Genomic DNA, 71305 nt, shown 5'->3' on the forward strand with positions numbered 1-71305 from the left:
TGTTGTGCAGGTCCTGTTTACGTGACCATATTGCTGAGATGTCAGGCACAGCTTCTCTGTCATGTCTAGAGAACACTGTCTCCCAGCAGTCATCCAGGTCTCCTTGCCCTTACAATCTCCCACGCCCTCTTCTGCAAGGTTCCCTGAGCATAGGGATTGGATTAGAGACGCCTGTATACCCCATCCACAATTGTTCTCTGTATTTTTGACCAGGTGTGGATTTCTGTGACGTTCTCCATCTACTGCAAGAAGAAACTTTCATGGGGGGTGAGAGCTACACGATCGGGCAAGGCTGGGGCAGGAGCTGCCCACCCAGGCTTAGGGAATGTGCAGATGGTGTGGCCAGGCTTGGTTCTGGAGAACCTCACCAGGCAAGACTGGGGTAGGAGCCGAGTGACAGGAGCCAGGCTTGGGAGTGTGGGAACGGGGTTTCAGGTGAGGCTCTGGTAGAAGACACTTTGAAGGCAGGAAGTCCCCTTTCTTTTCCCGGGACCCACCAGGATGCTGGGTTTTCATCATGAGTCTGTGTTATTGATGTGCAGCGCTACAGAAGAGCTGAATAATCAAATATGAATTAAGCTAATGAATAAACCAGAAAAATCAAAACACACAAAACTCATTCTCCTTACCCAGAAACTGTCTTTTTTTAAAAAAAAAAAAATTCCCAAGATTGCCAAAAATATTTCGTTTCCTATTTTAAACGAATTCTGTCAATGTTTACAGGTTTTTCATTGTTTTTGAGAGTGTGATTTTTATTTTTTTTTTGTAATGTATTCCTATTGGTGTATTTTTATTGTACCTGGGAGTGGGTTGGATGGCAGCATTTCTATACAGGTATAGGCGTGCTTTCAAGATTGTTCTTACACCCCCCCCCAACACCCATCTACTTCCTCATCGGTCCTCTTTGTTCCCCTAGACAGTTTTGTTTCTATTAACATACCATGTGCTCATATGCAATTCGGTGTATTTATATAAACCCAGGAAGCGCAAGTGAAAGAGAACAGGAGCTGAGGCTGAGGCTGGGAACTTTAGAGGTCTTTGTCTCCCCCCCACCCACCCACATCACTGGCGTTTGGTCTTCAGCCTGCTTATTTCTAGAACATCGTTCCTGTCTGGGTTGTCTCACCAGTCCTTCTACCTTTTGTGACTGACGTCAGCTTTCTCCTGTGACACCCTAGTCAATATTCCACACATGTACGGCTGTGACACCCTAGTCAATATTCCACACATGTACGTCTGTGACACCCTAGTCAATATTCCCACACATGTAAGGCTGTGACACCCTAGTCAATATTCCCACACATGTACGGCTGTGACACCCTAGTCAATATTCCCACACATGTACGGCTGTGACACCCTAGTCAATATTCCCACACATGTAAGGCTGTGACATCCTAGTCAATATTCCCACACATGTACGGCTGTGACACCCTAGTCAATATTCCCACACATGTACGTCTGTGACACCCTAGTCAATATTCCCACACATGTACGGCTGTGACACCCTAGTCAATATTCCCACACATGTACGTCTGTGACACCCTAGTCAATATCCCACACATGTACGTCTGTGACACCCTAGTCAATGTCCCAGCACATGTACGGCTGTGACACCCTAGTCAATATTCCACACATGTACGGCTGTGACACCCTAGTCAATATTCCCACACATGTACGGCTGTGACACCCTAGTCAATATTCCCACACATGTACGGCTGTGACACCCTAGTCAATATTCCCACACATGTACGGCTGTGACACCCTAGTCAATATTCCCACACATGTACGGCTGTGACACCCTAGTCAATATTCCCACACATGTACGGCTGTGACACCCTAGTCAATATTCCCACACATGTACGGCTGTGACACCCTAGTCAATATTCCCACACATGTACGGCTGTGACACCCTAGTCAATATTCCCACACATGTACGTCTGTGACACCCTAGTCAATATCCCACACATGTACGTCTGTGACACCCTAGTCAATGTCCCAGCACATGTACGGCTGTGACACCCTAGTCAATATTCCACACATGTACGGCTGTGACACCCTAGTCAATATTCCCACACATGTACGGCTGTGACACCCTAGTCAATATTCCCACACATGTACGTCTGTGACACCCTAGTCAATATTCCCACACATGTACGGCTGTGACACCCTAGTCAATATTCCCACACATGTACGGCTGTGACACCCTAGTCAATATTCCCACACATGTACGGCTGTGACACCCTAGTCAATATTCCCACACATGTACGGCTGTGACACCCTAGTCAATATCCCAGCACATGTACGGCTGTGACACCCTAGTCAATGTCCCAGCACATGTACGGCTGTGACACCCTAGTCAATATTCTACACATGTGTACGGCTGTGACACCCTAGTCAATATTCCCACACATGTACGGCTGTGACACCCTAGTCAATATTCCCACACATGTACGGCTGTGACACCCTAGTCAATATTCCCACACATGTACGGCTGTGACACCCTAGTCAATATTCCCACACATGTACGGCTGTGACACCCTAGTCAATATTCCCACACATGTACGGCTGTGACACCCTAGTCAATATTCCCACACATGTACGGCTGTGACACCCTAGTCAATATCCCAGCACATGTACGTCTGTGACACCCTAGTCAATGTCCCAGCACATGTACGTCTGTGACACCCTAGTCAATGTCCCAGCACATGTACGGCTGTGACACCCTAGTCAATATTCTACACATGTGTACGGCTGTGACACCCTAGTCAATATTCCCACACATGTACGGCTGTGACACCCTAGTCAATATTCTACACATGTGTACGGCTGTGACACCCTAGTCAATGTCCCACACATGTACGGCTGTGACACCCTAGTCAATATTCCCACACATGGACGGCTGTGACACCCTAGTCAATATTCCCACACATGTATGGCTGTGACACCCTAGTCAATATTCCCACACATGGACGGCTGTGACACACTAGTCAATATCCCAGCACGTGTGTATTTACTTAAATTTGACTGTCCCCCTGCCTTGCAGTTGAGTGTCTCAGCCTTGACCAGACCCTTTCTGCTCGTCTGTCGACAACTCTGCTGTGTGGCACCAAAAGTGTCGAGTGGCAGCGATGTCCCCTGGCTGCACAGACGCCCTCTGCTGCCTTGAGAGACTTAAGGCTTTAAAGAGGGGAAATGTGAAACCCTTTTGCCAGCACAATAAAAGCAAGTTATCAGTGGACCTGTGAGTACAGACAGAGGTGTGATGTGTGTGTTCTGTTTACCTTAGCTGTAGTCTTTCTGGAAGATCTGGGCTCTTCTGTGACTTAGAGTCATGGTGGAAAATGATTGTAGCTCCTTAGTAATTTCAGTCATGCCTCAGTGTACCTTTAGCTGAATCTTTCCACTAACCTGAAGATGTTATAATAGATATTGTGGTGTGGAAGCTTCTAGAAGTAGTTAATCAAAAGGAGTTATAGAGCTGGCCTGGGTACAGAGCTGGAGGTGTGACTGAGTTGGATCCTCTTTCATGCTTTCCTTTCTGAGGGGCCTTTTGGCTTCCCTGTGTTACTCAGCTTTTGTGACCATTTTAGTTTCGTTTAATGACTACAGCAAAGACTGGGCTGGGAAGTTGAGGTTTATGTAATCTTGCCCTTAATTGAGCATTAAAGAGGAAACTGAAATCTGAGAAGTCCCTGATGCCAACAGCCCAGAAGCCCTTGGGCTCTCCAGTGTTATAATAGGACCAGACCTCACCAGGAGACAGATCATGATTTGAAATGAAACCACACGAGCTGGAGATAAGAGCCTCCTTTGTCCTTCTGTTAGACACTGTTGTACTAGTTGCTCATGATTCATGGGCGTTGCCATAGTGACAGGAGAAAATTCACTGGGAAGTGGCCGTGATGGAGAGCGCAGCAGAGAAGAACGAAAAGGCCTATACATCATTTGTTCATAGGACTTTGTCCATAGCCTTTCATTGACTAGGTATGACGTGTCATGTGGCCCCATGAGGTCCACGTTATGACATGTCACATGAAGATAGTGCAAGAATCCTACAGCTCTGCAGATCAGCTTGTCCCTGTCTCTACTGCATTCACCTATGATCCCAAGAACCTTAGGCACCAAGATAGAGACCTGGTCCTGTGTTTTTTACAGTTAGTTTAGGAACTAACGTCACTTGGAAACCAGCTATCCCGATTGGTCTCTGTCACTAGACCCTGTGTCCTGGTTATTTCTATGAGCAGTTTAGTAGTGAAAACTGGCTGGTGTTGGGCGTCGTAACTCATTTCCCCTCTGTCCTTCCTGCCATTATCCTTTGCGTGGATGGGCTGACCTCGATCGCTTTTATTGAAGGTACTTGGCCTTTGGGCCAGTTTTATTTTCTTAACATCCATTCTAGCGTATATGCGCTGACAAACCTGTGTGGGAATAGCCACGCTTGCCTTGGCATTTGATTTTCTCAGTTGTATGTCAGCATAAACCTTGTGGTTGTGATCTCTAAGCATGGAGTGGGGGTCTGGTGAGGCCTCCGGCATTACTTCAGGGACTGTTGTCTCCGCCAGGAAGAACACAATCTGTCCAGGGTAGCCTTTGTGGGCCTTCCTACTTTCCCGAAGTCCCAGGGGAAAAACGTTAGGATACTTGAATAGTCCACTTTAAACCACTGTGACAAAATATTGAAGCTGGATGATTTTTTAAAGACAGTGGCTTGTTAAATTCCGGTTCTAGGGGTTCAAGAACATAACACTCCCTTACTTGGGCCTTATGTTTTGATTTAGGACTCTATGACAGATGTCACCATGGCAATCACAAGGTGGGACACAAAGCCAGAATATAGAGAGGAGCCAGTCTTGCTCTTTTGTAAAGAGCCACTCATGAAAACCAACCCCAGATGCCATGAGACTGTCATAAATCCACCCAAAGGCGGTGGTCCCTAAGACTGAGTGACCTCTCAGTAGTGTGCACCTCTTCAGGGCCCCCACTTCTTCCTAATGTGAGCACACAGGAGGCCATACTGCTAATACATGAGATTCAGCATGTAAGGCCTAGAGGGTGTACTCACTCCTTCCTATACCATAGCTGATGTCTAAGTTTTCTGATGAGAAATTGTGGAGGGAAGAGCTCTCTGCGGGGAGGGGTAACAGCCATTTTCTTGTGGCCGAAAGGGGGAACACAAAGCTGTCCTCAGAGGCTTTTGGGGGTGAGGAAAGTAGCAGAGACATGTTTCTGAAAAGTAAAACACCCAAAGCAGGCTGGGGATATAGCTCAGTGGCAGAGAGCTTGCTCACCTATCATGGGTGAGGCCCACCTAGGATTAAGGGAACAAAGTCGGACACAAAGGCTTTGAAGGTGCTGCTGAAAGGTTAAAGTCTGGGAATGGGGCAACTGATGATGGCTTGGTCAGTGACAGAGGATGAAGTAACGGGTGGAACCGCTAAGATGTTTTGCCTAGCCCTGGTCAACACAAGTGAGTGCTTTCACAGAGGAGCACCCCTCTTCCCGTGCGGTCATAGAACGCCACAGACTCGGCCGGCTAAGGGGCAGAAGTCTCCCTCACACTTCCAGAAGGCAGAAGGCCAAAGTCAAGGTGCGGTTACACTTGGTTTCTCCTGATATTTTTTTTCCTGTGTATGCACACCTGTTGGCCATCATGTCCCTTTTATAATGAATGATGTCACTTCTAAGAACTCTTTGTTTAACCCAAAGGCACAAGGGTTTACCCCACCTTTCCTTCTACAAGCTTTAGATTTATGCCTTTCACTGAGGTTTATGAGTCATGTCCAATCGGTCTTTTAAAAAGACTGACTTCCTTTTCTACAGTAGACCCATTGCTCACACCGCCCGCTGCACATCTTTTCTTCAGTGGGCTGTGTCTATTCTTCGTCAGAGATCAAATGGCCATATTTGCATAAATCTATGATGGGAAATGTTTGTCTCCCTCCACATCCTCCTGCTGGTCCCTTTCAAGGAAGCAATCAGATCTGTCATGCTTCGTGAACACCAATGGGTGGGACGGGGAAGGGGGGCTTTCCTCTGAACACCCCAGAGGTAGAACTGTGGATTCCACTAACCAGGTGTTTCCTCCTGACTCAGACATCCCAGAAACTGAGGTGAGCAGTTACCAGACGGCATAAAGAAAAAAAAAATGAAGGAAAAGCCATCCACTTCCTGAACTGCCGCTCTCCTCTCTCCTCCTCTCACTTTCTCTGGAGATAGCAACTTAAAAATAGCTCAGCCTCATGTGACTGGGGTGGCATCCTGGATTCAGGAGTTTTGAATGTAAATACAGTGTCCTTTCTTTCTTTCTTTTTCCTAAATAGGCAGAGAGATGGGATTTGAAAATCAAGTGTTAGCCAAGCTTCATGGCCTGATGACTGTCCTCTGTTAAAACATCAAGTCCCCGGGCAGGTTTCTGGGCTCATTCCACGGGATGAGGAAGTCCAGAAAAGTGTGCTAGCGATCTTGTGGCACTTGGATGGACACACAAACCCACAGACACAGGCCTGGGAAATGTCCCTGCCCCCACCCACCCTGAATCATTTCTCATTCTTTCTCTCTTGTTAGACATTTTATCTTTTTAACTTTGTGAGTGTGTGTGTGTGTATTCATGCTGGTAGGTGTGTACCCTTGTGAGAGCAGGTGTCTAGAAGAGGTGATCAGATCTCCTGGAGCTGGAATCACAGCCGATGTGAGCTGTTGAATATAGATGCTAGCGACCACACTCAGGTCCTTTCTAAGCAGTGCATCCTCTTAAGTGCTGGGCAATCTCTCCAGCCCCACTTATTGGACATTTTGCACCTACGCCACACTATCTTTGCCCAGTGAACAGCTTGAGCTCACAGCCTGGCTTTCTCCGCTCTCACCGACCTCAGGCTGCACCCCGGGAAGAGCCCTGGCCTTTAAGCAGGCATCGTTATCTTTTTCTCTGAGGGGTACTGCTATTTCTGGGAGTGCTGGGATATCCCAGTAGCTAATAAACAGTATGATGTTCTTCAGCTGGCTAGGTGCAGCCTCTGTTTTCACAAAGACTTTAGGATTCTAGGCTTCTAGCATGTTCTCAACATTGGGCTGTTTTTCAGCATTCCTGCCAGCATTAGGCTGTGAAAAGTGACTTCCTTCAGGTGCAGACACATCTGCTCCTGCTGCTTTGCTCCTTTTGGATTGGAGTCAGCTGTGTGTGTGTGTGTGTGTGTGTGTGTGTGTGTGTCTGTGTGTGTGTGTGTGTTCATGTGAGTGTGGAGGTCAGAGGTCAGCCTCAGGCCCGGAGCTCTCTGAGTAGGCTAGCCTGGCTGGCCAGCAAGGCCCAGGGAGCCTCCTTTCTCCATCTCCCTAGTACTAGCATGGGATACCACACTTGACATTTTACATGGGCTCTGGGGAATCAAACTTGTGTCCTTGTGCTTGAACCACAGCTCCTTCACTGACTGAGTCATCTCTCCTGCCCTGGGTCTCACCTTATTCCACATCTACACCATCCGGGTTTGTTTTAGAGTCTGCCTTGCCCACATAAGTGTGTGAGTATGGGAAGCCTTGGCCTCTGAATCTCGACAAAAGGTCAAATGACCTCAGTGCAAGAGAAAAGGAGACAGTACTCTTTGGTGGAACTGTGATGAATGACCCATGGCATGATTTCCAACAGAAACATGGAGGATGACCCATACACGTTACAAGAAGGCCCTTTGTCTTCAGTGAATAAAGCAGAACATGAAGATAAACATTTACTAAGATCCTGTCTTGTGCCGCATCCAATGTGAAGTTCCCTTATGTGAGACTTTTCATAAAAGGAGATGATAATTGAAGTGACCACAGGACCATGTGTGTAGTTGAATTTATAACACATAAAGTGAATGTTTTGTACCTTACAGTATATTGTTAATTATAGATAGATGGGATCCATGGACATTCCTAGAAACACAGATTTTCCCTTCTTCCTGCCCAAACTGGGATCATTGTTTTTCTTTGTTTATTTGTTTGTTCGGTATTTGGGGGAAGAGGGAGTTGGGAAAGAGTCTCACATTCAGCCCGAACCGCCTTGAGCTCAAAGCAGTCCTCTTGCCCCAGCCTCCTTAGTGCTAAGCTGCAAGGTGAAATTGCCATGTCTTGCTTACCACTTATTCTGTATAATTTTTATAGTGCAATGCCACAGATTTTAAAAAGGTATTTGATAATATTTACTGACCAACCTTGTGTGCACTAGAGGCTTCCCTGGACACGGAGAGCAGCCTGGGACACTGTTGCAGATGGTTCACTATTGTGGGTTTCTTCCATCGTCCAGTCTCCTGAGCCTAATTAAAGCGAATCCGTGAAGGAATACGTTAGAGTTTGCAGCCCTGACGTTCTTGAGTAAATCTGCACATTTTCGATTGATTTGGGTCAGGCTAATCTTTCCCCTTCTTGCCATGAAATGTTTAACCACTGGATAAACCAGTAAAAACATTGGGTAAGCCTGGATGGGCGTGGTCTTCCCAAGAACTCTCATTGAATACTAGGTTTGGTTTAAGATTTTTGAAAATCTTGAGCTGGCTCCCTTAGGTAAGGTTCTTGCCTTGAAACTGTGAGGACATGAATTTAGACCCCGAGACCCATGTCAAAAACATGCCTGTGATCTAGCAATGGTGACATGGGAGGTAAGGCCCAGAGGCCCAGAAGCTCGACCTACACGACAAGGCTCCTGGACAGTGAAAGACTCTGTCTCCAGGAAAAGGTAGAAGGCACCGAAGGACTGACCCCTGAGCTTGTCCTCTGACCTCTGTGGGCACACCATGCTACCAGACCCCAGTACAAAACTATCAGGAAATTTTTTTGACTACTTTGTTAAACAGACATTAAACGTGTTATTGGTCCCGATAATCTATTACATTTATCTATTATGTGTGTATGTGTGTGGAGGTGTACAGGAGGCAGTGTCCTGGGACGTGGGGAGAGATGGAGCTCAGGTCGTCAGACTCAGTGGCAGACATATCTGCTGAGCCATCTAACCTGCCCGGTCCTCAAAGTCTAAACTGAGATAGAGCTGGCTTCCATTTTCAATTTGCCTTGCATGTAAATCATGAAAAAGGAGATATTTTTTTTATTTTCCAAAAATAAAGGAAAATTTGAATTAACTGGATCCTTCTTGGTGGCCCTAGGCACACCCTTACCCACCAGATTTTTTGCTGACCTATTGTCCGATTAACTAGAGACCTGTATCTGCTAGGCAAGCCTGTTTTCAGTAGCCTTTCTGCCAGGAGCCGCAAAAGCCTGTGCCCAGCCCTGTGCTGTGGAACTGTCCCAACTAGGAACTGGGCCATGCAGTGAGTCTACGCTGTGTTCACACAACCCACCCACCTGCTCTCTAGTGGGAAGGCGCCTGCAGGCAGCTGCCCTGGGCTCACGGCTTATCCTTCTCCAGGTTCCTCTCCTGTAGCTCAATGATCTGATTTCCCTGTTCATACCTGGCCAGAATCTTTCCCTCTTGGAACAAGAGAAGTTTCCGAATACAACACTTTAACCTGCAGTACCGGGGTAACAGATGGCTCAGCATCTGAGTGAGAACTGAGGAAGGCGCGGATGTTTGATTCCAGAAACCCAGGGCAGCTTTACTATTATCAAGAAAAGTCTGAGAGGAGAGGGATTGAGGTCATGGTTCCAGCAAAAGCAGAAGCCAAGGACAAAACCAAAAGTAGGCGGGGGAGAAATGGGGACTTTGATGCTGTTGAAAGTGACGCGGAGAGAGAATTCCAAAAGGCCGGTTAAGGGGAAGAGGCTCTTGTTTCGTTTGTGAAGAAAACTCATGTGGTCGATTGGAATGTTGACCAGGGGAACAAAGTCCAGGGAAGAAGAGTCTAGATTATCTGAGAGCGTGCGCCCTAAAAAGAAGGGGATTTCCATGACACAGAACAACAGGTGGAAAATCAAGGAAGTGTGGAGGGAGTCTGAGGATCCCGGCGGAAGCTGTCGCTTTTCAGGACGTGTTAAAAGTTCTGCATTGTCAGATGGAGCCTGAGCCAGGCAGCCTGAACACCCAGGAGAAGGAGGTGGGTGGGGTCTGGTGTGACTCTCACCTGGAGCTGTCTGGGAGGCTATGCAAATGCAGGGCCACAGGAGAGGGTAGAAAGGCGGGGTTGGCAGCTGTGGAAGAGCGCTGAGGAGGGAGGTTTGGGGAGCTGCCTGCCTGGAAGCCCAGACGTGAGCTGGGCTGTCAGTCCTTTGGATCACAGGCAATACATGGTGATTTTAACCAGCTTCAGGAAGATCAGGCTACTAGGATTTTTTTCCCCCTGTAGTAAAACTATCCCCGGCCAGTCAGACTGGGGACATACTGCCTGAGCTATTGTCTAGAATGAGTTTTACTGGTAAAACGAGATGTGTGCTAGACTCTTTAGGGGACTGTTTATACTGATGTTATTTTGAATGTCAGCCATCAAGTGGGACAAGGAAATCACATTCTAAGGTCAGCAGGTGAGAGGCAGGACTCTGCCCTACTTTCCTCTGCGTGTATGTGCCTGTCTGTAAGCCTGCCTTTCTCTGTGTGTGTGTGTGTTCTCTGTGTCTGTTTAAGCTTGCCTCTGTATGCACGAGCTCGTGCTTTTCCAAATACTGATCCTGGCTCTCATCTGATTGACAAGGCTTGCACTGGGCATGGTGGTGAGACACCAGATGGCTTGTTTGCAATTTCTTATTTGTTTATGGTAAAGAAGTAAATCAATTTCAGAATTTTCTGGATTGGAGGGCAGGGGATATTTACTGTCAACAGGATAAGAACAAGGAGATGGAAAGACACTGGGTGCCAAGGTACACCTGGTGTCAGGACAAGAGGATAAAAAAAGACAGGATAAACCAACATCGGGTAACGTCAGGTGGGCTCCAATTCATTTCCATCAAGTCTCCTTTTAATCTTTCTGTAATTCCCTGGAAGATGGCAGACGGATTCGCTCATATTGGAAAGGAAAACTGCAGTGAGCCGGCGAGAAGAGGCCAAGTCTCTGGTCCGTGCTCACAATTCCAGAGAAGTTTCATCCAGAGAGTAACACTGCTGGGAAGGCTGCCCACCAGCTTTGTCCTCCATCGTGAAAAGAAGCAGAAGGTTGCTGCTATCCTGGGGATTGACCAAGACACCATGAAGTCTCTTCCAGAGGGAGACTTACAAGATTGCCTGCTGAGTAAGGTAAGCCGGGGCTGGCCTCTCCGGGCACGCCCTCTTCCTCTCCATCCCACTGACACTGATCCAGAAGGATTCTCCTGCTTCTGGAGATCATAAGATGGTCCTTGGGAACACAGGACCACTAGCCTCAGCATGTGGAGAAGGTCTCTGAGGTTCTAGTGCCCAGAAGAATGCTGGGTATAAAATACAGAACTGACCTCTGACTCTGCCCGTGGCTGACACTTATGTGGTTGGTTGCTCTATCTAAGCCTCAGACTTATTGCCATAAAACGAGGGTCTGAATGCGGTCACTGGACAATGGCCAGCCAGGCACAGACACAATGGTACATACCTCTGATGCCAGCATTTAAGAGGTGGAGGCAGGAGGATCAGAAGTTGAAGGTTTCCTGGGCTACATAGGACCTTGCCTCAAAAAGAGAAAGAGAGAGAAAGAAGAAAAACATTTTAAAACTGCAAAACTGATAGTTTTAAAAAAATATTATTTGGGCACTGGAGAGAGAGCTTGGCAGCTAAGAGCGTTAGCTTCATGGGCGTCAGGCACGCTTGTGGTGCACTGACCTGCATGCAGGCAAAACACCCATACATGTAAAATAAATACATCCTTAAAAGATAATATTTCATTTGTAAGTTGGTCATGGTGATGCACAGCTTTAGTCCCAGCGCTCAGCAGTTAAAGGCAGGAAGATCTCTGTGAGTTCAAGGCCAGTGTAGGTTCTTCTGATGATGGACTTTGTAGGGACCTTAAATATTATTTAATGTAAGATGACCCATTGTTCCACTCACGCATGAAGCTTCTAAAGCAGGCAGTTAATGTTTAAACGAGAGGGTTTAAGCTGAGAGGTAGGGACTGGTCTCTGGCTTTCAGGCCTTTGTATGTAAACAGAGCAAAGATCGTTATCACAGTGAGCCCTGAGTGCACTTTTCAGACAAAACCATCAAGGGAAAAAAAAAATCTATGTTTAAAAAAACAGTAACGAACAAAGTGACTTCCCATCACCCCTACACAGAAGCAGTGTTGATGGGCATCTTCCTGGGGTCCTGTGTTTTCTGGAAAAACAACATTCCACCTTTCTTAGCTTGACATTCAAGTGATTTCACTCGCCTGGTTCTCTGACCCTCTGTCTCCGGGCGTTCCCACCAGCAGAAATTGTAAATGGTATTCCCGATGTGGAATCCAGTCTGGGCTCATGCGTGGTCTCTTCTGTCTATAAAGCATTTTCTAAAGTTTTCTTTCACAGATATTTCTGACACTTAGCCCAGGAATCTGGATTTCTGTCTCCCATGGGGAGTAAGAGTCAGGGTACATGGCAACCACTGGTCTGGTGTCTGGCCTGGAAACCATGCGCTGAGTGTTTGTTAGAAATTGTGTCAGTTCTCAGAGGCTGGAGCGCCTTGCTCCCAGTCTGACAGAGCCTTCCTTGCTCCATCTCTTGTCCCTAAAGGGGAACCCGCCTCCACAAGTGCCCTCTAAGAGCTTTGTCCTAAAGGACTTCAGACCTGGATTTGTTTTTGTTTTTGTTTTCAGAGACAGGGTTTCTCTGTAGCTTTGGAGCCTGTCCTGGAACTAGCTCTTGTAGACCAGGCTGGCCTCGAACACATAGAGAACTGCCTGCCTCTGCCTCCTGATTCTGGGATTAAAGGCGTGCGCCACCGCCGCCCAGCCTTATTATTTTTTTTTTATTTTAATCCTTCTCATATAGCTCAGAGTTGACTTAAAGGTTCTCCTAACACCTAGGCAGAGAGCACTTTGCAATCCTGGGAACTCTGGAGCTGATACTGTTTATTGATTGAACACTGTCTCCTCCAAGCATGGCTTTGCTTGCTGACTTGCACCCTGGAAGGCTTAATTCCTTCCACCTTTTTAGAGGGACCAACAATGTCCTGGGTACATTCCTTTCCTTCCATATTCCCAGAGTATCTTGTACAGATGTGGCCTGAATCCCTTTGGAGCTCACTGAAGATGAGGAGACACTGTGATAGGTTGAGGTGCAGGAAACACTTACAATGTAGCTGTCACCGAACCTCCATTTTTACAGAGGAAGAAAGACGTTCGTAGAGATGAAAGGTTTTTGCTAGATTCCAGTGCTATATGGGGAAGGTCTCAGCACAGCTGCTTGGGCCCAGAGGCCATCTCTCCTTTGCTAAAGTCCTCTATCTCACAGACACATGCAGAAGCCCCTACTTTATGTCAAATCCTGCTTTGTGGTTTGGAGAAGCTCAGGACTAGAGCTGTGGTCTGCTAAATGGGAAAGAAGTGCTGTGCCTGCCAGAGGGCTGGCTGGCCACACCCGCAGATTCTGTATTAACTCCCCAGGAAGAAGGGGACATCCTGTACAGTCACTGAGTGATGTCTGCAGTGCACACAAGACCCAGGGTGGCAATGAGTGCCTTGCAGAGCAAAAGGAAGGGGCTTGGCTCTGCTGGGAGAAGTGGTCCACAGAAAGAGGAATGGAGAGGAGGGCTTGGAGGGTGTGTCAGGTTTCCACCGAGGAAGACGTAAAGCCCAGGAGGAAACCCAGTTTACCCACCCACCTCGTTAGTCAGAATCCAAGGTGGCAAACACGGCCTGTCTGTAACTTCCTAACTTTGGTGCAAGCTGCTTTCTGAGCCTCAATTTCCCCATCTATAAAATGGGAATCATTATTGAATGCTACAATAAAGGAGGCTCAGGTACTCCTGTTCATATGAAGTGCCCAATACCCAGGAAGGACTGAGTAACCCCAGCTCCACAGTGCTGCTGCTGCTGCTGTTGCTGCATTTGAAGCCACAAACACCAGAAGGTCTAGGCATTCCTCACAGAATTGAGCAGAGAAGAAGGCCCACTGTTCCCTCTGTGTCTGTCAGTAAATGTATAAGGTTTTCTCTCTTTAAACTGGCAGGCTCTAGAGAACAGGGAGGGTTCCTATTTTGTTTTAACCGATTATTGGATTTAAAGCAATTCCGAGATTAACAGCCCAACTTTCTGCTGTCTGGGAGGATGTTTTCAGCCATTTGTTCCAACCTGCCCTCCACCTGGGTGATGCTCATCTATGCTGACCACCTGTTCTTGGTACAGCCAGGACCCGTACAACTTTTCCCGCATGCTGCTTAATTGGCCCTCCATGGAGTTCAAGGAAGAGGATTGCGACATCCGTGAGTCAGCACGGTGTTGTTACAGGGAACAGCCTTGAATCCCCAATCATTTATATTTGAAACAGTAAATTATTCGCAAACCTGAACTATTAATAGCAGCAAAGGACTTGTGTGTCAACAATAGCCCAGAAGCTCTGGCTGGGAAGGAGGGGAGGGAGCCTCGGATGAGACAGGGACATGTGGGCGGGCACGTAGACACACCTGGAGAGGAGACTGAGGACCTGGAAAGTTGTGGCTCAAAGGTGTCATCTGCTGCCCCAGGTGACCTTGGAGCATCCAGCCTTATGTGCCTGGTTGATTTAGTGTGGCTCAATTCTGCCTGGGATCTGCCGCACCCACAAATGCAGCCCTTGAGAAAGAGAAGGGACCCTTTTTGGTGCATTTTCTTCAAGTATCCCATTTCCTCCTGTTTCTTTTCAAGCTTTTTGCTGCCTGCAAGGCAGTTGGTGATGAGACTGTATGTATGGCTGGCCTGCTGACATTTGAAAGACTGTAAAGAAAAGGGGTCCTAGGGTTGGGCTTGGGGGGGGGGCTGCCCTTGTATAAAGGCCTCCATCTTTTTATCAAAATGGCTCTGCAGTCGGCCTCAGGGCTCATCTCTGCATTTCCTCACCCAGACGTTGAAACTTCTTGCTCTGTCTCCCTAGGTTCAATCAAGAGAAGTGGGGGGCAGTAGTTGAGGGGGGCTGTCAGGGTCTAGGTTGAAGTTGCAACCTGAGCCTGGGCCTGGGAACCCCAGCACAGAGCATTTGGGGGCTGTAGATTGCTCAGGGATGCTGTCGTCATAACAGCCTATCCCTGTGTGTGTGACCAGTAATGTGGGGGTAGAGCAGATATCACCTGATAAAGTTGTACCCAGCTTCAGCAGCCTAGGCACTGCAGGGACAGCCTACCTGGGGTTCTGGTCCACGCCTGCATCACTGTCTGGCCCCTGCTGTATTACCCTAGTATGCCTGTGGGATACAGGAATAGTCTGGAGCTCCCACCAATGGCAGCTCTAGAGAAGGGGTGGGCTCCACTCACAGCACTCGGGTCCTTGAGGGTGTGGCGGAGAATGCTGGAAAATGGCATTGGAAACCCCGTGCATGCATGTGGTCTAGTTCTACTAACTGTCAGTGTGATGCAGGAGAGCCACCTGCTGCTCCGGTATTGTTCTGTTCAGTGACACCAGATAAGATGATTTCTGAAGCTGGAATAATTCTAAGTTTAAGGCACCTACCTAAGTGTAAGAAGTGCCCAAGAAGACTTTGTAGTTTTAGCTTCCGGACAGCACAGTCCTACAGTCTGATTTTCATACCTGCGAATCAGAACACACAAGGAGGATGAGCTAAGCTCCCAGATAATGAGTGATGATAGCTACCTTCCAGGGTGTGTTCAGTCTTGCTCTGCCCAGTCACGGTCCAGTTCGTGGTCAAGCTCACCCACAGAGAAGAATTTTTGTTGAATTTTTTTGTTCTGAAGAAGGCTGTTCCCTGGGGTGTTTTGCATCCCTGCTCCCAGAGCCAACACTATAACGGATCTTAGTGTGCTGATTCGGGTTTGCCATTTCGACAGAAGCTTGAGTCCTGTTGCTGTCGTTTTTGTTTTTTTCAGACAGAATTTCTCTGCATAGCCATGGCTGCCCTGCAACTCGCTCTGTAGATCAGGCTGGCCTCAAATTCAGGGATTTTACTGCCTCTGTCTCCTAAGAGCCGGCATTAAAGGCATGTGCCACCATGCCTGGCCTAGTTAGAGTCATTTTGAAGAGGGAACGTCGATTGAGAAAACGCCTCTATCAGATTGTCTTGTAGGCAAGTCTGTGGGGCATTTTCTTGATTGATGATTGGTGTGGGAGGGTACAGCCCACTGTGGGCAGTGCCGCCCCTGGGCAGGTGGTCCAGGGCTGTTGAAGATAGGTAGCTGAGCCAGCCGTGGGGAGCAGGCAGTAAGCAGCATCCCTCCAAGGTCTCTGCTTGAGTTCCTGCTTGCAGGTTCCTGCCCTGCTAGAGTTCCTGCCCTGACTTCCCTGGTATGGGAATATGACTGGAGTGAGTAAGCCAAATATACACTTTGCTCCTCCATATTTTTGGCTTATGTTTTAACATAGCAATAGAAATCAACTTAGGACACTTAGTTTATTAATGTGAGTGTGTGTGTGTGTGTGTGTATGTGTGTGTGTGTGTGAGTGTGTGTGTGTCCATTGGGTTTTTCACATTCAAACTCTGTGGAATCATATCCACGAGCTTAAAGATTTGGGGAGTTTTGGATTGTTAGCCTTGGCCCTCCATGCCTTCTGAGAATTTAGCTACTCAGTGCCACACCCTCCCAGCCACCCTTTCCTAGATACTGATGACCACGGTGCTCTACCGAATCAGAACATCTTGCATGGCTCCTTTATTGCGGTACTTGTAATGCTTCCATGTAATTTTCCCTCACTACACTCGTTTAGCAGATTTGCCCTGTTCAGTGCCCTGTAATCTACCAGCCTGGCTATGTGCATTCCATCCTCAGGCTGAAAAATCTAACTTAATGATGGAAACCCCACCAAGCTTCCACCCCTCCAGCTCTTTCCTAGCCCTAGCATACCCCAAACTGAGAGCCTCAGCCTGACCTGGAGGGTTAAGCAGGGCTTCAGACTATCAAACAGCTGAACCCACTCATACCCATAGCCTCATGGGCCTCACCATGCCTACGACTCCTTACTTCCCTCTTTACACAAGTACCCAAGCCGTCCCTCATCCCTCATCCCTCATCCCTTGGGAAGCTGGTCTAGTCTACTGCCTGGAATCTGGTCCCTGCCCCCTCTCCAGCTTCTTGTTACATATTGCCTCCTCTCCCTACCCTGTGAAGAAAACAGATTTCAAGCAGGAAATGTCTTCAATCCCCACCACCCCCTCCCTTTCCCCTAGCTTTCCTAGTCTTCTCAACTGAAGCAATGCAATGGTGAGTTCCTGGGCATTTATTTGCATGACACTTTCCTCCAGGGAAATCCCTCCTCTCCTCAGTGTGTGGGCTTCTTCCTCCTGCACCGACACTTCCCTCCATGTTTGAACATGCCTAAGCCCGGGTGTCAGTTTGAGAGAAGCTGCGGCTGGCCCTCCTGATGTTGCCTAATTTGTTTGTTTCCATGGTCAAGCTTCTTGAAGTGGTGATCCTTGGTCCTCCTGAACTTGTAATGTGTCCCCATTCGCTCCCCTATTCTGGCTGGGAAACTCCACAGACCCTGGAAGCCACTGGCCTCTTTTTTTTTTTTTTAGGACTTGCCACCCTACACATGCACGCTGAGACAAGGTCCCATATATCCCAGGATTTGCTGAGAAGCCACAAATGATCTTCCTGCTTCCCCTTCCAAAGCACTGGGATTATAGACTTGTACACTCAGTTTCTGTACTGATGGAGGCTTCATTCACTGTACCAGAGCCAGACCCCTAGCCCCTTGGCTGACTCCCTCTGACCTTACCTTCCACCTCCAGGAAGGACCCTTTTCCTCCAGTTTAGACAGCTGTCCTTTTGCTGGGCATCCACAGCATCCTGTACATGTTTTTCCCCAGCTCCTGACCTTAACAATTTCAATCTGTCTCACTTTGACAGTCTCTCTGTAAATCTTTTGCCATGCAACCAGTACACAGTCTAGCAAGAAGTAGGCATTCAGTGAAAACATGTACTTGATGTTTCCAGTGAGGTTCGCAGGTCTGTAGAGTTGGGGGCCTCCTTTGTCTCTTGCTACTCAGTGTAGCATTGAGCATCTGGACAGTACAGATTTGTTTCTCAGAGACAGCACTTTGTATATGGAATTGTACATATCCAAGAGATCTCTGCATATAGATTAGGGATCCCCTCTCTTCTGTATCCTGCAGCACCCCACACTTTCCGGGGAGGAAGCCCCCAAGCTAGCATTCTCTTCCATATGGCTTCCCCAGCGCTGTAAGCACATAGTCATGTCTCTGTCTTATTCCTGGACCCAGCATGAAGCGGTACCCAGCATACAGTGGATGCCAAATAAATGTTTATCAATGGACTGACTCTGTGGGCCATGAAACCTGTGCAGATAGGTTTGTTCCCAGCCTTGCATTCTGTCTCTGTGTGGGATGGCTCTGTAGGAACTCTCTGGTGCCTGGAGTGATGGGTGACTTAGCATTGGTCCAATGTCCTTCTGCCACTTGGGATTTTCTTATCTGGCTGTTTTGAGTAGTTTGGGAATCTGTTTTCCAGATCTCTTTCCATGACTCATTCAAACGTCACCTTCTCTGACCACGCCTTATCCACTTCTCTTTATCCTAACTTGGCATTCCTTATGACGTTTTTCAAAACTGGTATGTATGGTATTACAGTCTGCATGCGCAACTATGTGTCTTCAACCAGAAAACAACATCTGTTTAATCCATTGCTAAGTTTTTTTTGTTTTGTTTTTCAAATTTAACTTTTTATTGATTCTTAATTGGATTTCACATCATGCACCTCAATCGCATTTGTGGCTAAGTTTTTGAGACAGGGACTCATGTAGCTCATGCTGGCCTTGAACTCACGGCAGAGTCAGGGCTGGTCCTGAACATCAGATCCCCCTGCCTCTACCTCCAATGTGCCAGATTACAGGTGTGCGATATAACCCCCCCTTCCACCTTTGCTGTTGCCTTGATTGCTACTATGTCCCCAACCTCTGCCTAAGAGTTAGTCCTGGATAAATATTAAGTGACCGTACATGTTTTAGAAGGAAATAGTGTCCTTCTGGTCACTGTCAGACATAAATAGATCAACTCCCTTGGAGTTCTGGGAGGCAAGACTTTGGTTTTGAACTCGGAGCAGGATTTCCTGTGCTTTTGTCTTGTCCCCTATGCTAGTGCCTTGGGTCCCGTAACTGTTTTTCTGATTCCCTCACACCCAGGTGGACCTGAGGCGCCAGCAGATTTCTCAGAGTGTGGAAGAGGTGCAGAAAATTATCCACCATCTGACAGCAGAGATCAGCCTCCAGGATAGCCGATTCCAAGCAGTGCCCGCCTCTAACACATACAATGACAGCATTAAGGTAAGCAGGTCTCTCTGAGGTGCTCCAGGAAGCACCCAGGCCCTGGGATCGGAAGGGCTCCATGTGTGAGAGGGGCTCACCCCACTGAGAACATAGTACAGCTGCTCTTCCAAGCACTGTTCACACACACACACACCCCATGAAGTTTTCCCTTGCGAGAGCCCATACACTCCTAGACCACAGAGGTTAGGGTGGAGGAAGCCAAAGTACTTGACTGAGTCCTATTTGGTCCTAAGGCCGTAACTCGAAAGACTCTGATTCTGAAGCATGCTGCCTCATGGTCAAAGCAAGGCCAGGCAGCTGCTCATTTATTAAACACCTACTGAATAGCTAAGGAACTAGGCAGAAGTGATGGGAACTGATGGGTGACATTCTCTAGAGTACAGGTAGGGGACGCAAGAGGGTAGAGATGGCTCTGAGGAACTGTCAGAGGGCAGGGTAGCCCCTCTCTGCTGAGGGGTCCCACCGAGTCTAAACACCAGGACCAATGCGTGACAGTCAGCAGCGATCAGCCTGTGGGCATACTGTGTGCTCATCTCTGCTATGAAACAGGAAGGAGGTTCTGTGTCCCTCTAAATCCTCACCATTTTTGGTCACAGTTTTTCTGCAAACAAATCTCTTTCACTTCACATTAGTTCGACATGTCCTGTTTGCCCACCAGCCTGTAAGATCCTTGGTTTTAAGACCATGCTAATTGGTTGCTTCGTTCCCAGCATCCAGTCCACGCACCTTTGGCCTCTGAAGAATGAGCCTGGCCACCAAGATCTATACTGACCCGGTGCGTCCCAGACTGTGGATGCAGGGTTCAAAGACCTGTGGGTTTTGAGGCAGAGTCAGATTTCAGGAAACTTATTCTAGGAGGAAGATTGTAAAGCTGGCTTTGATCCTGTCATTTGAGAACACTTGCCCACATCTTCCTCCCCGGGCTAGTGTCAGTCAGGCAAACAGATCGCCAGGACTAGAGAGAGCAAGACTGCATCACTCTCCCCTGACCTGGACCATAAGAGTTCCCTGCTATGGTCCCAGTTAGATTGATAGCTCAGAACATATCCTGTGTTGACTAGCATCTTGTGCTGTTTATTAAGCTTTAAAATAGGGTTGGAGATGTGGCTCGGTTGGTAAAGTGCTTGCCGAAGCCCTGAGTTTGATCTCCAGCACACACACCTGTGATCTCTGCGCTTGGGAAATGGAGGCAGGAGGATGAGACGCGCGTGGTCACCTCTGATTTCTGTATTAGCTTGCTGTTTACTGTACTGTTGCTGTGATAAAATGTTGCAATCAAAGCAAACTTTGGGAGAAATAATTTTTTTCTTTCTTTTTTTTTAATATTTACTTATTTATTCATTTATTATGTGTACAATACAATATTCTGTCTGTATGCCTGCAGGCCAGAAGAGGGCAGCAGACCTCATTACAGATGGTTGTGAGCCACCATGTGGTTGCTGGGAATTGAACTCAGGACCTTTGGAAGAGCAGGCAATGCTCTTAACTGCTGAGCCATCGGGGGAAATAATTCTTGAGCTGATTATGATGGTAACTTGGTAACACGGCAGCAAGCAGCAGGTGTGGCCGCAGGAACAGAAAGCATCTTCAACCACAAATACGACACAGAATGAAGTGGAGGCAGAGCCTGATGTGGGAGTGTCATATATCAATCTGTTGATTTCATTGGCTAAGTAATAAACAAAAACTGCTTGGGCTCATAGCTTAGAACATAGGTGGGTGGAGTAAACAGAACAGAATGCTGGGAGGAAGAGGAAGTGAGCTCAGAGAGACGCCATGCCCCGCTCCCGGGCAGACACACGCGATGAAGCTCCGACCCAGGATGGACTTAGGCTAGAACCTTCCCGCTAAGCACACCTAGTTGTGCTACATAGAATATTAGAAATGGGCTAGTCCTGGTGCGAGAGTTAGCCTAGAAGAGGCTAGATAGAAATGGGCCAAGCGGTGTTTAAAAGAATACAGTTTCCGTGTAATTATTTCGGGTAAAGCTAGCCGTGGGGGTGACCGGGTGCCGGGGACGCAGCCCCGCCGCTCCTATTTCAACAAGAGCCAGGTTCCGAATTCTCAAAGTCAGCTCCCAGTGGCATGCTTCCTCCATACTACCTCCTCAAAGAGTGCCACCAACTGGGACCAACTGAAAAGACCTGAGCCTATGGGGGACATTCAAACCACCACAGAGCCACATCAAAACTACCTCCTCAAAGAGTGCCACCAACTGGGACCAACTGAAGACCTGAGCCTATGGGGGACATTCAAACCACCACAGAGCCACATCAAATCTGAGACCAGCCTGAGATACAGGAGACCTGGGAGAGGGAGAGAGAGAGAGAGAGAGAGAGAGAGAGAGAGAGAGAGAGAGAGAGAAGAGAGAAGAGAGAAGAGAGAAGAGAGAAGAAAGAGAGAGATACATAAAATGGCTTTAATTTTCATCTTGAACTAAATTTGATAAGTATGTACTTATCGAACACCATTTGTGTAGCTAGCGGTGCATTTGACGTCGTTGGGGATGTGGGTGGGTGCTTTTGTACCTGTTCAAGTGTGTGCTCCGCGTGTGTGGATGTGCTAAGAGAGGCCATAAGCTATATTAGATAGCGGACAAGTCCTAGGGATCCACCTGCCTCTGCCTCCCCAGTGCTGTGATTACTGGCATGCCCTCCACACTTGACTTTTTGTGCGAGCTGGTGACCAGAACTCAGATTCCCATGCTTAAGTGGCCAGCACGGTATGGTCAGAGTCATCTGGTCAGCTCCACCCATGGACTTGTGAACTCATGTGAAGTTGGGGATCCAAATGCATCTGTCGTTTAGGGGTTTGTCTCCCCTATTTAACCCAGCACCAGGATGCCGGAAGGTATATGGTGCCATCGTCTAAACCATCAAATGTTCTCGGAAAGTGAGGCAGGATCAGCTCAGTCTGTCACTGCCCAGACCAAAGCAACTGTTGCTGCATTCCCCATAACTTTCTTCAAAGAAGAAACATGTGGCTGAATGGACAAAGAGGGTGCCAGTTCCCCGGGTCCAGCCAGAGTTCAGGGTCCCTCTGGCGGATCTGCAGTGCCAACTGGCTTACTATGTCCTTGGCATTGTGTGTCTGCTGCGTTTGCTTTCTTCCTGGTCACCGCTTAACTGGTTCCCAGAGAGTGGGAGTGGGTGGATTTACATCCATTTTTCCATTAAACACAGAATCAACTCAATGGCTCACATTGTCCAGACAGACAGGCTTTCATTTCACCTTTGATTCTGCAAGGGTTAGTCATTCAGACTGACCCTGGGTCATTGTGACGGGCAACGAGAAAGGGTGGCACTTCAAAGATCTGTCACCTTCGCTCTTTCACATCGGAGCGTTCAGCTATCCCAGGACATCGTTCTTGCTGCAGAAATAGCCCAGGGTAGAACTGCTGAACAAGCAGCCAAAAGAACTCTGAGCCTTAGGTTGCAGATCCCTGAGGAATCTGCAAGCCCCTCTGAGCCTTAGGTTGCTCACTGAGGAGGTGGTATCAAAGTTACCTCTTGTTTGACCTCGGAGAAGGAAGAGGCACAGCCAGAGACCTGAGCTGTGTGTGGCTCAGTGGATACATTTCCCTTCCCTTTCTTCTCTCTTAAACTACAGGTCCCTCCAGGATTCCGAGTTTTCTTCATACTGAACTTGAGGTCTTACAAGACCCAGAACTCCTTAAGTCACCTCCTCTGCCACAGCCTCAGATGGGTTAGTGGCAAAACAAAACAAAACAACAACAAAAAAAGACGTAATTCTCAGTAATCCTTTGGTCTCTTTTCTGCAGGCCTCATCACATTGCTGAGGCTTGGACTTAAGCTGCCTGGTGGGATAGGTCAGCACCTCTCTACGTCACCACCCCCACTCCCGTGGGTGAGCTCATCTCTTCCCTTTCTTTTCTAACCCCAGGTTTTGGCCCCCAGCCTGTTCCACGTCACAGTTCCACTGAAAGGCCTTGCGGGATACAAGGCGGCCAGGGCACAGCGCTGGCGCTACTACGACCTGCAGGGCACCAAGCTCACCTGCCCTCTGCGTGACCCCGAGGGCCTGCAGCAGTGGCTGGAGACCGAGCAGTTCATGAAGGCCCTGTGGCAATGGCACCAGGCAGACGTGAACATAGAGGGGGACATCGTGCCTGCCAAAGTCCTCCAGGTGTTCCGGACGCTGGTAGAAAACGCAGTGAGAACCTGTCACCTCTCAGGTGAGCTGATGATCAAGGAAAGCGACAAGGGACACAGTAGCCAGTTTTCTTTTACACTGTGGCAATGGGGGATGAGGGGTGGGGTGACCTGCTAGTCTGTTAATGAAATCCGCAGGGTAGGGATTCTTTCTTAGGGAACACTTCTGGGACTTAGAAATTACCAGAAATTACTGCCCTGACATACCTTAGGCTGTGGGTTTTGTGCCCTTCCCAAACCTCAGTGTACATATTTATAGCAGCCATTACTCACCCCCCATACCCACCCCAACCCTGCCTCCCACCATGGTTACCGGGACTTTGTATACAACTCGGAGCATCTGACTGAACACAGGGTGTGGAGAGCGCATGCTTGGAAAATGCCAGCTTCCTACAGCAGCAGCCCTGAAGCCTTAGGACCCACTGACCTCGACAACTGCAAACACAGAAGGCACAGCACAGGGTGACATGTGTACATGCATAAATGCACAGACATATACACACATGCACATGTGTAAAAACTGACTAAATTCCTTAATTACAGAAGTAGTTATACACCAGGAAGGAAAAAAGATGAGCTGAGCAACAGAAATAATGACACACAAAGCAAAACAGACTCAAACAAACAAAAATCCAGAAACAGGGATTTGGGGAGAAGAATATAAACGTTTTTAAAAAAGGAAAATGTTGATTTTAAAAATATTAAAAATTGCCAGGCATGGTGATTGGTGCATGCCTGTAATTCCAGCACTGGAAAAGTTGAGGCAGGAGGATTACTACAAGTTTAAGGCCAGCCTGAGTTATAGAGTGAGGCCCTGTCTTATGAAATTAAACAATCAGCTACCAGGACCGGAGAAATGCACAGTTGTTAAAAGCCATGACTGTACTTACAAAGGACCTGAGTTCAGTTTCTAGCTCCCACCTCAGGTAACTCACATCCCCTGTAATTCTAGCTCCAGGGATCTGACACCACAGCCGACCTCCCGGGGTACCTACATGGGTATGTACATACATACAGTCACACACACAAACACACACACACCACGCAATTTAAAATAAAGTCTAAAACAAAACAGTAACGACAAAGAATCCCAGCAACGATAAAAGCATATTAAAAACGCCTACCCGATTAGCAGCCGTGTGAAGTGTGAGAAGCGTGCTTATACTGGGTGAAAGGTGGGGCGGGTGAAACAGGCATTTTCGTGCTGTTCTTGGGAGCAAAAAAAAAAAAATCACTGTTTTGTTTTTAAAGCGCCATTTGCCCGTTATTTATTCTCTATGATGGGCTTACTTGGCAATTCAACGAATAAACTTTTGCAAACACACAAAGAAATATGGCCAAGACTATCCTCTGCCCTGGGTTGGAAAATAGTAACTAACTAGAAAAAAAAAACAAACAAAAAACAAAACTAAATGACTACTCAAGAAAATTGGCCCAGTAAATGATGGTGCCCTTGCCTGGCAGACCGCGTGCAGCCTTTGCTGAGTGAGACATAGGCAGACACGTATGTATTATGAAAATTACACAGGCTGCAGGACTCAGGGTCAGATGATACATTTGTAACTGTTTGCTTGTCTGAACAGAGCAGCTCTGAAAGCCTCCATCCTGGTCATGTCTCATGGATGTTAACTTCACAGAAAGTGGATGGGTGGGTCATTTAATTCTTGTGGCCGTTTTAGGCTCAGGTAACATGCAGCTTAGTTGATAACTATTTGCCTGGCACGCAGAACAGCCCAGATTCGAACCCCAGCACTTCACCCATCAGATACATTGGTGCACACCTCTGATCCCTGCACTCTGCCAGGTGGAGATGGGAGGATGAGAAATTCAAGGTCATCCTCTGCCGGAGTACTTGGCTAGGGTCACCCTTCAGCAAAATCCTGATATCAGAGAGTCCTTGCTCTCACCTGCCTTCTCTCTCAGACCAGCATTGGCGTGCTCGGGTAAAACAGAGCAGGCCTATACATGTTAGACTCCATCTCACAGTAGCCAATATGATCCTTTCCCATCTTTCCCATGGCTTCCCTTCGTTGAGCCTTCTGGAAAGAATGTATCTCTTAAAAAGAAAACCTCTGGGCTGGGATTATAGCTCGGAGGCATTGTGATCCGCATGTGTGAGACCCTGGGCTCTATCTTCTGCAATACACACACACACATGCTCACACACATATGCATGCTTGTGTGCACACGTACACACACACACTCGCACGCACATATGCACACACACATATGCATGCAGTGTGTGCATGTACACACACACACACACACACACACACACACACCCTCTACAATAACGTGCTGAAAAGCTCTGGAGCAGTGGGGAGAAAAAGGAAAGACCCACTGACCATGAACTTTCCTGGCAAGGCTGTGACAATGACTGACTGTCTGGTGTCAGTAAAACCAACACCGTGTAACAGTCACACTGAAGGCTGCCCAGACCATCTGCCCTGATGCTAGTGTAAAGCAAGGGCGTTCTTCCTCTTTATCAAGTGTCTCTCTGGTTGCTTTCCCATCAGGCAAGGTCAGCGTGCTAACCAACCGAGCTGCTGTTTGGGTTGCCATGGAAACGTCTACAGGCCAGGTGGAGCTAGAGCTGGCCCCTACTGTGGAGATCCCCACAGCCTGGTCTGAGAAAGCCCAGTGGCCTAGGTGTTTGAAGCGGTGGCCTCCCCCAGACAGAGTGGAATGCATCAAGGTATGGGTGGCCAGGCGGAGGCTCATTCTGCAGAGTGCTAAGGGCTGTGCTGATCTCATTACTGACAATGTAACAGCTTACTGGGGAATCAGGGGCTTCCTTAGAGCTGCTGCTCCAAGGCGTGTGCCCCCCTCAAGCGGCGGCATCAACCCTGAGCTTACCAGAAGTGCAGGTTTCTCATCAGGAACCCTGGGCCTGCCAGGTAAGCATGGGACAAAGTCCTGTGACCCAGGAAAGGCTGCTAAGTCCTCAAGGACTCTGACACGGGCAGAAGCAGCTGCCTAAAGTGGTCTGAGCCTCCCCTGCCCCCTGTGTGAACTCAAAATACTTTGTGTTTTTCCACGCTGCCCTTTGGCCTCTGTGTTTTGCCATCCACATGTGAGTGAGAATATTCAGTATGTGTTTGTCTTTTTCTGCATGGCTGCTCTTTACACCTTGGACTCCAATTCCATCCATTTCTGTGAATGCCTAGATATGATCCTTTTTGTTGGCTGAATAATACTTCGTCTCACAGACATACCCTACGCTGGGGGCTGTGGGTCCCTCAAGCTATGCGCACTCATTTTCTTCCCAATTCTTTCTCTTTTTGCAGTCATTTGGGTTCAACCTGGTGGCCCGGTCCAGCTATCACTGGCAGCTAAGTTTCCCGCAGGCAGAGCAGATGCTGTTGGAGCAGTTGGATGAGGATGGGGGCTGCCGCAAGCGGTGCTTTCAGGTCCTGAGGCAACTGAAGGAGGATGTGTGGTGTCCAGGGAAGAGGCCAGTCATCACCACCCACCACCTGCAGGTGAGCACGGGGTGTGGCGGGGGGAATCAGGGCAACTGTCTCTAGGTGGGTCCCCATGTGTGATGGGATCGGGAGGGGGCCGTGGGAACTGTTTTCAGTCCCAGGGTTTCCACAGGGACTGTGTTTCTGCTCAGGGAGCCTTGTAAACCCCAGCTGTGTGTCATGCTGGGGCTGAGAGCAATTCTACTTTCTTTCCTCCTTCCCTTCCCTGACTGCCCTTTCTCTTCCTCGTCTTCTTTGCCCCTCTCTCTCCTCCCTTCTGGTTCTGATTCAACATTAGGGATGATCTATTGTACAAATAAACACCTTATGTCACCTAATAGTTTGACATTCGCCACGGAAAGCCGCAGTGACCAGCATGTCTCCTCAAACTTTCGTCTTCATGTTGGAAGCCTTTGAACGCCTCTGGGTATTTCAAAACAGAAAGAGTCGCTGTCTGTCAACCTCAGGCACATTGCTGTGCTGGCGAGGCTTGAACTATCCCCCTGTAGTTTTTATATTACCATCCAACCTTCCTCTGACCCTTCTCCCTCCCTTTCTAACTTCTCATAAGCGCTGTTTTCCCCTCTGCTTCTGTGAGACCCTCCGTATTAGTGCACATGTGACTGGGAGCACACGGTGTCTGTCTTCCATTCCCTTTATCTCGCTCAGCGTAAGTTCCCGTTCCCTCCACGCTGCTGCACAGGGCGGATTCCACTCATTGTGTGTGTGTGTGTGTGTGTGTGTGTGTGTGTGTGTGTGTGTGTGTGTGTGGCTGAGTAGTCGTTCGCCATACAGGTGTATCACAGTTTCTCTGTTCTTCTATTAATAGGTACCTAGGCTGCTCTTTTTTTTTTCCGGCTACTGTGAATAATACTCCAATAACCCGAGTATCAGTATCTCTTTAATATTCTAATTTCATTTCCTCAGTATGAATACCTGAATTTTAAGTTTTGTAGGAACCTCCAATCTGTTTTCCGCAAAAGTTACACTAATTTATATTAGTTCCCCTGTCCTTACTGTCTTCTCATTTTACTCCATTTTGCCCCCCCCTCTTTTTTTTTCTTTTTCAGGGCAGGGTTTCTCTGTGTAGCCCTGGCTGTCCCTGAACTCACTCTTTAGACCAGGTTAGACTGGAACTCAGAGATCCACCTGCCTCTGCTTCCTGAGTGCTGGAATTAAAGGCATGCACTGCCAACACCCAGCTCATTTTGTCTTTTAAACGGTAGCCTGGCATTTCCCCGAAGACTGACTATATACTTGTTGCCCATCTGGGCGTTTTCTTTGAAGAAATGGCACGTCCTCTCATTTATCCGCTTTTCATGGTGCTTTTGTTGTTGTTTGGCTGTTGAGTTCTGTGTTTATTCTGAATATCAACCCCCTCAGGAGTACAGCTTGCTAACATTCCCTCACACACCACCTCACCCTGGTGACAGCTCTGTAGAGAGGACACCTCTGAGTTCGGTGTGTTCACAAGCATCTATGTCCCCTTCCGCCGCCCCCCCCCCCCGTGCTGTTGGGTCTTCTCTGAAAACCCACTGCCTGTTATCGACAGTCTCATGAAGCATGTTCCCGCTTTCTTCAGTTCCATAATTTCAAGTCTTATATTTCAGCCCCACGATCCATTTTGAGTTGGTTTTGTATCATCTGAGAGATGTGGTTAGTTTTATTCTTTGTGTGTATGTGTGTGAGTGCGCACTCGTGTGCATGCACACAGTATTCTCTCTCTCCCTCCTTCCCTCCTCCCTGCCTCCCTAGTTTTCCCCGGTCCACTTTAGTTGAAGAGATTATCCACTTTTTAAAATCTCAAATGTGTGTTATGTGTATGTGTGTGTGTGTCTGTCTATGTGAGTATGTACCACATATGTATAGGTGCCTGAGGAGACCAGAAGAGGGCATCAGATCCTCTGGAGCTGGAGTTACAATCCATTGTGAGCTACCTGAAAGGCGCACTGGGACTTGAACTCACATCCTCTGAATGAGCAGCAAGTGCTCTTCATTAATCCAGGACTTTAAATATACATTTTCTTAGAATTGATGATTTTATTTTTGATTGCCGTGTTTAATTGTGCATACTAATTGGGTCTGGCGTGACATTTTTATATGTGTGCACAGGACGCGCCAATCACGCCCAACCTCCCTTTGCACTGCCCCCTTTTGCCCCACCCTTTCCCCAAATTCCTGGTCCTCAGCACACCACACTCAGATCGACTTCATCTCTTCGTTTCCACTGTGAGAAGCACCGTGCCGTGTTTGTCTTTCTGTGCCTGGCTCATTTTACTTAACACATGTCCCTCCATTTTGCTTCCAGCCATTTAGATGTAGAGAGGACAGGGTTTCATTCTCTCTGGACGAACAGTTCTCCATTGTATCTTTGTGTCCTGTGTGCCCTGGCCAGCCACCGTTGCCACTTGGGCTGGTTCCATCTTGTTCTTGATACCTGCATCTGTCGAAAGGCTGGCAAGCAAAGCAGGGGCCAAACCTCACAGAGCATGCTAAGAATTGCATTCTCAGCCAGGTGTGGTGGCACCTACCTTTAAGCCCAGCCCTCAGGAGGCTGAAGTAGGAGGTTATCTGTGAATATGAGGCCAGCCTGGTCTACACAGCTCCAGGCCAACTAGGGCTACATAGTGAGAAACGTGTTTTGTATCTTAGTTAATCAAGAGTGAGAGGAACTGTTAATTAGATAACAAAAAAAATCATGAAGATTTATACTTTAAAAATAAACAACAAAACCCCTACAGATTGGCTGGTAACTGGAATAAGCACAGACAGCTTAGACTACTGCCAGAGAGGGTGAGACACGGTGGGGAGGACAGTGGGAGGGGAACGAAGCTGAGTGGCAGGCCTGAGAGACCAGTGAGCAGGAAGATGAACCAGGTTGAACTGTGAGCGACAGGGAGGATGCTGCCCCAGGTTGTGTCTGGCACAGCTGGCTGGATAAGCAGGTCTAGAGGCAGAGCAGGTTTGTGGGGAAAGGCCACGAGTTCAGTCTGGGCATGTTGGAATGGAGGGAACTTTTTCATACCCAAGACTCAGAAGCAGGTCAGAAGCATATTCTGGGCTGGAGAAGGTGCGGTGTGAGTTTGCCATCTTTCTAAGAAGGAGGGAAGCTAGCACTGAGCACCAGGCAGGGGAGGGGCAGGTGGGGAGGAGGGGTCTCCTTAGAAACCCCAAGGCAGAGCAGACATAGGTGGGTACAAGCAGAGGAGTAGCTGGGGTGGAGGAGAAAGTCTGGAAGAGCATTGTCTTAGGGGTCAAAAGAGCAGCGGTTAGAAAAGCAGGGTGTAGTCGACTGTCTGATCCTCTGGTAAGAGGTGTGAGGCTAGAAAGCGCCTGTCCTGCCTTTTGATGCTGGGAGATCTTGGACTAAGAGAGCAGCCTTCAGGATTAATGGCAGAAGACTCCTTGTTTGAAGAGTAGAGGGAGGCAGGGAATGAGTGAGAGGAGAGGAAGTTAGCAGGGCACCAGGACTTGCTGGAGCAGAGACTGCCGTGGGAGAGCAGGAAGACAATGACTAGGCCAGGAGGACATCTTCAAAGAGGGGGGTCCCAGGAGGACATCTTCAAAGAGGGGGGTCCCAGGAGTCCTATAGACCCGGGCAGAGGCCCGTGAGAAAGTGGCAGATGCAGCGATGGAAAGAGGAGACCACCATGATGGCAGAAATCTCTGGTCCAGGAGAGGAGGGCTTCCATGTTCCCTGTATGCCAGAAGGCGGAGGGCCTCTACTCGGAGCAGGGAGTATGTCTCTCTGGGAGAGCATAGAGGAACAGGAGAGAGAGTAACTGGGAGGTGTGAGGCATCTAGTTTAAGTCCCAGGCCCCCGGGTGAGGCAATGGATCATGAATTTCCTGGGGAATCCAGTTTTCCCAGGATGCCTTGCTCCTCCTCCCAGAGCCCCGAAAACTCAACTCGCTCCCACCATCTTTCGTCCACAGACCGTGCTCTTCTGGACCTGTGAGAAATACCCAAACCTCAAGGACTGGCAGGTCTTCCACCAAGGGCTCTTGCGCCTGGCCCGGAAGTTGCATAGATGTGTGAGCCAGCACTTCCTGAAGCATTATTTTGTCCCAAAGAGCAACCTCCTTCAGTCAGCCAACCCGAGTGAGCTGGATGCTGTGGCCCAGAAAGTGGCCTTCTTCCTAAAGAACCCACAGTTCTCTTTGCCCTGAGGTGGCCCAGGGAGCCCTGGCTACATTCCTGCCTGCTGATTTGGTTCTCAGGACAGTTCCTCAGCCAGCTGCCAGGACCCTACGAACAGAGAGGCCAACAAAGCAGACCAGCAGCTCGCGCATCAGAGGCAAAAGCTCCTATCCCAGGTCCATGCAAGCAAACATTTCGTCTTTCCTACCTCCCCCAGGGACAGCTCCCTCCAGCTTCCCCAAGTGGTTGATTTTCCTTGCTCCGGTTCTTATTATCTGACAAGGGGAATGGAGATGGGTTCAGGGAAGGCCAGGTATCAGCCTGCTGCCCGAGAATATTCCAGCTGGCTGGACGAGGACCCACACACTGACAGACGGCCCACCCGCCTGCTGGTGTCCCTTCATGAATCTCTGTCCTCCGGCTCCACGCAGGGCCAGTGGTCCAGGCTCTTGAACTTTTCTGGTGCTCCTCTGTCCATTGTGTGGAGCCGTCCTAAGGGTTAGCGAAAATCCAAGAGAAGAAAGCAGCTGGGACCCACCTGTCATGTGACTCTAGTCAGCCCGCTCTTCTGTGGTCAAGGAACTTGCTTCCACTCCAGGAATGAGCTCCATGCTGTGGCCTTGCGTGGACCCACCCCCCGGGTCACTCACGTCTGGATGTCTTCCTTAGCTCAGTCCACTAATTTACTTGTGAATACATAAATACTCGCTGGGTACAGAGAATGCAGGCGAGAACAAGACAGACTCCCTGGAGAAGACAGGAAGTGACCATAGAAGGAAGTCTACTAGAATAAGGTCACAGAAAGATCCCAAGGGAGAACATGTGGGCAGGCTGGGGTGGGTAGGCATGGGTCCCTGGCTGTGAAAAGCTGGGGAGTGGTTGGTATTACTATGTTCTGGGATCCAAGGTGCAGCGCTTACCTCCGACAAGCACACTTCAGATGATGGCTCTGGTGACGGCACCAGGAGGCAACTCCGTAGCCCCTGCACCTCCCACTTCTGAAGGTCACTGAGGTCCACAGCATCACACATCTGCACGCCGGCTGGGGATTCCTGGTGCTCTTAGAGAAGATGGCTTCTTTGGGCATTTTCTTCATGCCTCTCAGCTCCGGGGATCTGTCATGACTTTTGAAACATTCTCTCCAGATAGCCTTAGCAACGTACTCTTTCTAAAAGCACAAACCACTGGTCTGGGGGGCTCTGAAGAAGCCTGTGTGTTGAGGACTGAACCCGAGGCCTCTGACATGCTGAGCATGGGCCCTGCCAATGAGCTAGGTTGACTTTATTTTGAGGCTGGATCTCACTAAGTTGCCCAGGTTGGCTCTATTTTTTTATTAGTTTTTTTATTAGAATATATGAATTATCCATAACGATTGGTTTCGTTGTGATATTTTCATGCACATGGGACATTTTGTGTGTGAATGTGTGTGTGTGTGTGTGTGTTTGTGTAAACAATGATTTCTGCAAGGGTTCCGTCCAGGAACATGGATAAGGGGCAGGTTGCAGGAGAATGGGCATCTTTAGTGGCTCTACCACTGAAGATAACACTCCTCTAGTCCCCAACAACCATTAACTGCCTATAAATCTTGGGGTTCAGGGGGGGGGGACTTGTGAGCATTTCCTGTCCACGATGGGGTGCTGATGAGCCCCATCTCGTAAGAGTGAGCTCAGCTTCTGAGAGCTCCAGTACATTGATCATATTGTAGCTAAAGACAGCAGCCCACAATGCCCCAACCCTCCCATCTGCTCTTGCCTTCTCGCCCCATTCCATGGCATTTCTCAAGCCTTGCTGGGGGGGGGGGTGACAAAGATGTCCCATTTAAGGGTGAGCCCTCAGCAGCCACTGCTTCTCAGCACTTGGGCCAGTTCTGAGTCTGTGCAGTTGCTGCTGGCCACCTCAGGGGGATGCTTCTCCAACTACTGCTGGCATCTGAACAGATCTATAGACACCAACATGGACATTTTGAAAGCATTTTGGCAGACCTGTAACGTCAATTTCACAAAAGCCAGAAAAATCTTCCCCACCAGGGCCTATCATCTCTCTAACCACAGGATTCTGAGTGGGTTTGCAGTCAAAGATGTGGATTCAATCCTAAGAAGCAGCCTAGTGTCCAGAAAGCTATTGCCCCCTCCATAACAGTAACGCCATTATTACACCAGGGGTGTGGCACACAGATCTTGCCTGGAAGGCAGCACACAGGGTCTACAGTTGGATAATATTATTTATGACACTCGTCTCCAGCAACCTTCACAGCACCTTCTGGCGCCTTATAATCCAGCCATTAGGGAGAAGCTTCTGGCAAAGGCCCAGCTTGATTCTCTACATCTTGCAAACAGAGTATGGTGTCTTCAGGGTCTTTCTCTCGAGTTCTGGTGGGCCTCCAAACAGCACTGGCAATAGATTAGGCCAGCTTTGAACTCTTAACTCAGGCAAGCATTGAATGTGCAATCCCCCTGCTTCAGCTTCCTAAGTAGCAGGAATTAGAGTTCTGTACCATCACTTATGATTTTGTTTTGGTAAAAATTAATATTACTTTTAGTACTGTAACCGAATGATTTTTTGTTGTTGTCCAAGGTTTCTGTCCCACCCAGTCCTGTAGCCGTTAACTCCCAAAGAATCACACATTAGTTATAAACTGATTGGCCCATTAGCTCAGGCTTCTTATTAACTAATTCTTATAACTTAGATTAGCCCATAATTCTTGTCTGAGTTAGCCACGTAGCTTGGTACCTTTTTTAGTGAGGCAGTCACATCTTGCTTCCTCTGAGGCTGGGTCACGACTGCAGACCGAAACCTTCCCTCTTTCCACAATTCTCATTGCTCCACCTCTACTTCTTGTCTGGTTACTGGCCAATCAGCACTTTATTAAAAATAATACAAGTGACAGGATAAAAGACCATTGTCCCCCAGCAGGTTATCACACAGTAAATCATATTTTGAAAAGGCTGAAAAACTGTCTTTCTAAAGTAACTGATTTTTTTGGGAAGCATGAAGTGGTAGGAAACCCATGCTTTGCTAAATCACCAAGATTAGCCATGTTCTCTGACCATGGGGAACTTTTGTTTGTTTTGAGAAAGCAGCAGCTGAAATAAAGTTTTGTTTCTGTTTCTAATATGTAAATGTCTTAAGAAAGTATTAAAACAGCTATAGCAGTCCCAGCATACAAAAGTCAAGTGGGCTGAGTGGTTATTTAACAGTGTGGAGTGTAGAGAGGGGTGGACCCATACGCCTGTCAGGCCAAGTATTCAGAGAAGTAGCTTGTTCTGTTGATTCTTGGCGGTTCCCACATCTGGCCAGCAGAGGGCAGCAGGCACCAACAAATGAAAAGCCAAACATGGCTCCCTCATTTTCAGGGCCAAACACTTGTTACTGTCTTAGTCTAAAAGCTGCACCCTGCTCCTCCTAAAAAGGTAGTTTTCTGCTGATGCTAAATTGCCGGTCTTTTATCGTGCCTTAGCTAATGCCCCAGTCTTTGTCCGAAGCTGAGGCCAGCCTGGACGCTGCAGGCGTTCAGCTCCGGTGTTTCGGAAGACAGACTGCCAGTACAAAGTGAGGTCGGATCACGATGCTTCTTTACTTTGGTCAGTTTCTCGGTTTGTCTTTACTGCAGTCCATAAAGACATGTTTGTGTGTCTCTGTGTGCACATGCGATGTGGGTGCAGGTGCCCAAGGGTTCCAGAAGAGAGCGGTGGATTCCCTACTGGAGCCGCGTGCAGTTGTGAGCCACTTGACATGGATGCTGGGAACGGAACTTGGGTCCGCTAAAGCCCTCTTAGTTGCTGACTCACTCTCCCTGTTTCCTCTCTCCTCTCCTCTCCTCTCCTCTCCTCTCCTCTCCTCTCCTCTCCTCTCCTCTCCTCTCCTCTCCTCTCCTCTCCTCTCCTCTCCTCTCCTCTCTTCCCTCCCTCCCTCCCTCCCTCCCTCCCTCCCTTCTTTTTAAAAATTCTCCAGAGGACCTTTTCCACCTCCCATAAGACCCCTGGATGTGGGGCTATGCTCTCTCAGGGAACAGCATCTATCCAGCCATTCAGATGGACCTGGCTGTGTGTGCTCCTCGCCTGTGAAGTACATGGCCTTCACCAGGTGCTTGACTTCTGAGTTTCCGACTTCACTCTTTCTCGAGACAGCTGTTGGTGCCTAAGTGGTATCTCTCCTCCTGTTCACCTCCAGGCCCTTGGAAAAAATTATTCAAAATTTATTTAATTAATTTAAAAAATCATCCCTAGCACATCGAAAGCAATAAAGGGGACAAATGGATGTGAAAACCTGGACCTTGGTACAGGGTCGCTGCTATGGAAACACTTGTCACATCAGCGCCTACCCCTCCCTTACGTTCCTCCACCCCTCATAGCTAAACACACTCTTTATAGAAACAGGAACCAGCCATGGAATGGCCAGGGGTGTAGCCCAAATGAGTGAGCGGTTTTGAAGTTTTTGCTTATTTTTTTTTACATTAAAATCTATTTTTAAAAATGTAAGCAATCAAAACTACCACTATAGAAAAGTCTTTCTGCTGCATGACCCCTGTGGTTGCCACCAGAACGGGCAATTCACAGAACTTCAGGAAACGGTGTTAGTTTTATCCAGAGTAATTTGGGCACAAATGGACCTAAAACTGATAGTAATGCCCAGTAGGTTCCCATGAGTTTTGGAGTTTTAAAAATGTTATTGTTTGAAAACATCGAGTTGTGTAGTGGTTTGAATGAGATTGGCTCTATGGGCTTAGATGTTTGAATACTTGATCCCTGTTTGGTGGAACTGTTTGGAAAGGATCGGGAGGTGTGGTCTAGCTGGAGGAGGTTTGTCACTGGGGACAGCTTTAAGGTTTCAAACGCTCCTATTCCAAATTCGTTCTTTCTCTGCCCCCTACTTGCAGATAAGGATGGGAACTCTCAGCTGCTGCTCCAGTACTGTGCCTGTCTGCCTGCTGCCCTGCTTCCTGCCATGACAGTCATAGACTCTAGCCCTTCACAATTCTGAGCCCCAATTAAGCATCTGTTTTTATACGTTGCCTTGCTCAGGACGCTTTGTCACAGCAATTGGAAAGTAACTAAGACAGGTGGCTTGGTTATATTTGCATTCTTAATCACAGGGGTGGTCTGAAAAACCCCAATCCTTTCACAGTCTATGCAGCCAACTTTTAGGTCAGCATGTCCTCATTAGCCTATGTGCATGCCAAGAAGATATGCAAATATAAATTTGAAGTTCAATAAGTAGCAGGTTACCTGGTCACATGCTGATCGACCTTTCTGTATTTCTGATATTTTTTCCTCTCCATTTTTCCAACATCTACTGAACAAATTGTTTTTAAGTCTCCCATGGGGTCACTAGTTTTTCAGTTTCTTATGGTTTTCATTAACTTTTGCTTAATGTTGAGACTGTGTGGTTAGGGGCAAGTAGGCTCAGTAGTGCTATTATCTGCTAAGTAGCAGATGCATTTAACGTTAAAAAGTGGCCTTTTCTAACCTTGTAAATACTTTGCTTGTATACAATTTTGTTGGAAAGGCTTCACTTATTTTTGTTAGCATCTCTCAGTGTAACTTTATCTTCCCGTCAGCATCCTTTTGCTATTGAACCTTTTGTTTTAAAGCAGATGTTATAAAGACACATTTGGTAGCTGAGCTCTTCAGCTTGTGTTTTGGGGCCATATGTTTATGTATTAACATGCATGTGGCTTCATTTCTCCTCTCCTGTCACATGGTTTACAACTTATCCATCTTGTCCTCTCCCTATGCCTCTGGGCCCACCTTCTTGCCTCTGTTAAAATGAAGATGATTGTCTTTCCTTTCCTTTCCTTTCCTTTCCTTTCCTTTCCTTTCCTTTCCTTTCCTTTCCTTTCCTTTCCTTTCCTCTCCTTTCCTTGTGTTTCTTTTGCTTGGGAATTTCTTGCTCTGTCTAATTTCCCTTAATGGTTACCATGGCTATGGACCCAAATCCAGAGCTAGCCAACATCTTCACTCTAATCTGATGAGGATCTTAGTAGGCCTGGCTTCCCATCATTTCCTCCCTGTCTGCTACTGTCAATCAGAATGTTGGTTTTTAGCCCATCTGACACTCCATACACACAGGTACATAGGCAAAAATGGATATTTTTGGATATTTTTCTTATATTACTTCTTGAAGTTCTGTTTTATTTGGTTCACACATTTAGCACTATCTTTACCCTCTGGAATCTCAGACTTTGTGTTATTTCCTTCCTCTCCCCAAACACACATGCTAGCATTTTCTGTACCAAAAGTATACACACTGTAGGTGCGGCAGACTGGGAGTTTTGTTCTTCAGAGAAGTTTGCAACTCTTGGTTCACACAATTGTTCTTAGCACATTAAAAACATGTCTTCTGCTGTTAGCCAGGCAGTGGTGATACACACCTCAAGAGGCAGAGGCAGGCAGATCTCTGTGCGTTTGAGGCCAGTCTGGTCTACAAGAGCTAGTTCCAGGACCGGCTCCAAAGCTACAGAGAAACCCTGTCTCAACCCCCACACCCCCCCCCCCCCAAACACAAATGTCTTCTGCTACCTTCTGGCATGCAGGCATGCATTATGACTTTTAACAAGTCTTCCAGCTGACCATTTGTCAGAGGGTACATGTCTTTTCTTTCTGTTTTTAATGTTTTCTCACCCACTGTGTGTGTGTGTGTGTGTGTGTGTGTGTGTGTGTGTGTATCATTCTCCTCTTTTCCTTCGGATTATTAGATTTCCTAAATTTGAAAAATAATTTCCAGTAATTCTCGGGAATGATTAGCATTTAACTCTAAAACTGTCTTCACACATTCTTCCTGTGGGAAATCCAGTGTGGGTGTGAAGTAAACTCAACATTCTACCCTCTGCGACTATCAACTTCTTTCATAATTCACATCATTTTATCTCTCAGAACCACATTCTGGAGGTGTGTGTGTGTGTGTGTGCGCGTGCGCACGCTCACCTGTCTTTAAGATGACTAACTCTCTTCGGCTGCATTTAAGCTGGCATTGGTTGTCCCCACTGAATATTAATGCTACGTTTTGTTTATTATTTTAAGGGTCTGTTTGGTCATTTCTCAAACCTGTGCGATTATGCTTTAGGGTCTCCTGTTCCTGCTCATGCTCTAAGCTCCTCTTTTGCATCTTTAAATAAATAAATAATTTTATTTCATGTGAGAGCATTCTAATATCTGAAATCACCAGAGTTGTTTCTGGGTTTTCTTTTTTGTTTCTGTAATCCTTTTTTTTTTGACAATCAATGGTAGTGTTTGTTTCTTTGTGTGCTTTGTTAATTTTTAATGTGAATTTTTTGATTTTTCCTTTAAACTTCATCCGTGGGAATTGTTTGAGGTCTGGATTGAAGCTGAACTACATAAAAAGATTTGCTTTTAAATCTCCCAGTTATCCCAAAAACACACCCAAGGTCATTTAAATTACATTTGATGTTTGTGGGCTTTCAAGCCAACGAATAGACAAGTCCAGAGAGAAAGCAGTCAAAGCCACCTTGTGGTCACAGGTCCCTAGGGGATGTCTGCGTGATTTTCACCACTCAGTGCTAATATCAAGGTGTACAGATCTCCTTCATAGCAAGCTGTTCTCATCCACCCCATTCTAGAAATGTTGTCTTATCTACCCAGACTTAATCAGGAGACTCCAGAATGCTAGATTCCCCTCTCAGGCAAAGCGCAGACTTTCTTCTCCACTCCCTAAATAACCACAGCCCTGATGAAAGGCTCCAGACCTCCAGGATGCCACACCTGGCTCCAATGAGCAATGCCAGTTCTGCTGCCCACCTGTCTGCCAGGGTTCTAAGATTTGCTTCACCTTCAGAGCCAGCAGGGTCCTGTTTCTATGTCAGGAATGCATTTAGAAAGATTTCAGAGGCCATACATTCAACCCAGTCAGCTGAGAAGGTGATGTACTGCGGTCCTATTCTGATGAACGACTGTCTGTAATAGCCTGATCCAAGCCAACTGGACCCCTGCATTCTTTTCCTACTTTTTCTGTATGGTCCCAATCCCTCGTATATCTGGGCTAAGCCATCACCTTGCCCCTCTAGGCTGCTGCAAATCCAGTCTGGCTTCAGTCCCATCTCAGTCCCGCCCCCACACCACCCCAGCCCCAGGAGCTAGGATGCTCTTAAATATTGCATATTGAGTCACTGCTCTAACCCTTCCAGGAGCCTTGCATCACTTCATTTAAACCCTCACCCATGGCCTGCAAGGCCAGCATGGTCTCTTTCAAGCTATTCCACCACACGGGCTCCCTTGCTGTGCTTTGGATAGAGCAAGTGCATTCTGCATACCTTGTACCTAGCCATCCCTTGGCTCATGAATCTCCCATCCCATATGATGGCATAGCTCACTCTGCTATGTCTGCCGCACTCAGCAGTCCTAACCGGGGCCCAAGGTGCACAGCGTGGACAAAGCGCACACTCTCTGCATGAATACAGTGCACATCAGAAAGGAGTGCAGGCTGTCTCCCTTCCTGTTAAGCCTGGGAACAAACAGCAGTGGTCTCGGCAGAAGCTCTCCCTCCCCGTCTCTTTGTTTCAGAGTCTAGACCATTCATTTCCTCTCATTCAACAGCTTTGCTTGGGAGAGAGTCTCTTTCCTTTGCCAGCTTTATATTGTAAAGTTCTCAGACCGTACCTCACGACTCCCCTGTCAGGACACAGCCCACGGGTGTTTGGATACCAAGGGGCAAGGGACTGGTGCTCACTGTAAAAGGACTGTCCTGTACTGAGCAAATCTCCTCACCCAATGACAGCGCGAACTTGCTCAAAGCGCAGAGAGTAGCCTTCTCCTTCTCCCCGGAGGGGGATGAGATATTCTATGGGGCACCCAACACTACTGCTCTCAAGCAAACCTAACCTGTGTTTCAGGTCTAGAGACAACCACGAATGGGGGACTCATTTGGTGAACCATGTGTACAAGGAAGGGGTCTGGGCTCCTTTCTCCTTCACTCAGACCCACACCCTTCTCTCACTTTGCTCTTTCCGGTTCTGCCTCCTTCTAGAATGTTCTTCTTCTGTCCCTGTGGTAAGGGTCATCAAGAACGCCCTCTGCCCTTGGTTCTCTCCACGTCGGATCCATATACGTATCCAGGATATGTGTTCCAAACTGAGTAAGGACCAACAGCAGAAGGGGTGGCCTTGGACATCACTGCTGGCTGATAGAGACCCTCTGGCTGCGGCGGCCCTGCTTGTGCTGCGCCGTAGAGGCGTCAGGGGGCGCTCGCGGCTCCTTTCTGGCTGACTGCTGAGCGCAGCTGGTGGTGGCTCCATCACACTATGGCCCTCACCCATGCAGGCTGTTCTGATCCACAGGCTCCCCACAGCCGCCATGGATGCGGCTGGCAAAGCAGAATGTTGACTGCGCGGGATCGGTCACCCCCCAGACCACCCTGGATGCGCAGGGGAAAGCGCTGCCCCCCTCAAGCCCCCGCATGCGGAGAACAGAGGGGTGGAGGGTGAGATTGTTCTGGAAAAGGACAGGACGAGCCTCTAAGATTCAGAGACACGTGTCCACTCCTGTACATTTCCTGGGTGGTTTTTTTTTTTGTACTTTATCTCGTTTGATCCCTTCAGCCTTTGAACTAGCGTAGGCATTATCAATTTACCCATGAACACATGAAAAATCCTAGACAAAAAAAGAACCGAAGGTCATCGCCTGGCTGTGCGTGCGTGCGTGTATGTCATCGCTGGTCGTTCACAGTGCAGGTGACAGGAGAGGACCAGGACGGCTCTCCAAGTGGAAGCCTCCAAGGTTCCTGGCCAGGTCTGCGAATCGCGGGTGGGGCAGGTGCCTGCCCTTGACAAGCCCTGGCAGACACAGAGTGTCCTCCCAGGAGGCGAGGTGGGTGGAGTTCTTGAGGTGACAGATTGGGGAGTAAGACTTGTTAGCATTTGCCCTGGACTGAAGTTTTCAGGCCGCCCATTTGAACCCTGTAAATCTCCTCAAAGCCTACTGGTGGCAGAAGCTAATCATTCACTTCCCTCCCTCCACAGGCCCTATGACCTTTGCAATGCAGTTGAAGTTCGTTTGCTTTTCTTAAAAGTCCTGTAGTTTATGATCGGAGCAATGTCCCTTAGGCCAGGAAGAAAGGAACTTCAGGGTTCAGTAAAAGACTTGTTGTTTTTTTTTTTCCAACCCTCCACCTCTAGAACTGTATTTCCTCAATAACAGTGAATGACGTTAGGAGCAGGCGGCAGGGAATTGATCTTTTAGAACTGTGTGTCTCATGGAGATCCTAGCAACCAAAAAATGTTCCAAAAACAGCAACAATAAACTCCAATCTATCACCACCGTACCCCGAGGAGGAGGGTTGGTATTTGGAGGTACAACTTCTGAACTAGCTGTACACAGGGAGAGGGAGCACGTGCAGTTAGGAGCTTTCTGATAAAACTGAAGGTCTGAGAAAAGCATTGAAATTCAAATCATCCAAAGTTCAGTGGTCTCTCATCAGTATCACAGGAACAAAATATCTACCTGATCCATTAAGTCACCGGACTCCCAGCCCCCTTCCCTAGTAGCCTCAGATCCACCTGTGTCATCCATGGAGGAACGAGTGTCATCCATGGAGGAATGAGCCTCACAGTCCCCTGCCAGGCCAGCTTTCTACAGGCTGGAGGCCTGCAGGCTGTCTCAAAGAGTCCCCTAGCTGGGGACAATGGTGCACACCATTAATCCGAGCACTCAGGAGGCTGAGGTAGCCAGGTCTCTATGAATTCGAGGGCAGCCTGGTCTACATAGTGAGACGGCCCTCCTATCTACAACAACAAACCAAATTAAAAAGTAAAAACTCCCTCAGTGGCCCAGTTGTGTTCCCTGACTGTTTAGAGCTCAGGGGTCCAGAAGGGCAAGCTGTACTGCGCTGATATTCTGGCATCTAGGTAGCCATTTTCACTAGGCAGTTCCCATGAGACACTTAGACCTGGGATGCACAGAGCAAGCACATCGCATCGCCATTTATTGCGGCTAGACTTCGCTCGCTTCCATTTTGTCCTCCTAGCATCTGGCCTCAGAATGTCAGGGTCACCGCTGAGGTCTCACAGTCCTTCAGCCTCCATGTTTCTGACACCCAAACACACCATCTGTGACTGGCCTTCCTATTAATAGTAACAGCGTCTCTGTCCTACACGTCCTTGTCACCTGTAGCCTGGGCTCCTGCTACCATCCCCCCTCCCCCTCCCCCTTCCTCTACCTCCCTCCCCTGCCAGCCTCCCAACAGCCACCCTGCCTCTAACATCACCCTCCCACCCCCATCCCCTGCCCCTCAGCCATCCACTGGTCCATAGGTCTGGTTTGCCTCTCCTTTGTGGAAGGATCTGGAATGGTTTCCTGTTGCCAACTAGACAGGCGCTTCTCACCTGGGGCTCTCCATGAACTAGCACATTCTCACACTGCAGCCAGACTCCCTAATGCTCCCACACAGCCCTGCTTTCCTGCCCCCTCCTCTGTGTTCAGTCTGAAACATGAATGGCTCTCCTCCCAGTCTGTGACATCTCCACCCTTCTCGTGAAGGCCCAGCTCTGAGGCTCCCTTCTCTCAGATCTGTCTAAGAGGCCGAGGCGAGGTCCTGGGTTCACTCTCTGAGCACAAGGAAACAAACTTTCCAGGAGGTACCTGCTAAAGATCCTATTCTCATTTGTTTATTCGGCCAAAAATAGGTATTGTGCACGGACATCATTGCCAGATTCTCTTCCAGGCACCGGGAACTCAGTGGCAAATGAGAGTGATGAGTTCTGTCTGCCCTTGGGGAGCTTGCTGTTGCTAGGTGACCAAACTAAACAGGTAAACAAACAAAACCCTGTAGGCTGCAGGTGGGCAGCGGAAAGAGCCCTTGTGTGGCTTGGCGGTCACCATGGTCTACTTGCTCCATGTCTGTTTGCCTTTGTGCTCCCCCTTGGAGCCAGCTAGGAGGGAGCTGAGTCTCACTGATCTTAGAAGCCTCCAGAAACCTAGCTCATTAGATCTCTGCCTCCATGATGGGTACTTCTAACCATCAACTGGACAAGGGTTGGGATCGCCTATAAGACATGTCTCTGAGCAAGCCGGTGAGGGAGCTTCCAGCAAGGCTTAATCCAGGGAGGAACATCAAGCCTGAATGGAGGTGGTGCCAAATGCCAGGAGTCCAGAAAACTAGAGAAAGCCACACGAGTGCCAGCATGCCCCTGTTTCTGATTCCTGATCCACTCAGATGTGAACAAGCCTCCCCCACCATGCCTTCCCGGTCACCATGGACTGTACCTCCAAACCATGAGCATCAAATAAGCCCTTCCTCCTTTAAGTTGCTTCCAGCAGGTATCAAGACACAGCAGAGAGAGAAGCAACTTAGCTTATGGCCCATGTAATTGTCAAGGGGTTTTAAGTAAGTTCCTTCCTCTCTTTAAGGCACTGAGGTCCTCATTTACAAAATGAGGGACCTAGAGTATGTGTTTATGTGTATGTGTGTGCAGTCAGAGGACAACTTTTGGGGGGCAGTGATCAAGTCTCTCCTTACACCCCGTGGGTCCTAGGGATTAAACTCAGCTCATCAGCTTTGGCAGCAAGTACCCTTACCAACTGAGCCTTTTCGCTGGCCCTGAAAAGGTTCTCATAAAACTTGCCTTACTGACCTGGAACTCCAAGTGAGAAAGGGAGCGGGAAAGCAACTGCCTCTTGGTCAGCCATGAAATCAGATGACCCTAGCTCCCTGGGCAGACTGTGCTCTGGGAACGATAAAGAAAGCTAGCCACCCCAAAAACTAAAACCCTTCAGACTCAACGGTCTTTAAAATCTTACATCTAAATCTACCCTTCTAGATTGTGAAGGAAGGATCCTGATATTCCCAGGATGCCCTCAGGCTGCCCGAGAGGCAAGTATCTTTTTTACCTCTTCCTGCATCGGTGTCTTCTAGTCTTCAGGGTTTGCTTCTGACACAGGAGGCGTATGATTACCCTGGCTGGAAGGCATGCCCTCCGCCTTGTGCTCCAGAAAATAGGGCACAATCTGACTGCTAGAGGCAGCCGTGAATGGTGGCTCACTCCAGCCGTGAATGGTGGCTCACTCCAAACCGCCACTCACCCAGCACAGATTGCAAAGACCCTGAGAGCTTCTATTTTCTCCCAACACCATAACAGTCTCAATTTTATGACTTTTATTATTCCATTTCGTGGGTCAGAGTGGCAGGGAACAGCTTAGCCTCAGGAAGGGTCAGCTAGCACAACTCTTGAGACAGTCACTTCAACAAGATGTCATTTCTTCAATGTCAGGGCCGCGCGGGGGACCCCCAGAAAGCAGATTCACCCTTGGGGTGACTGAAGTTTCCAGGGCTTTGGTATAAGTTCCTGCGGGATTTTGAGTTGTTTTATAATCAAGTCACCCTCCCGCCACATGACTCCTGGGTGCTGAGATCTATGGCTCTGACAAAAAAACCAGGCTATTAGCAGTCGCTCTGGCAAACATCAGGGTTTGGTGACTGTTCATTGAACTGAAAGGAGAGGAAGAATATATACAAATTCAGAGCAGTATGTCAGGACATCTCTCACTACAGTTCCAACCTGTAGTTCTCACTCTCTCCCAACCACCTCAAGCAGGACCCTGCATGTGTCTAGCAGGACCCCGTTGATGCGCTTCTAGATTCTTGCTCTTTGCAAGAAATGAACTTGCTGCTTTTGGACACAATTGCTGTTGTGTTCGCTTTCTGCTAGGTGACAAGGATTTCACTTCCATCAACACCTGGGGGAGAAACAGAACCATGGCCCGTTAGTGAGAAAGGAGCTCTCAGGCAGTGGCCTGGATACATTAGCGTGTATGTTCGAGTCATTTCCTGTTGCTTTGATAAAATACTCCGACAGGCTCAGTGAAAGAAGAAAAGGTTTATTTGACTCACAATTCCAGGGTTCAGTCCATTGCTTTGGGGAAGATGAGGAAACAGGAGCTTGAAGCAACTGGTCACATATGAAGTCAAGAGCATGTGAAATGTCACGATAGCACACATGGTGATTGCAAACAGTAATTGTCAACCTGACGGAACCTAGAATCACTGTAGAAATGAGTCCCAAGAGGGGTTGTCTTAACCCCTGGTGGATGGGTACATCTGTAGGGGATTGTCTGGATGACATTAACTTTGATATGAGAAGAACATTCGGAAAGTGGTAAGCGCCTTAGGCCTGGGTCCTGGACTGCTTGAGAAAGGAGGTGAGCAGAATGCATGCAGGTAAGCATGTGTTCTCTCTCTCTCTCTCTCTCTCTCTCTCTCTCTCTCTCTCTCTCTCTCTCTCTCTCTCTCTCTCTCTCTCTCTGCTCCTTGCTGCCTAAACTGCTGCAGCTGAGAAGAAAATGGATGCCTAACATTGTTTCTTTCACAGAAAGTCTAAGATACTTTCTCTGCTGCCAACCAACTACCACCATGTGCCTTGTTGACCACCCACTGCCCCTGACTGTTAAGAGATGGACCCCACCCATGACCTGGCACTGTGACAATCAGAAAACATGTATCCATGGCTGTCTTCTCCGTTTAAAAAATGCCAGGAGGTCAGGACAGAGGGTGGCCCCAACACTCAGTTGTGTGACTTCAAGGAAAACAGCCACCTTTCTGTGCCCAGCTCCCTTGCTGCCTTCTTTGTTATCACATTTGGTCAGGAGACCCTGCTTCTCACTCTCTCTGGTAATACTAAAAGCTCCTGTGGATGAAGTGTGAAGACCGTTGAGCCCTACAGTTCATCTCAGCCCGGGAGCCATTGCTGCTTCAGCCGGTGCTCCAGTGCTCCCAGCAACGGGAAGCCACAGAAGTCTGAGCACCCTCTTCCTTCCTCTGTGTGCATGAAGCACCTGGGCACTGTGGTCTTCTTGCCCTGTGACATCGAAGTGAGACCTACACCCTTCGGAGACAGACAAAATGTGTGACTGGGTTTCCCACCAGCTAGAGCTGTAGGACCCTGGGGGCAGCGAAGGCCTGCTGCAGTAGGCAGGCCTTTAGATAGGACACCCGTAGTCGGGAGCTCCAGAATGACACCATTAGGGACACGCCCCTTTTCATCTGAAAGCAAAATACCAAACTTGGCCCCACAGTCGAACGAGGCAATGCGTCTTCTCAGGAGAGTCGCACTTGTTCTGGGGAAATCTGTCACCCCCAGCATTTGAATTTCAATCCCAAAACAGAAGCCCCTCTGGAAACGGGATCCACTGTGCAGTAAAGGCTCACACCCTCCTTCCTCCTCTCCCACCTTCTAGCAGAAATACTCAATAGCTTGTGACCTTCTCTGACTCAGCCCACAAAGGAGGCTGGGAGCAAGTACCGGTCTGGAGCAGAGAGGCTTACAGAGCCCTCCCAGGCCTCCCTGCTTCCTGTAGAGTGTAGTGGGCAGACAAGGCCCACTCCTTTTTGGATTCTTCTCTGACTGGCTGTTGTGCTGGCTTTGAAGAGAGCCTTCTGAGTCGGTCCCAGGAATACTGAAGACGCTGAGTGCGGTGACTTTCTGTGACACCCTTGGCTTCTGCTTTCTCTACTGCAGTGCAAGCCTGGTAGGGGTAGCTGGCAGCCTCGGCCACCAGCCCAAGGCCTGCGAGTTGGGCCCTGAGAAAGCAATCTCTAAGTGCTCTGGACTCCTCTGGGAGGAGGACATTAGCGCTGATGTTATTATATAGTAATGAGAAAATGTTCCCGTGGCAGCGCTTTCTGGCAGAGCACACTGTTCTCTGTGAGGAAATATAGTTACAGGAATTATGCTCTTATGTATCTCCCCTCCAGGATATCAAAGTTGACAGCCCGGACTCAGGCCTGTGGTCATTTGCAGGTCACCTAACTGGTCCTGGCTCAACCTCCTCTGGCCTCTGCTGCTGGAAGCTCAGATTAGGTCTCTTCCCACCTGTCCAGAGAGCTGGGGGTTGGGGTCGGGGTACAGCAACTGTGCAAACGCTTGGCTCAGATTTTCCTCTTCAGTTCATGTGTTGGAAGCAGGGGTTGGGCAAAGTTTGCTTTAACAAGAAAATCCAGGCCTGGAGTGGTTAGAGTCAGTTGGTCAGTGGCATAGCCAGGAAGGAGAATCCAAGACATTTGGATCCATAAATGGGAGGCCTGACCCCATGCTTCCCAGCCCTGGAGTCTGCGATTTCTTCTGTGTGGATCTGGAGACCGAGAAAATTGTAGGCATAGCAGTCCTTGTCATCCTGAGCGTGGGGTGAGCGTGGGGTACCGTGGAGCCAAGAAGTGCTATGGATGTGCTCCCCAGCTGTGTAAAAGGGGGAGCCCCCAGGCAGGCTGTGGGTCCCACAGAGTGGGCAGAGCTCCTCAGGTCCCGCCCACTTCAATCACACGTGGTTCTAAAGGATGGCCTTCCCACTTTATGGCTGAATTCCACTCTGACACCGAGAAATTGCATTAGCTTCCTGCATACATCCATTAGCAGGGCTGCTGGAGAGGGAACTCAATAGTACTTTAGAGTAACTTGAGATGACCAGTTTTAAGCTTGAGGTCCTAGAGCTGATAACAGTGACGGCCATGGAGAGAGGGGGGTCCGATTAGCAGATACATTATTTTCAAGACTCGGAACAGATTATTTATGTTGCTGAATTTTGCTTCATAATATGGCTTTGTATGAATGCCATTCTGAACAACAATTTAATAAAATAACTTGTTTCCACATACATAGAAAAACGAGACAGCCGGAGTCTCCTTTGGGTCTCTCGTATGGAGTGTACCCGTGGGAAGGGAGAAGCTCCCAGTCCGTCATTATGTATTTTCTGGCTGAAGCAAAATCTCAGGGATGGTGTGACCAACGCAATGTGTCTTAAACGTTTCCTGCTTTTAATGTGTAGGTTTTCATACCTGTGGATAGACTTGGCATTTGTTTTGATTTCCTTTTGAATTTCATTAGTTTATTTTATCTTGGTTGCCAGGGCCCCCCAGAAGCCTCTGTGTGTATGGGCAGCTGAGTGAGGAGTGCCAGCCGCTGGCCAAGGAGAATATTCTAGCTTCATTCTGAAGCTTTGATAAAACACTGACCAAAAGCCACTCTGGAGAAAAAGGTCTTATTCAGCCTACACTCCCAGGTCGCTTTCTGTCACTGGGGGAAGTCAGAACAGGAAGCTGAAGGTAGACATGCTCGATATCCCACACAGCATTCTCTACAACCAGGAAACTGGCTCCCAGGCAAGGAAGAACAGCAGGAACTGTGGAGAGGCCTGCTTGCTAGCTGGCTCACTCAGGAGCTGGTGCTCAGTTAGCTGGCTTTCCCCTGTGCCCAGGACCACCTGACCAGGAAATGGTGCTATCTTCAGCGGACTGGGCCCACCTACATTATTAAGACAATGAAGAAAATTCCCCACAAACACGTCTACAGATCGTCCCGATAGACAATTATTCATTAGGGTTTTTTTTCCCCTAGGTGATTCTAGGTTATGTAAAATTGACAGTCAATATTAAGTAGGATAAGGACCTCCCAGGGACACGGGACAAAACGTGCTGGAGGCTGTCCCCACAAACAGATTCCATATCCGTGTGCATCTGTCTGGGGATTAAAGGGGCACTAGGGTGGCCTTCACCGTGTTACCACATTGTATCTTCACATCTTCCCACTAGAATATGCGTGTGGAGTTGTCCAAATCAGCTGTGCACTAATAGGGGTCAACAGAGAGTGCTAAAGTGTGTGTGTGTGTGTGTGTGTGTGTGTGTGTGTGTGTATGTGTGTGGGGGGGTGCAGGGTAAGCTATGTGTCTGCAAGTATAAAGAGGTTAGGTAGGGTGAGGTTTATGGTTATGTATCCCTGTGGATAGAGGTTTGTTCTGTAAGTTTTAACAGTGGAGACAGATATTGGCCCCTCTGCCTCTGCTCTGAACCCCCAGCAGTGTTCTGCTTGCCTTCCTGGAGGACACAGCCTCCCAGCTCTCCTCACTCCGCCCTGGCTTTGCAGGCCTCCCCGAGGCTGAATCAGGATGAAGCTGGGTATCACGCTGTTTGTTGGAGAGCAGTCATCCTTGAACAGAGAAAGGGACCGGTACTCAGGATCCAGGGAGCCTGGAGGCTGTGGCCACAGACCTCCACCAGATCTTACCACCCCCTTCTGACCCAAGTCTCCCTGCTACCCAGGCAGGAGCAGTCTAGGAGAGGGTCCTTCTCCCTTAGTTCCCTATCATCCAGCATCTGGGTGGTTCCCAGGACAGGGAAGGGGGCTTCCCTAGATGCCACCAGAGGCTTCACCAGAGCTTAAGGATCCCAATCCATCCTGCCCTGCCCAGTTGAGAGAGCTGGAGGCTCTGGGCTCCTGATGCTGTGTGAAGACTCTCGGAAGCCTTGTCAAGTGAGTAGATATTGACTCATCCTGAGGAACCATGCCATTCCTTCTGTAGCTTCTCTTCCTCCTCCCAGGTCTCAGCATCCCTGGCCCAGGTCTTTCCTGACTGGGCGGGGTCAGCCTCAGGCTTCTTTTCACAGAGGGTTGGGCAGGGTGCCTCCATATGGGGGATGTTGCTAGGTGAGGGAAGCAACCAGAAGTGTGGCTATTTTGCCAAAGCTTTACGCGACTTCTTTTGTCTGTCTGCAAAAACGGAAGAGTGAAAATTAAAGGGGACACTCTATGCCAGGCGGTTGGACCAGCATCTGGCAGGCGGGAGACTTTAATGTCTTCCGTTAAGAGGTGGTCTCTGCCAGCCATGCTAACTTCTCCGAGTCTGCTGAAGGGAAGAAAGGACACTTATCTTTTGCTGAGTCTGAGATGGGAAGAAGGGAAGAACGTAACCCTGTTAGCTCCAAGAAGTAGCAACCCCATCCTTATAGGGAATTCCTCCTGGGTCTGCCTCTCTGTCAAGGCAGGTGAGGACACAAGCAGGGAACAGACCCACCTTCGCAGGACATGTGCTCATCCCTGCCTCTGCCTGCCACCTCTGAAATCTTTCCTTAAAGTTGGGTCAGGGGAGAGCAGCGACCCTCTCTAGACCGTATGTCCTGATAAGACCAGCAGACACAGGTTCTAAAATTAGGCTTCAATAAGATTTTAAGTAAATATTACCAACAACAAATCTGACCGCAATTCTTTTCTCTCCTGGAGCCCTGTGACCTATTGGGAGGCTCAGAGGAGGAAATGTCAAAGGCTTCAGAGCATGGGGGTGGACCCCTGGAAGAAGGCCAGTCTGGGTGCTAGCCTGGCTTGAACGGTCTACTCCAAGGGCCCTAAGCCACACCCTGGGGGCCCCTGCAGCCCACCATACCCAAGGCGTAGCTAAGCCCTGCTGTTTTGTCTGGTCAGAGCCAATGCTGGCTCCCTTCACTCTTTCAGTGAGTGTGGTGGGCACAGAGCCTGTCAAGGGATGGGGGAGGGGCGGGGCTGCACTCGGGGCTCCCGGGAGCACTCGGGAGGCTGAGGACACAGATGTCCAAAGGTCCTTCCTGCTCCTTCTTTCTGCTTCTCCCTGCAGATGAGAAATGGTCAAAGGGCTTCTGAACCTGTCTGTAGCTCCAGCCAGGCTGGGGCCTTTCATAAAGGAGGAGGGGCAGTGGGAGGAGAGGAAGGGAAGAGGAACGATCTGGAAAGGGGAGGGGTGAGGGATGGGGGTAAGAGGTGTAAAGGAGGGGCAGAGAGAGTGTGACACTCAGTTTTCTCCGCCCTGTGTGTTTGCGGGGGCGGGGTCCGCTGTTCTCTCACTGGGGCCCCTCTGGATGGGGCGCCCCGAGCAGTGGGGCAGTGGGGAAACCGGTTGGGTGGGATGGCCTGAGCATCTTCCAACCAGAGGGCGTTGCAGTGCGGAAAGCAGGCTGACACCTGCGGAGGATCAGGGATGGCGGTCTGGCTCAGCGGCGCCCCCTGTCGGCCTGAGGGACAACCAGCTTCCTCCAGCTTTTCATTTCTCCCGGCCTTCCCTTGACCGGATTGATTTCACTGTTTCCTTCCTGTGGCGGCAGTGAATTATGATTGAACTTTCGCCTCTGTTTCTGGTTAGGAACCTGAGGATGGAAAGGAAAAAAAATAGCAGTCTCTCATAATTAATTTAGATGGCTGTCCCTGTGGCCACAGCTGGCCCCAGGCAAAGAACACTGCTTGAGACGTGGTGGTGAGGGAAAAGAAACAGAAACCACAGCCTAGAAGGGGCACAGGCAAAGCTGGCTCAGCGCACCACTGAGTGTAGAATCACACGGTGACCCTGCCTCAAGCTAGCTTTGCATTGTTATCTTCTGTTTCATGCAGCCCCTCTTGACTTACAGTCCCTAGAGATTCTTGTGTGTGTGTGTGTGTGTGTGTGTGTGTGTGTGTGTGTGTGTGTGTGTGTGTGTGTGTGTGTCTTCCTGTCCAGGTGCATGTGGAAGCCAGAAGCATCTTATTTTTAAAGACAGGGTCTCTCCCTGAACCTGGAACTCACTGATTTGACTGGACAACTGACCAGTAAACCATATCCCCCTCCCAACTCCTGTGTCCACTCCATCCCAGCCCTGAATTACAAGGCGTAATTATCTCTGTTATCTGCTTTCTGTGTGGGTTCAGGGGGTCTGAACTCTGTTCTCCCGCTTGCAAGGCGCTTTGCTGGTAGAGCCATCTCCCCAGGGGCAACCAAGCCCCACATAGATTTTTTTCTTTGGAGAGTCTCAGTTTCCTCCTAACCTCTCTTAGCCTAACCCTTCCGCTGGCATTCGTTCTCCCTCTGCCTCACCGCTTTAATATAATGTGCTCAGTGAGAAGGGTCTGGAGGCTGTGCATATTAAGCCTTATGAGGGTTTGAAGTATTCTCTCCCCTCTCAGATTTGTCTTTATGCAGCCAATAAGTGCCTGCGTTAGGATTCAAGCCCATTCATTCCAGCAGCTCCTCGGTTAAGCACATCCATTTATTCTCTATCTAAATACTGTTCCGCCTGTGCTTCTGGGTAGGAACGGAGATTAACCCTTCCCTCCCCGCCTGCTGGGTTCCCAAGGCCAGGCAAACAGACCTGTAAACACACCTCTGCGCTAACAAGTGGGAAGAGAGCAGAAGGGGGTGAAAAGGAACAGGTGGAGACCAATTGTGAATCCAGGCAGCTCTTCATCCTCCACAGGCCTGTGTCCCTGGGGAGGGAGACATCCTGGCTTCTTTTGGAGCACCTTACAATGTCCCTTGACTGAGCCCTGCTGTGGGCCATCCCATACCGCTCCAGTTTTCCAGGGATTCGCAGATTGGTACAAAGGGCCCCACCTTGGATGTATTTGGATGGAATAAATCCAGAGGAGCCAGCATTTCCCTTTGCGCTTCCAGTTCAGCACAAGAAGATTTAAAATTAATCTAAACTTGAAGAATAAAGGCTTTTTTTTGTAGGAGTCTTAGGTAAAAATGGAAAACCGTTGAAACTCGATTTATTTTCAAGGTGTCTTTTTCTGTTTCTATTTTGCAGGTTTTCAAAGCGGGATTGAAGTGTAAAACAGAGGAAAGCTTCTCTGATATAGCATTTACATAAGAAACACACTCAGAAAAAGAGGCTGTGATTTTGAGAGTGTCCTTATTATACAGTTCTAAAAATTTCTCTTGGGCTGGGGGAGGTTTAAATGAGTTGGAGAGAGGAGGAAATAAAGTCCCCTTCTTCAAAATAAAAATTGCTTTTAAACCTAAAACTCCACCTTGAGAAACAGCCCTGTTGTGCTCAGGAGCAGACAGAGCCCTCCTTGTGGAAGGGCTCCACCTTCTCCAGCCTTCATCACAATTGGCCAGCTCTTCTTGCATCCTCTTGACAAGCCCCAACCTTGAGCTTGATGCTAATGCAAGCCGTTGCACAATTCACAAGGAGCCCTTGTTTCCACTGGCGGCGTATTTTGCTGCAGAGGTGTATCTATGGGACATTTAATTGGCTGCAGGAATCAAAGTTAGCGGGAATAGTACAAAAGGTCACATACCTTCACAAGCCCATACTGTTATCATGTGTTTTGAATCTGTTCCTCTGACACTGGTCAAATATTTGTATGACAAAGTGCGTGGATGTCACACATAAGGCTAATGCTGTTGGCAACATGATTCCGATTGCCTATTGCAGCAGAACAAAGTACCCCAAATTCAGTGTCTCAAATAGCAACCCCTGCGTCATGCAATGTGATTTTGTCGGGAGTCAGGGCGGGGCTCAGCTGGGTAATTCTCCTGCTCAAGGGTGGCTTTGTCCGGAGTCCTCTGATGGTAGTCAGTGTTCAGGCTGCGCTAGAGGACCCCAAATAATTTTAGTTACATGACTGGCACCTTGGCCAGGAAGGCTATGAGACTGGTCTCCACAAACTCCTCTTTCTCCATGTAGCCCCTGGGCCTCCCCACACAGTCTCTCTGGCGAGGAGGTCGGAGTTCATACATGGAAGGTTAGGGATCTAAGACTGAAGATCAGGGTACACAAAGCCTATATTGCAGGTCTCCATTAAAGAACTTTCTTTGGAATCACAGTATGGTTACCTGGTTTGTATGCTCTCCTCTTACACCATGGGTTTGTTCATTGCTGGGTTCATGTGACAAGCTGATTGTGAAGTGTTGTCAGGGTCTATGTGGCAAGGGCACTGCCTGAGAACTTGTTAGAAATATTAAATTGGGGGTTCCAGAAATTCTAGGGGTGGAACTCAATAAGCTGAGTTTGATAAGGCCTCGAGGTACAGTTTCTGATGTGTATTCCAGTTTGAAAACATCTGTTCTAAAACGATGAAATTAGTTACAAATATCAAACCAGCAACTGAATCCCACTCAGAAACTCCATGGTCACTGTGATGCCTCGGCCAGGATGTTTTCAAGGCTGGTTTCCATGACAACATTAACATGCAGTCAGTGTCAAGAGGAAGATGGAGTAGATAAGAAAGCTGACACCGCTCTGTTAGACCAGCAAGCTCCCAGTGACTTAGAAAGACGATCAGAACAACATGGACCCCAGGGCTCTGTGGTAACTGGGTCACAGGGAGTGGATGTCTTAGCTAAGGTTTCTGTTGCTGCCATGAAACACTGTAACCAAAAGCAAGCTGGGGAGGAAAGGGTTTATTTGGTTTACACTTCTGGATCATAGTCCATCAATGAAGGAAGGCAGGACAGGAACTCAAACAGGGCAGGAACCTGGAGGCAGGAGCTGATGCAGAGGCCACCAAGGGGTGCTGCTTACTGGCTTGCTTCCCAGGGCTCGCTCAACCTGCTTTCTTAGAAGCCAGGATCAGGGGCTCAGGGCAGGTACCGTTCATCATGGGCTGGGCTGTCCACATCAATCGCTAATTAAGAAAATGCCTTAAAGCTTCATCTTAAGACATTTTCTCATCTGAAGCTCCCTCCCCTCTGATGACTCTAGCTTGTGTCAAGTTGACGTAAACTAGCCAGTGCGGTGGAACACAGAGAAGTCTGTCCTCATTCCCCTCCGTGACATCAAGTAACTTATAGGAGGAAAGGTTTGTGTTGGCTCCAATAGAATCTGTCATTGTGGGGAAGGCACGATGTCCGGAACCTCTGCATCTGAGTGGACCAGTAAACCAAAAGACGGGGATTCTGGTGCTCAGATGATGATCTTCTTTTCCTGATTTTCATTCAGCCTAGCACAGCTCCCCCCCCCCCCAACTCATGGGGCGGTGCTGTTCACATTTAAGTTAGAGCTTACTCCTTCAGTTCATTATCTCTGCAATAGCATGCCCAAAGATGTTCCTTATTAATAATGCGTTAGGTGTTTATTAATCCAATGAAGATGATAATTAAAATTGGGTATCACACTGGATCAGCACTAGCGGTATCAAGTGGAGCTTGTTATGAAAGACCCTCAGAGTGGTCCTTCCCTCAGGAACAGTCGAGACCACTGGCTGCAACGGCAAGAGGTTATTTATTGAGCGAAGCACAGAGTCTCTTTGGAAGACTTGCGCGCCCTCAGGCTGGGCAGGGGGTCTTTTACATGGAAATGGGCTGGTGGAGCAGGCATACAGAAGTAGAAGCATGGTTACAGGAATCCCATTGGTCAGTTCGGATGGGGCGATGGGTTCACTTGGGGACAAGCTCCTCGGGGACATGAAGATATGATAATAGCTGACTTGGCTCTATCTAGGGCACATGTAGTTTTTCCCAGAACTGTCCGGTCCCCTCCTAGGCCTGGTGTCTGACCACAGATATCCTGTTTTGGCCGCCTAGGAGTACCGACTTTACCTTGAACTTACATTTGTTTGTGTGAAAGCTTTGCAAAATGGCATTACAGCAGCTAAGCTGGGGTCTTTCAGTTACACACAGAGAATCCTAGGCTACGGCAAGATGTGCCTACTGCCGCAATAGTGGCATGATCGTTATGGCGTGATACCTTCCTAATTAGTTCTGAGGGCTGCCCCACGGGAGGCATTGCTGGCACTACACACCTGGTCCAAAACCAATGACTTGGGAGATCCTAGATCCCAGAGGGAACCTACTACTGTTGCTCACAGTGCCAAGCTGCCTTCTGAACAAATGGTTTTTTCCCCATAGATTTGTGTTGTTCTCAGCTTTTGTCAGGGAAGCTTCGTTTGGAAGTGGGTAGGAGTTAATGTAGAGATTCAGAACTGGTCAAATGAGGAGGCTAAGTAACTGACTGCAAGTGCTCAACTGTGGGTGAATCATCTATAGCACCCCTGCCTCCATCCAAGGCTCAGGGAACATTGTGGAAGATGTGGCAGAAAGGCTGTACGAGCTGGCAGGTGGGGAGAACAAATGCTGTTTGCTGGGCATCGCGGGGCTGATGCAGCAACACACAGCAGTCGTAGCTATCTGCATGATGCCTGCGCTAGATCAAGCCAGTCAAACTCCAACACGAATGGGGGTGGGCTCTTCTACTGGCCCTGTAGGGTGAAGCTGCTGTTTGGAATTTGGATTTTGAGTATCTTTACCACATTGCTCTGCTCCCAAGCACCTCCACCTACCTCGTAGTGCCGTACCATGGCGACTTTTCTTCCACTTGTCAGTATGGAGAGCTCATGGTTGATTCCACTAAGGTTTTACTGGTCCCATGTGGAATCCATGGCTTGCTTTAAACTTATTAAACTTCCTGTATGAGTGACAGCATTGTGATCAGCTATGGTAAGATAATGAGAGTCTTCCCAACCCTTCTGGTTCTGGACTTAGCTGTGAACCGTTCACTGCCCCAACTTTAATATCCAGGAGAGGAGAGTCAGGAGGAAGGAGGCAAGCCTATTCAAGAATCATTACCTTAAAAGATGGGGTGCCTTTAAGCTCCATCTTGGAGGAGTAAGGGGGTCAAAGGCTTGAGCAGACAAGAGAAAAGCTAGACGAAGTAGGTACAGCGAGGCAGTGGGCAGAAAGGCCAGGTGCTGAGCAGTATCTTCCTGGTCCAGGACACGCTCTTCTCCCCATCTCCCATGACCAGGATATCACAAGTTACCTTGACCTTTTTTTTCCCTGTAAGTTAAATGTTACAGCAATTCCATGCTTTGCCTTCCTTGATGTATTAGGCAAAGGTCCAAGGAACCTTAGGCATTGCAAGGATCACCATATACTCTAGGTCCTGAAATCTGATGAGAGATTATTTCACACTTAATGTTTCAGCCTCAGGTCTGGCTTCTCCTTAGAACTTACAATGCTGGGGAAAAGAGGCTCTGTTATTTACAAAAGGGTCACGGAGGGAAAACAGCCATGTAGAAGGATAAAGGGAGAGAAGGAGGATGAAGGAACTCCGCCAAGGACCACTGTCCCCAAAGGAGTGAGTGGTTCTTTCACCCTTTCAGCACAGAGACTCCTTCTTAGCCTCTTGGCCAGTTAGCCCAGTACCATCCCAGTAGGTTGCAGCAGGCGCTTCTGCTTGGATCCCTTTCTCAATCTCACCATCTCAACCTGAAGGTCGTCCCACCACTTGAAGTGCAATCTTCTCAGAGGAGAAGGCTCTCACTTGAAGATGCCCACCAGGTCCCCAGCATCGCAGGACTATATCCAATGCCCAGCTGGCTGGGCTCCAAGCAAGTCAGTTCCTGATGGAAAATGTTTGCCGTTTTCACAGGATGCTGTGTCTTTCTATTTTTAACAAAGAACATTGTCTGGGGGATGAGAAAAGGTTTCGGCTTTTATGAAAGAAGAAAGTCACATCAATGTCAATGGAAGAGGGATTTGTCCTGCTAGAATAATTCATTTCCTTGTTGAGGTACAGGTGGCTGTGCTGGTACCAGACATGACCATCAGGATGACGCTTCTCTAGCTGGATGCACCCCTTTAATGAGGTATGTTGTCTTGTGGGCGGACAGGAGAGGAAGAACTATGCCAGGTGGGATGAGTTTTCTGGTGTGAACCCAAGTACCAGCTTGGAGAAGGCGTGGAAAAAAAAGTGTGGGCAAACTAGATCCATCGGGGGAGACGTTCTTGTATTGTAGGAGAACCGCTGAGTTGGGGTGATGGCTCAGTGCTTGTGGTAAAAGCATAAGGACCCCAGTTCAATGGCCAGAGCATAGAAAAAAATTTAAAGCCAAATTCAATGGTGCACACTGATAATCCCAGCTCCAAGGAGACAAAGACAGGGAGATCCCGCAGGCTCTCTAGCCAACCTACTTGATGAGCCCTGGGCAAATTAGAGACCTTGTCTCCAAAAAACGAGGAGGATGGTAGCTGAGAAACGATACCTAAGACTGCCAACTGACTGCCACACACACACACACACACACACACACACACACACACACACACACGTATCTGCACACACACCAGAAGAATTTCCCGCTGGGCTTCTTTCAGTATTAAGAGCTCAGGACTTCTCGTCTGAGAAGAGATAAAAATGTGTCATGGAAAGCTGGCTGGTCAGGCATTGCAGCATGACAGCAACCCCATGGGTGCTCTATATGCATGGTCTACTTATTGGTCTGGATATACCTGACAGGACTCTGTGGGACTGATTACTACTGACCTAATTCACGTCTAAGGTATAACTTAGTCATCAGTATCTTGATTTATGTAGGAACTCCAATTTCCATTAATTAACTCAATGTGTTTGTTTGAAAGGCTAACACGATCTCAGATTTTCTAGTTGAGATGGCCTCTATTCCCAGCAGGGGCAGAGACAGTAAAAGGTAAGTTGTTTTTTGCTATGTTCAGGAAATAGCCATGCAGCTATCATGATGAAGTCTGAGTGGAACCTTGTTATTTTCTTGCAGGCCATTAGGAGGTCTCTGACTTTTGCTCTGGGATTCTGTGGTGTGGGATTATAGACCCTGACTAACATTTAAATGTAAACTTGGACTGACTAGGAGGAGAGGCTGCAGGCAAGGAAAAAAGTGGGGAGGCTGGTCCACATGCTTCCATAACATGGGACAAGAAGATAAGAGAGGTGCCCAGAAAGGGTCAGGTACCGAATACATTGTGAACTTGAATCTAGAGGTTTGTGCTTGTGTTTAGATGTGGTGCCTGCTTGCCTGTCTATATGTCTATCTGTGTGCCTATGTGTCTGTGTATCCTCACGCATGACTGGGGAGGAGTAGGGAAGTCAGTCTGGAGGTGATCACTGTGTCAAGCCCACCATGAAGACAGCAGAAGATAGGAGTGTTGGGAATTCAGTGGAGAAGTCTGGACTGAAGACACAAAATGGGAGTTGTGGCACAGGGGTGACATTGCAATTTGAGACACCAGATAAAACTACCTAAACAGAGAGTGAGGGCAGAGGAGCTAGCATCTCTGTGAGACAGATGGCAGAACTTCATGGTGAGGGTGAATTAGAGTCTTGTAGGCCACGGCCAAATTATCTGAAATTATTTTTAGCCCCTTTGGAAGCCACCCGTTTCCTGCCTCAGTGTCAGATCTAATGCTACTCAGTCTCAGGCACCTTGTTTCAGAGACAACAACCAAAAGTTATGATAATAACGTTGACAAGAACGTTGTCAGTGCAGAAGCGAGAACAAAGGTCTAAATGAACAGGGCCCAAGACAGGATGGCAAGGAAGATGAGAAGGGAGACCCCTAGAGTTCTTCTGCAGAGAAAACAGAGAACAGGGGCAATCATTTTGTTGTTTGGCTGGGTGTTGATTTTGTGTGCAGGGATAATGACCCAGAGGCAGGGTCGTGTCTAGGAGTGACATCCTTGGGCAGGTGGAGGGGGTGCAATCCAATGACTGAGGGAGAGATTGTCAGTGGGACTCTAAAAATCACCACCAGCAGCAGAGAGGAACTCACAGTGCAGAGTCAATGAATATGTGATGGTGTGGCTGTTGGGAGAGATTTGATTGCACTGTGTAAAGATTTGTCACTGTGATTGCTTTAATAAAAAACTAAATGGTCAATAGCTAGGCAGGAGGTATAGGTAGGACTTCTGGACAGAGAGAACGCTGGGAAAAAGAAAGGGGGTTTCCCCAGATGGACTCAGAAAAATCAGGACAGGCAGGAGGAGAGGCAAAAACCAAAAACCATGTGGCAACACATAGATGAATAGGAACAGATTAGTTTAAGTTATAAGAATTAGTTAGGAACAAGCCTAAGATAAGGCTGAGCTTTCATAATTAATACGAAGTCTCCATGTCATTATTTGGGAGCTGGCTGATGGAACAGAGAGATTCGTTACATGTGACCATGTTTCCTGACTGCTTTTCTCTGTTCCCAGTGAAATGGGCAACAGGATCATCTTGAGATGGAGGAGCTAGTTACCGGGAGGTGTTAGCTCAAAGGAATGGTGGTTGTCTTGAACAGCTGGAGCATCAATGTCCCCAAGGATTGGTTCCTCAAGTGGAATTCTGGGAATCATGGGATCAGCTACTCCTGAGGATGGGTTGGCAATGAAGAACCCAGGCCCCACCCCCAACCTCTGCTGCTAAAGTCTACCAATTTGGGTCTTAATAAATCTAGGTGAGTGTGATATACACTTAAGTGTGTGAGAGTCACTAGTCTAAAACATGTGGTGCCGCAAAGTATAAACGCAAAGTGGCATGAAGAGCCTTGGGGACATCAGTGACCTTTTTCCTTTTTCTGAAGCCGAAGATGAATGACCATAGCCCAGGAACACGAATTCAGGATGTTCCCGAAGACACGTTCCACGGTGGAAATGGTTGGGTGAGATTTTTATTAGCAGAACAAAGAAAGTCACAAATCCAGGTATTTATCAAAGGCATTGGTGAGGGCCATAGGAGGGAGGTTGAGGCGGATTGAGGGCAGCTCTGGAATAGGCCTCAGGTGCTATCCATAGCGTTTTTAGCTTTCGTATAGGTGGAAGCTGGAGCAGTCTGCTGAGAATACCTCTTGAAGGTTTTAATGGTCACGCACAGGGGTGAGCCATGAATGGCTTTCCAAAGGTCCTAAAACTAGCCCAAGATGACGGAGCTCTTGCCTACAATGCTTTCCCTGAGATCTTCACTTTCCCTTCACAGGAAGTGAGGTATTCAGAGGACATGGAAACGATGCAGAGGCTTTTGTAGGTGGCTCTCCTATCAAATCATCTGCCACTGTGCAAATCCCTCAGATACACCCTTCCGCCCCAGCCTTGGCCCTCATAGAGGTGCTGCTGGGACGAGCTGGAGTGAGTCTGGCTCAGTGAATCAGTGTAACAGAAGCCTGAAGCCCACAGATAGGCCAAGCAGAACCCAAGAGCTGGCACGGAAGGGCAGGTCATGTGACCTAGAAGAACACACCCTTCAATTCAAGTCTTTCACCTGTGTGTGGACTTTATGGTCCTTTCGGCCCTTCCCTGATAAGCTAGCTAGTTCTTGCAGGCTTGACACAAACGGGAGACATCTGGGAGGAGGGCCCCTCAATGGAGGAATTACCTTCACAGGTATGTTTACGGTGTGTCTCGGGAGGGCATTTTCTTGATGGATAAGGGCTAGCCCACTGACGGCTGTACCACTTCTGGCAGGTGGTCCTGGAAGGCATAAGAAAGGTAGCTGGAGGTAAGTGGCATTTCTTCTTTAGTTTCTGCCTTGGTTTTCCTCTGTGGACTGTGATCTGAAGGTATAACCCAAGTAAAACCTTTCCTTCCCAAGTTGCTTTCGGTCACAGTATTGATCGCAGCAACAGAAAGCAAACTTGGACCCTGGGAAACAGAGTTAATCTTGCCCAAATGTGTTTTCTGCGGCTCGCAGAACTCCGTGTGTCATCTGAGATAGTTAAATTGATTGTAGACTTGAAGGGATGGAGGAGCACTGTGGAAACAAACTTTTAGGATACAGGACGGTCCACCTAGGGTGTGGGTGGCACCATGCCATGGGCTGGGGTCCCGGACTGAAAGCTGCCCCTTCCTCTTTCTCTGTTCCCAACTTAAGACACAATTATAAGATCAGCTGCTCTCTTCTGCTGTGATGCATTCCTCAGCATTCAACCACGAGCCAGAATAAACTCTTCTTTTTTTTTTTTCAGGCGTTTTGTTACAACAAAGGGAAAAATAATGCATGCATCATATATCACAACCTTGTAAGAGGCCTGAACCCTACTGAGTCCTCATGCACCCCAACCAGAGTTCATGTCTCCATAAGGTCATGTCACGTGACCACCCCTTCCTCCTGCAAATTGCTGCCTTTGGCGCCTTCCCTTGGATCATGTCAAATCCGTGCCTAGTCAACTGTCAACCTCACTTCTACAACATATTCATTTTAAAAGCCCTGTTAGACTCTCCAATGTTCCTGAGCAGTTCACAAACTCCATTGTATAAACACCGAACATTCACCAGGCCTAGACAGAAGCAGTGCCCAGTGTTACCGGGACTGTCAGACCTTGAACTACACTTGGCCAGCTCAACTGCTAGTGTGTTGAACATCAATTCGCTAATTCAATAGTTTATTGGCATTGGATGGGCTTGAATTTGACCTGTGCCTCCCATGAGAAGCCTTCCTAAAGGGAAGGAGACACAAGTCTGTGGGAGGCAGCCTGAGTGTAGGAGGGAGAGAGTTGATTGCAAGCAGTAACTGCAATAAAAGGGCGGCAGGGAAGCCATAAAGCTATCCACTGGAGGAACAGGGACACAGCTTTCCACAGAGGGCAGGCGACCAATGGACTGCTGGAGTTGTGGCCCAAGGGCCTTCAGCATACCAAGGTTGAGTATACCTGTACCTATCTGCAAAATGCCAGTTGGAACAGGTTGGCACAGGGAGGCACCTGGATGTGAGAACCACCCATATCCAGGCACCCATAGGGACTGCCACCCACTAGAGTGGCCTCTGCAGACCAGAAGGCTCTGCTGAAGGGCTGAGGTCTCCTGGGAGCAGAGCAGTCTAGACCTTGGCAAGGCCCACATCACCTCCTTTGAGAAACTCCGTGGATAACGCAGCATGCAGGGCTCTCTCCAGAGATCTGGAAAGCATTCGGGAGCATCTTGTGCTAGCACCCAGACCCTAACCATGGCCTCTTGGAGGCCACGCTCAATCCTCAGTGACCCTCGGCTGGGGAGAGCCCCCCCACGAGTCCATTTTCAGTGCAGTTTATTGAGTTAAATGCTCAGAGCAGAAGTGGGCGGCTTTTCTTGACAAGGGCCCAAGTAACTACGTGGGGCTTGGTGGGCCGTACGATCTCACTCCCAGCTCTGTCCCGATTGTAGAAGAGGCCTCAGATGACACATAAATAAGGGGCGGGGGTACTGTGGGCTGAGAGAACACTGCAATGGACAGGGACATTAGAGTGTATGCTTTCTTCACTATCCCAAACCATTGTTCTGAGTTTTCAAACAGCGAAAAATATGAAAAGCATTCTTTGCTCACAGGCTGTGCAAAAACATGCAGTAGTCTGGAGGCTGTGATATACTGTCCTCTGGTCTGAAGTATCAACAATGGCCTATTATGGGAAATAAATAAAAGTCTTCCTTTGGGTACTTCCTGGTCTCTTAATGGTCACCGAGTGCACAATGTCCTAACATTAGATCCCTCTCATCCCCCAAGGAACACACACAGAGACACATACACAGCAGCGGACTATCTAAGATGGGGTTCTTGTTCTGGACACGGAGATGTGAGGTGGAAAGGCTCTGGGTTGCCATGGTAACCGCAGATGTTCTTTTAAGGAGGTTGCTGCTGCTAAGCAAGGGAGAGGAGAATGTCAGCAACTTGATTGTGAATTCTCTTCCCAGCCTCCACCTACCATCTATCGCCTCAAAGCTTACTAAGTCAGGGTGGAGACCAGAATTGAGCACACACGGTTGTAAGGCCAGACAAACAGCAAGGAAAGAGTTTCTCAAATCAGCCTCGCTCCTCTTGAGCTTTTCCATCTTTAGCACATTTAAAATATGATTTGGTGGTTTTCATATTTAGGTAGGTGTTACCTGAATGTAAGTGTGCCATGTGTGTGCAGGGTCTCCAGATTCCAGAAGCAGGAGTTACAGATGGTTGTGAGCTGCCGTTTGGGCACTGGGAGTTGAATCCTGGTCCTCTGTCTGCTCAGCAAGTGCCCTTAACTGCTGGGCCATCTCTCCAGCCCCTCTAGCACAATGTATTTGATCAACTTGTCAGGTTTCGGTTCCTTGGCTCCCAACAATGCCACAAAGGGATGAAGCACCTTGCCAAGGGAAGGGGAGCTGAGAGAGCATCGGGTGGTTGTTTATGTGGCAGAGATCAGAGCAAGGTATATATATATTTAAATCTCAAATGGATTTGCTCATTTATTCAGTACGCCAGTTTGAGTATGGTAAATCATAGTCCAAACATAAAGATTAGGAAGAAATAGCTGTGTTCCTCAAGGTGCTGCCACTGTCTGGTTCCCCAGGCACCCTTGCCTTGACTTCCCCTAGAGAGCACTGTAAGATTCTCAGACTCAGGTTCCTGGATGGATCAAATCCCCCCTGGAACAAAAGGCCTTGGACCAAGTCTCTTCTCACACCCTCAGCCTTGACCAACTCCCCAATACAGAGACAGCTCTTCCGGTCTGGTGAGGCAGCTAATCTCTCTCTCACACACACACACAATCTGTATTTATTTTTTAGTTTTATTTACTTATTTGAGAAAGCATCTTGATGTATAATTCAACCTGGCCTGGAACTCACTATACATCCCAGGGTGGGCTCGACACCTAGTGACGCCCTGCCCCCGTCTCAGCTTGAGGATCAAGCATGGGCATCGCAGGCCTTTACCACCATGCCTGGTTGTGTTGAGAATACTCATGTGTCTTTTAACGATGTCTAATTACTGGTGTTAGTGGTGTACAATAGAGCCCTAGAGTGTTGTTTTTGCTCTGGTGTGACTGAATTTAATACCCTCTGATCATATCTCCCTGCTGACCCCCATGCTCCGCCCCCCGGCGTCTAATAGCCTCCTTTCTTTCCCTTTGATCTCTTAGTTCAAGACAGAGTCTGTTCTCTTTCTGTTTTCTTTTTCAAACAGGGCTTCTTGTAGTCTAGGCTGGCCCCCAACTCTCTAGGGAGATAAGGATAACCCTAAATTCTGATCCTTCTGCCTCTGCCTTCCAAGCACTGGGACTATAGGTGAGCACCTTGCCCCAGGTTTATGCAGCGCGGGGGATCAAAGCCCAGGGCTTCATGCCTGCTAGGCATGCTCTCTGCCAACTGAGCCACATTCTCAGCCCGCACAAGCAAAGTTCTGGAATAGGATTTAGTGTCAGGGTCCATTGGGAAACCCCAGGAGGCTCCAGGCCCACTGCACAGGGTTTAGGGGCTGAGGGAATGGGTACACCAAGCTGTGTAAGTGCCACCACACTGGGTGGTCCTGCCATCTCCCTTGGCAGAGTTGCCCTCGGCCTGAGGCTTGCAGTATTGTAGGTCTGGCCCAGCTGGAATCTGTCCCCAGATGCTGGCCTCTCCTTTGGGAAAGCATGCTGGGAAAAAGCAAGTGCCACAAGACTGTGTAAGGTGAAAGCAACCTTTGCCTCCCTTCTTGGGTGGGGGCTACCCACTTCTTCAGGTGGGCTTGAAACTACTGGCTCTGCAGAGGGAGACCATGTGAACTTGACCTTAGTTACTTGCAATATCCCAGGTGGCCTTTTCCCACAAGTCCACAAGTTATAGCTGGGACACAGGCTGGTCTCGAACTCACAGAGATCCGCCTGCCTCTGCCTCCCGAGTGCTGGGATCAAAGGCGTGCACCACCATCACCTGGCTCACCTGCCCTTTTTTAAATGTGTTTTCCAGGTGATCCCTGACTGTCTAAATTTCAGAGTCCAAGGACTCTCTCCGGTGAGGTCCCTCAGGGATGACTAAAACTGTGACCTCACAGATCTCCCCAGGGAAGTGACTACCTTCCCTCTCTCTCGCTCCCTCTCTCCCCACTCACCTCCATCCAGAGTGCCATATGTCCCCTTTTCTGTCACCCCTCTGAGAATGAGTGGTGCTCTGGCCTTGTTTTCTGGAGGAGAGCTCTACCTGGTGTCTGCAGTTTCCTCCCTCAGCTCAACATGGTTTTTGTTTGACAATTAGACTTAGGAGCTAATGCTTTTGAGTGGGATTCAAATGGCTTCTTTGGCTACTATGGATCCTGTCTTCTCATCTGAAGCATGAGACCCTTTCCCATTTGAGGATTTGCAGCCTGGCTGCCCTAAGTCTACACAGCTCTTCCACTTAAAAGCCTCCCTGCCAATATTTACTGCTAGAGCTACTGCTTGCCCAGAAGCTACAGTCTGCTGCATCTTCTGGGAAATGGAATTTATGTCTCCTGGCAGCAGAGGGGATGACGTCACCAAAGCCCTGTGCTCAACCCTGTAAGATGCAGCTGCTGGGGTGAAGGCTAAGGTAGGACAGGCAGGATGGGTCTACATAAACAAACCCTGCAGCAGAGGGGGTGACGTCACCGAGCCCTGTGCTCTTCCCTGTAAGACACAGCTGCTGGAGTGGTGGCTGAGGTAGGACAGGGAGCATGGGTCTGCATAAACAAATCCTGCTCTGAGGGCCTCTTCCTTAGCTCCTCCTCCTGCACCACGCCTTCCCCCACTCACACGGAATCTCTGAAAATTAACACCTTCCAGATTAGTATTGAGGGTTTGGGGTCAATGGTGGTGGGAAGACGGCTAGGCAAGGGGTGGGTGGTTGTCCACACAGAAGGGAACAATGATGCCTTTCCTCTAGGGAGAGTACCTGGCAGGTGAGCTGCCTAAGGCACCTTGAGGCTGAGTCTGGCCAGTGCCTAGCAAACCTCGGGCTATGGCCAACTGTTTTCCCCCTGTGAAGGACTATGTCCCCCATGGGGCGGGGTGTCAGATGCTAGGCAGATTCAGCACCCACCTACAGTCCCTCTCTTATCTGCCTTATGTGATAGTCACCCCCAGGCTCCAACCCAAGCTGCCCAAGGCAGAGAGACAGAAAGTGCTGCGTGCATTTGGTCCCACCCACTATCTTCTGTGTCCTCTATTTTGTCAGCTTTCCTCCAGCTATTTCCCCATAAGAAGCACTGGGATCCTCTCTCTGCCCCCCTCACCCTCCGTATGCCTCTGTATGCCACACAGGTCCACAAACTCAGAAGGGTCCCACAATTACTTGACCCTTTCTTTTTTTCTTTTTTCTTTTTGGTTTGAAACTCTTTATGCTTGGACATAGAATTCCACATTCTCAGTTTGCTCTTGGCCTTGCAAACAACGTCGTTGATGCTATTAGAGTCTTTCTAACAGGCAACTTCTGCTCACAGACATCCCCTCCCCCACGACGCCCGTCCCTCCTCTTCAGCAGAATCCCAGTCTCTCCAGGTGCTCTTGGGGACCTCTAGTGACAAGGAGGAGCACAGAGAACGGGTAAACTGCCTGGGTAAAACAGCGATGAACTCTCAAGACATTGATCGGGAATTGATCCAGAGATGACCCAAGTCCTGTCAAAGGAATTAACTAAAAACATATTCCTGGAAACCTTTGGTATTTCTACAGAAAATGGGCAGACCTGGCTAGCTTGCTCCTTACGCTCTTGCCCCTCCCCGGTCCTTCTGCTGTGGATATAGGCACAATTACTGGAGGCCCAGCAGCCCTTTTATAACACAGGGAGCAAATCCCATCCGCTGTGAATGGAAAGAAAGAGAGGGAGGTAAATAGCCATGCTGAACTTCCTGTCACCTACCCGAGGATGCAACGTGAAAACCTCTTGTTTTTTTAAGTGTTGCTCTGACAGTTTTCTTTCTTCACAATCGAGTGCTTTTTGACTGCTCTGACTCCCAGTTTATCTACTGCAAGGCCGCCCTGCCCCTCCACTTACAACACTCTTAGTGATGAGTGCGTCTCCTGTTCACGCTCATCTGCCCAGGTCTTCGGGGCACACTGGCAGGATGGGAGTGCTGTATTCGTTTCTAAGTCACCAGTTGTGTCGGGCTACATGAACTGGGGCTCTCCCTATCACTCTGGTTGTCCTACCCACGCAGCCTTACTTGGATGTCCTTAGCAATCCAATCAGCAAGTCCCCCTGGAAAGAGAGAGAGAGAGAAAAAAGATACAGGCCTGCTCTGCCTGAGTCAGTGAGAGATCCTCACCAGGTTGTCAGGCCGTGAGAAGACAGATGGGTGTGTGTGTTGGGGGGGGGGGTGCCTTTTCCTGTTCACAAGCTAGCTCCATCATTGTCTTCCCAAACCAACTACTTAGATCCCAGGAGACTAGGCAGAAGGAAGCTGCCCTGTTGAGCCTTGCTCTATGGGAGAACTTTCTGTGATTTCCTGTAAAACATGCTGAAAAGATCTCCTGAGGCTTGGCTATTGAATGGCAGCCTCAGCCATGTCTCCCTCACCATGGGGCGTGGGAGAGCCGCCCGGAAGTGTGTGTCAGATTCCTCTAGGCCACCAGGGAAGGAAACCTGCTGTGGTTGAGAACAGCATCGCTGAAAGTGTGCTTCGCTCAGGACTAATGGACAATGAAGGGGTTTAAAATAAAATGGTCTAGAGAGATGGCTCAGTGGTTAAGAGTACTGACTGCTCTTCCAGAGGTCCTGAGTTCAATTCCCAGCACCCACATGGCAGCTAACAACTCTCTATAACTCTAAGGTCTGACACCCTCATACAAACATACATGCAGGCAATATATCAATGTACATAGAATAAAGAATAAATAATTTAAAAATAAATAAATAATAAAACAGCACTACCCAGCTTCAGCAGTTTGAACGCAAATGTTTCCAATAGGCTCGCATCTCTGAACATGTGGTCCTCAGTCAGTGCTGTTTGAGTAGGAGGTGTGGTCTTGCTGGTGGAAGCACATCACTGGGGGGCAGGCTTTGAGATTTTAAAGCATCGTGCCCTGTTGCATCTCCAGCTTGCTCCTCATTTCCTGCTAGTGGTTTAAGATGTGAGCTCTCATCTTCCTCCTCCAGCCGCCATGCTTGCTTGATGCATGCTTCCCCAACATGACAGACTCTACCCCTCTAGAACAGTAAGCCAAATCAACCCTTCCTTCTCTGAGTAGGGGTGGTACTACACACCTGTGCGATAGTCAGCCTTGACTGTCGATTAGTGGGGACTTAGGGTCACCATGGAAACAAACCCCTGGGCATGTGTAATGAGGAGTGTCTATATTAATTGGGATGGGCAGACCCATCTTGTTGTGGGTGGCAACATTCGGTGGCCGAGGTCCTGAACTGAACAAAAAGGAGGGAGGGAGCTGGGCACCAGCTTCCATCTCTCTGCTTCCTGACTGTGGATTCAGGGTGACCCGCTACCCCGAGCTTCCCCCACCGTGCCTCCCCATCCATGATGGGCTGTAGCCTCCAAGTGCAAGTCACAACACACCCTTCCTTGCTTGCATTGCTTCTGTGAGGAGCGCTCATGCTGCATCAAGACAAGTAACTAAGGCACACCTGTAGTCCCCGCATTCAGGAAGCCCAGGCAGGGAGCTGATGGGCTTCAGGCTAGCCTTGGGGTACAGAGCTAAGCCCTATCTCCACAAACCAGGAGCTGAGGATGAAGCTCAATGGTAGAGCCCTTGCCTAGCATGCATGAGGTCCTGGGTTTGCATTCAATCATCACAAAAAGAACAAGTAAATTAAAAAACAACAACAAACAACCTGGCGATTCACTAATTTCGTGCATGAGATCATCGAGATATGTATTACTTATTTAGGATAACAAAACACAGGGAGACAACCTGTGACATTCAGTCTCAAGTGATCATTTTGCTGAGTATTCTTTTTTTTTTTAAATTGCCTGATTTGATGACACACAGCTTTAATTCCAGCACTTGGGAGACAGAGGCAGGCGGATCTCTGCATTGTGGCCAACCTAATCTACATAGTGAGTTTCAGACCATTCATAGCTACACAATGAGACTTGGTCTTAAAAACAAAATACGAAACAAAAGAAAACCAACTTGATCAATTCTATGACTCCCTGTGTGTTCCAAACACATACATATGTTTGTACATGTTTGTGGTTGTATGAGCTCCATGCATGCATGTGCAGAGTCAGGAAGGGCTTTGGAAGACCTGCTCTATTACGCTTTGCCTTATGCCCTTCAGTTAGGGTCTTTCATTGAACTTGGAGCTTACCATGTTTTGGCTAAACTTGCTGGCCAGTGAATCCCAGCAGCCTTGTCTCTGCCCATCCAGTCCCGGGATTTCAAATGTGTGAGTGGGGCTGGAAAGATGGTTGAGTCATAAGGAGCAGTTGCTCTTGCAGGAGATCTAATTTTGGTTCCCAGCACCCACTGACAGATTACAACCTTCTGTGATGCCAGTTCCAGGGGATCCAATGCCCTCGACTGACCTCTGTGGGCACCAGACACACACTTGGCACACATACATACATGTGGGCAAAGCATTCATACACATGAAATAAAGAAGTGTGTGGAGTGGCCATGGCTGGATCCGAACTCAGGTCTTTGTGCTTGCATGGCACATACTCTAACTCATGGAGCCATCTCCTCAGCCCCATTGTCAGAGCTGGCACTGCAGGGATGAGAGACAAAGACCTGCCAGTCCAGAATGCAGGGGCTGAGAACAGCTGACAACCTCAGGATCCACCATAGCACAAAACACTCCTTCATTAAAAACACAAATGCCAAAAGACCCTTCAAATCATCTGTAAGCCAAAATACTTTAAAATAAAAGTTAACATTAAAGAAAAAATCCCTAAAGAACAAAATAAGCAAATTTCAACTAACAGCAGCAATGGTTTGTCCTTGCTTCCAAACTGAGACAGTAGGAACACTCATTTTAATGCTCCTGTTGTGGGCAGGAAACTTTCAGAAGCAGCACTGAATTCCACACCTCCAGTAAGTGCCTTGTTTATCATTTATAGGACCAGATCTGTTGTTCTCATCAATCACATTCTCAGGGTTTTGGTCAATGTAACACGCATACATGCATGCACACACACACACGCACGCACGCACACAAAGTAAAGAAAAAGTGAGGCAAAAATCTTGTAGAATTAGAAGTAAATCTATTGTTTGTAAATAAGGTTGCAGACAGGGACCACTGAGGCAAGTCTTTACAGCACGGCTTTTAGTGACAGCTGGCATCTCAGCTAACAAACAGGGACAATGAAAGTGACTCCTTCAAAGGGCAGTAATGACAAATGAGTTAATGTGTATAAAGTATTTAGATGTGGATCAAAAAGTCTACACTAGCTGGGCGGTGGTGGCGCACGCCTTTAATCCCAGCACTTGGGAGGCAGAGGCAGGCAGAGGCAGGCGGATCTCTGTGAGTTCAAGGCCAGCCTAGTCTACAAGAGCTAGTTCCAGAACGGGAACCAAAAAAGCTACAGAGAAACCCTGTCTTGAAAATAAAAAAAAAAAGTCTACACTGTTCAGAGTTGCTCATTACAGCCATCTACCCAGATATGCGAAGAGAAAAAGCTGAAAAAAATTAATAGAATCACCTGGCCATGGTGGTTCATGACTGTTAGCTCAGCAATCAGGAGACTGAGGCAGGGAAGACTGTCACAAGTTCCAGGTCAGTCTAAGCAACTAAGATCCACTTCCCAAAGAAGTAATTAATTAAATCCCAGCACTTAGGAGGCAGGGTCAGGGTGAGTTCAATGAATTAGGACCAACCTGATCTACATAGCAAGTTCCAAGCCAGCCAAAGTTCTACAGTGAAACCCTGTCTCAAAAAGAAAAAAAAAATTAGTCAATTTAAAATGGTTTGGGGTGTACTCAGGCCCCAGCACAAAATAAATAAACACAAAAAAAAGAATAATTTCAGAAAAATCAATAGCTTTCTTGTATGCTAGCAATGTCCAATTAATAACTATAATGCAGCAAAGCTGATTTTACATAAAAATGATTGCTTGGTTCTGTTGCTGAGATAAACATCATGACCAAAGCCGCTTGGAAAGAAAAAGATTTATTCCACTTTATATCTTACAGTTCACAGTCCATCATGATGGGAAGTCAGGGCAAGAGCTCACGGCAGGAACTGGAGACCATGAGGAGTGCTGCTTACTGGTTTGTTTCCCATGGCTTGCTCACCCTACTTTTAACTACCCCAAACCACCTGCCCAGAGGCGGCACCACCCACAGTGAGCTGGGTCCTCCCTCATCAATTATTAATCAAGAAGCATTCACCAAGAAAATGCCCCACTTGCT

At 48.4% G+C, this 71305-nt stretch overlaps 1 protein-coding gene across 2 annotated transcripts; it reads left to right on the plus strand.

Annotated features, from left to right (window-relative positions):
• Positions 1–9897: 9897 nt before the first annotated feature.
• Positions 9898–32425, plus strand: Mab21l3 (mab-21 like 3). Of its 2 annotated transcripts, none has more exons than XM_075979045.1 (7): positions 9898–10016; positions 10898–11146; positions 19137–19277; positions 23184–23475; positions 25969–26147; positions 26740–26934; positions 30852–32425. In XM_075979045.1, the coding sequence occupies exons 1-7, from the start codon at positions 9975–9977 to the stop codon at positions 31083–31085; spliced, it is 1332 nt and encodes a 443-aa protein (XP_075835160.1). In that variant the 5' UTR covers positions 9898–9974; the 3' UTR covers positions 31086–32425. The 2 variants fall into 2 exon arrangements, with proteins under 2 accessions (XP_075835160.1, XP_075835161.1); XM_075979046.1 differs by lacking the exon at positions 9898–10016 and adding an exon at positions 10165–10432.
• Positions 32426–71305: the final 38880 nt, after the last annotated feature.

The sequence above is a fragment of the Microtus pennsylvanicus genome, chromosome 7 (genome assembly GCF_037038515.1).
Source record: "Microtus pennsylvanicus isolate mMicPen1 chromosome 7, mMicPen1.hap1, whole genome shotgun sequence".
NCBI lineage: Eukaryota > Metazoa > Chordata > Mammalia > Rodentia > Cricetidae > Microtus > Microtus pennsylvanicus.

Excerpts from the sequence above, each read along its gene's own strand:
- Mab21l3 (XM_075979045.1), top strand. The coding sequence starts at position 9,975 with ATGGAGCCTGAGCCAGGCAGCCTGAACACCCAGGAGAAGGAG. Across the intron at positions 23,476-25,968 it reads GAGAACCTGTCACCTCTCAG|GCAAGGTCAGCGTGCTAACC; the intron begins GTGAGCTGATGA and ends CTTTCCCATCAG. Across the intron at positions 26,148-26,739 it reads ACAGAGTGGAATGCATCAAG|TCATTTGGGTTCAACCTGGT; the intron begins GTATGGGTGGCC and ends CTCTTTTTGCAG.